The following is a 72,089-nucleotide window of genomic DNA, read 5'->3' on the forward strand; positions in this document are numbered from 1 at the left end:
CACTAAGTAGACGTTTGGACATGCGATATGAAATCATGATTTCATATTTTGATTTTTAATCAGCGTTTGTTTTTGTTTGCGCAAAATTTCAACTTCAACTTCATATCATGATTTCAAAATCCAAATTCTCAAAAAAGGCATGATTTGGGTTTTCAAATCATGATTTCAAAAAATTTTAAATGTAAAACTTGACCCATAAGCTTATATTTGTTAAAAAAAAGATCCATAAGTTTTATATATATATATATATATATATATATATATATTTACCAATCATTCGTATCAATTTTTTTTTTAAAAAAAAAGATCTACAAGTTGGTAGTATATTTACAACAAATTTACTCTTACCAACCGTTTACCAATTGGATAAAAGAGTAGTTACACTACAACTCATGTTCAATTTTCCTTTTTATTGAACTAAAGTTTGATCAATTGATGTTATATTTTTTTAGAAATGCCTTCTAATAGAGTATTAATTTTGTTATGAACTATGATTTGCTCATTTAATGTGATTGTATAAGAAATGGAATTTTTTTTACGGTTTTCAAAACTTGTGGAGTTTTTATGCCTATGAGAAAAAAATATAATTTAAAAAATTCAAATTGTAAATTCAAACAAAACTTCAACTCCAAATCTTCATGATGTCAAATCATGTCCAAACAACTCCCGAAGAAAATTGCAACAAAAAATAATTGATTTTCCTAATAATAATACTAGTCATGCCAATGAAGATGAATCATATTTTTTTTATGCGCGAACAAAATTATGGAGTTGGTGAACACATTATGGTGAGATGGTGACTCATAGATCTCAAAGACCATACAAGCATGCATGCTTACTCATAGCCTCATATAATCGAGTCGATCTCCTTCGCCCTGTCTTCGTTCACCTAATTAATTCTTTATTAGTCACTCTGCTTCAATTTAGGTCGCTGAATTCATAGTCATCTTAATTACTAGGTTCACAATTAAAATATTTATACGCATTATAAATTCCCTATACAAATAAACAGAAGTTACTAAGTGTAAATACTCAGCCTCAGCCCTAGTGTAAATATATTTAATTCAGCACAAAAATTAAGAAAGAAATTAGAAAATATTTTAAATTTATATTTTAGACATGCCACAATATTTATCTGGCTACAAAACTTTTGAATTTGTGATTTTATACACATCATAGTGTTTGTATGTCTATACAAGCTTGTCATTAAGATTTAAATGTGTATTTGGTATGAATAGCTTTTTCTTGAATATTTTCTCATTTTTTCATGTTTGTTTGGACAAAATATTTTCTCTAGAAAAATAAGTTCTTTAAAAATAAAAATACGATGAATTCTCTGGCGTCCATAAGGAAGTAATTTTCCACGAGTGACATTCCACACTGATTGTTTCTTTTTGAATACACATATTTTATTATGTTTACTGTTTAGAGAAATAATTGTATGTCTCATTTTTTATTTATTTTTTATATTTACCCTCTTTAGGACCATAACCTAACTCTCTAACCCTGAATTTCATTCTTTGGGTTTCTCTGTTCAAGTAGGCGTTCAGACATGCGATTTCATGTCATAAGATGTGAAATCAACGTTTGGACATGCGATTACATTTCATGATCAATTCACCTCATGAGATGAAATCCCAAATCATCCAAAAAGGCATGATTTGGGATTTCAAATCATGATTCAAAATTTTTAAATGTAAAAGTTGACCCATAAGTTTATATTTTGTAAATAAAAAATAAAAAAAATCATAAGTTGGTAGATATTTTTAACAATTACTCCCACCAACCTCGTTAACTTCTACCAACCTTTATTTATGTGGGAGGATTGATGAGAGCGTAAATCCAATACTCCCACCAACCATTTACCAACCTCATTTTTCTACCAACCAAATCATCCAAAAAGGCATCATTTTTATTGTATAGTCAAACCTCTGTTTAGTGGCAGCGTTTGTCCAAAAATTTCATGACTGCTATAGTGAGGTGATGTTATGCATGTATATTGGCATTCAATATTTAGATCTCATTTAGCTGTTATAAACAAAAGTACGCAAACAATTAACTTTTTGTACTTTTTATGTTATAAACACAAACAATATACTTGTAAATTTTAAAATATCAATAGATTTTCATATCTCACAAATTAAAAATTGAAAAGACTAATAAATTCATAACTAGTTGTACCACACAGATAAAGAATTAAAATCTATGGAACATATGCATTTTAAATTAACTGAGAATTTAAATATTTTAAGTTTTACGCAAGAACTCTACAATTGTAGTCTGTTTCTTAAATTCTAGTCTCTTAGTAATAATATAACGCTTGAACTAACGAAGAATTTTGTTCAAACTTTCAGCAAAAGGAAATTCAATAGCTTTCCCTTGAAGACTGTCTAAGTGCTTAACAGTTGACTCTTCTATTTCCAAGTAGCAGTAGGTTGAGGCTCTTCATTGATACTTTTGTTATCACATATTTCTTACAAAATATTATTACACGCTATTTAAGTATGACTGTTATAGAGAAGTAATTTTACAAAGAGTGTGCCGCTATAATGGATGCCATTACTATTATAGACAGAATGTTGTTATAGAGAAGTAACATATAAAATGAAAAATCGATTTCGGAGAAAATCAAGCCGTTATAGTGAAATGTCATTATAATGAATGACAATTATAGAGAGATTTGAATGTATTACCAATTAATCTTATCAAGAGATATACCTATAACTATTAATAAATGACGGGATTGTGTCAATATTTTTCTTTTACAACATTAGTGCATGAAAGTTAAACTCATGCATATATAAATTTTGTTTTTTGCGGGAAAGAGGTCATTACGTTTGTTATATGGATCTGAATCGAGGACTTACGGATTAAATTCTAAATATAATATATACATCATCAGCGTTAATATTTAGGACATAGTAATAAACATAATCTTTTTGCATGAAAATTTATGCCTCCTATCACAGAGATTATACTATGTCAGATATTTGTCCTTTTCCTACATTTTTTTAAATATTTAAATCTCCTACCTATTACTGTATCCCTACTAGCCTCGAAATCTGAATCTGGCCATCTTTTCCATTTCAATTCATAATGTTCCCTCAACAACTCTTTTACCGTCTTTATTACGATTAGCTTATATTCATTTTAAAATTTCACCATTGGTTTAGAACTGCATCCTCCATTTGTTGAGAGTTAAACGAGTTTTCTCTGATCACAGTTTCTTTATTGTCTTTTAAATATTTTAAATTATTATTTATTCGGACTTATATTACTTTTTACGTAATTTTCAAATAAATATATAAATTTTGTTTCAAAAAACATGAAAATTTGATGCCCGCATTCATGGTCAAACAAAAATAAAAAAAATTACTTTCAAAATTCGAACAGTGACAATTAAAATTAAACAAATGGATATCATTGCATGGCAAATATATATGACTAGCGCTCCCTTTGTCTCATTTCCAGATACAATTTTAACACATTGTATGTTACGAAGATTGCTTAAATATACTCCCTCTGTCTCAAACCATTTTATCGCTTTTTTTGTTTTACACGGTCCTTAAGAAATATTAATTAGAAGGAATTTTGACTAACTTTAACTTTATTTATGTCTAAGTTATAATCTCTCTCCATTATATGTTTACTTTATTTATGTGTCATCTACATTAATGCCAAAATAATACTAAGATTAAAATGGAAAAAAATAATTAATTGTACTTGAAGTTCTAAAACGACAAATAATTTGAGATAATTACTTTTAGTAACTACAACAAATATGAGACAGAGGGAGTATTAAACATGAATGTTAATGTGTTTATTTATAGAAGGCATTTCACAATTATTTAAACCTGTATTTTCACGTTTAGGGTGGGGGATGTGGTGGGATCAGGGGCGGTCCTATGTGGTTTCAAGTGGGTTCATATGAACCCACTTCGTTAAAAAATAACACTGTATATATATGTATATTTAATCTGTTTTAAAAAAATATATATGTATATAGAGTGTTATTTATATATTTCTTATATATTGAACCCACTTGGTAAAAATTTTAGGTCCGCCACTGGGTGGGATGAAATAGAGATAAGGTGGTTAGGGGTGTTGGTGATAACTTCTTGTTAGAGAGTTAGGAAATTATTTTCGTGAATGCCTACCGGCTACCGCATAGTGGAAAATATTTTTTGCTAACTTATTACCATGCACAAAATATGTGAGAAAATCACTTATTTTTTCATGGAAAGTATTTTTCATTTTTTTCCTCCATTCATACCAAACACCCCCTAATTAAATATGAAATGAAAAGTTTAAGTCACATTATTTCTAAATAGAGAATTGCTGGAACACGTTAATAAAAATGAAATAAGGCCGTATAAAGGGAAATGGAGATCGAGAGTAATAGTTGGAAAATAAAATCATGGTGACTGAAAATCTTTTTTGCCTTTTAAGTAATGATTTGTATATGATTGTCTCTATTTGCAACACTAACCCTCTGTTTGGATGGTTGTTTCCCGTGATTCATTAATGTACAATAGGGTATGGTACAATATGGTGTTATATTGTATTGTATTGTACTGTATTAATGAACACAATGTTTGGATAGACTGTATCATTTGTTGTGGTTTAATAACATTTGTATTGTTTGGTTTGACTGTATGGTACTGTATAATAACTTGTAAGTTTACTAAAATACCCTTAACTCTTAATTAGAAATTAGTTTATATATATTAATAAAATTCAGGTAAAGAATAAAATAGAAACCTTAAAAAATAAGTAGGTAGTGAGTGGGGGTGGTGGAGGGGTGGGTGGTGTGAGGTGGGATGAGGGTGGGGGTAGTGGTGGTGAGGGGTAGTGGGTGGTAGGGTGGGGTTGGGTGGTGGTGAGGGGTAGTGGGTGGTGGAGGGGTGGGTGGTGTGACATGAGTGGTTGTGGGATAAGGGTGGGGGTGGGTGGTAGGGTGGGTTGAGTGGTAGGGTGGGGGTGGGGTGGATGGTGGAGGGTGGGAGTGGGGGTGAGTGGTAGGGTGGGGGATGGGTGGGGTGGATGGTGGAGGGTGGGGTATCATGGGAAAATGAAATATGCAACCACGGAAAAATCACCAAATCTGTGGTTATAAAAATTGGGACTTTTCATGGTTATATAACCATAGGATGAACCACGAGTTTATAACACCATACCATATAATTTTAAGAACAATGAAGACAAACATGATTTTATACAAAATCATACATTAATGAACCATGAGAAACCGCCATCCAAACGGGGGGTAAGAAAAACAAAAAAATTGTGAGTTTGTCACAGCCACAAAATTGCAACGGTAGGGAATACATAGAAAAGTACAATACAAAACTTTGTCAATTACCCACTACAATACAAAACTTTGTCAATTACCCACTACAATACAAAACTTTGTCAATTACCCACTTCCCATAGGTCTTTTTCATACACTATTCTTTTTATCTTCCTTCGTTTTTTTCCTACTCAACTTGTAATATTGTCAAAGTTATCTTTGCCATAATCTGATCATTTTTTTCACGTTTGGAGATAATTAAATTGCAACTTGTAATTGGTGAGCCCACACATATGCGGCGAAAATACCTTATGGGCATATTTTAGTTGATCGTTATCTTACGGACTAGATCTGTATGCGGTAGGAATATATTACCAAATATCTGATCTCGCCATAGTCCTTTTATGCACAAAAATTAACAATCTAAAATATGGTCCTCATAAAAAAACATAGGTGGAATAAATAGGACTAGGGCTGGAGCTATTCTTGTCCCGGGAAAGTCAATTGAAACCTCTTCGCCGGAGAATTATACCGGTATAGATAGGACAATTTTTTTTTATTTAATATATAATATATGTTGAATATTCATGTTTTTTATGTGTCTTTGCTTCTTTATATTTTGAATTTTCTTACTAAAAATTCTAGCTCCGCCACTAGATGGAATCTTTACATTCTTTAACTATAAATCATGGGTCCGAGTCTTGGGAAAGAAAAAAAAAATCACGATATGATATTTCCTGCAATGAGAGCTTACTCGGTGCCACTTCGAATTAATCGTATTACTAAGTTTCGAATACCTTATGGTTTTACAAAAATATGGTCCACTTTTAAAAAACCTAAACCTACCGTTGTAACTACGTGCACAAAAGATGACGCTTTAACTATACATCTCCGGTTCGAGTCTTGGCTTAATGGGGTTGCGCAATGGGACCTCGAATTAGTGGGATTATTGGTTCCGAATACCAGAGAGTTTAGAAAAAATAAAAGAAATATGGTCCCTTTTTCTTATTTTATAAAAATCTGAACGTGCCATCGCTATTTCGTTGCAACTAGGTGCACAAAAGCTGACTAGGATACACCCCAGTTTGACAGCTTCATTTTGGAGCTACAATGATTAGTTTATTAGTAAATCATTAGCAACTGTATAAAAACGCAGTCGCCCCTCTTTTGTCTTGTCCTGCTGTTTAACAATGAGTGATTAATCTTAAACTTCACTTAGGGATTACTTAAATACATTTACATATAAAACATTTAGTTATATTTGAATAGAATAATATAAAAGCTTGCCTCGATGGGTGCTGTAGAAATGTTTGTGCCGCATTAATTGGAAATTAAATGTACGATTGTTTTCTTATATGATTTTGAATAATTTCTAGTTTCGGACAATTTTTTTAGATTGAGTTATGTTCTATCTCCATTGTTTTAACATGATATCATAATTAAATTCATCCACGTCGTTTAGTTCCCAAATGTTGGATCTTCATATTTTATTTTATATGATGTTCATCAAGTCTTACGTGTGTATAAAGGAGTTAGAACGTTACGTATTGATTGAGGAAATAACTTGTTTGTCTCTATATTTAATTTTACAATTGAGATAGACTCAATATTGATTCCCTTATCGATGCAAAAATGGAAGTTTGAGCTGTAACAGCTTAATTCGAATTCAAAATTAAATTGCAACTAGTTGGTATGCCCACAAAGATGTGGCGAAAATACATTGTTCGAATATTATAATTTTATATCTATCGTTATCTTATGGGTAGATGTGTATGTGGAAAGGTAGGAAGGAAAGTGATCAATCACCAAATATCTGAAATTGCCATCACTCTTTTGTAGTGACTAAACTAAGTTCACAGAACTGGATCGATCATGACTAAGCCACAACCACAGTTTGACAGCTACATAATATGGAGCAACAAAACAATAGTTATCAAATCAAGAGTTTAGTTAATTATGTAGACAAATAGTATATAGTTATTCTGTTCTAATGTATGTGACACTCTTTTATTTTAATTCAATTTAAAAAAGAATGACATCTTTCTACATATAATAATAATAATAATTTAACATAAACTTCTAATTTATTATTAATGAGATGATTTATACACACACATAAATTTATAATTTATTTTAAACCCCAAGTTACAAAAATCTTCCTTTCATTCTCAAATTTCATTCTAAACAAACACCATCACACAAGATAATTGTGTGTAGTCCGCTTAATTTATATGTTGACTTGCACGCGTTCATGCATATAATGATGGCATGAGCTAGTGTATCTCCAAAGAGATTACCTTCTCTTGATGAGTCCAGTTTTATGTTATTGCCACAAAATAATGCTTCAAACGAAATGTCTAATTCATGATTTCATACGTTATGTGTATGCCCTATTATTTCCTTATATTATTTTGGACAATTTTTATAGCTCGAGCTAATAGTGTTCGAAATTGATTTAGATAGCTATGGTCATTTTACTTCATGTCTTTGGTACCTCTATTCAATTTGTGGAGAGGCTATTACCGTTGAAGCACTAGCAATTAATCGACATGCATTGAAGAGCGTTACAAAATGACTGGTCAAGATTTCATATACTATCAAATGCAAAGAATGAGGAATACTAGAAAAGAAGATGATAGTGTCTTGGAACATAGATATCACTTGAGAGGATATATGGAGATTGATGAGTTCTTTTGAAGAGATCAACTTTGTACATACCTCTCGCGCATGAAAATTGCTAGCTCATAATATAAGCTAGATTTCTCTTTTGTTTTTACATAGGGTTTATTGGAATTCTAATATCCCAAGCTGGATTGTAAATGATGCACTGGCACGTTATAGACATGTAAGACATATTATGAAGTAATATAATACAGTTGTTTATGGGGAAAAAAGTTAGATGCAATGGTGATTAACTTAATAATAAACTGAACAATAAGTTTGAGCTTTGGAAACTTAATTAGACTTCAAATCAAAATAAGGTTGAACCAAAAACCCCTTATGTATCACCACAATCTTGAGTCAACTTTAACGTCATCGCAGTGGACCAAAGATCTTCCTACGCCATTACCATTGCCACCATAGTCCTTCTAACCACCGACCATTTGCCTATTTGCCTTTGACCTCATTCCCTTCCTCCTAATTTTGCGCTGTTGGGAGGCAAAATATATGTAGTCTAGTGCCTGTATACGCCCTAAGACTTAATTCTTTTTAATACTATTTTAATTTTTTGGAAGAAATAGAACAACATAATTGAGCATATTGGAGACTCACCAACATTCAACATTAAGGGTATATGTTCGGTACGAAGGAAAATGTTTTCTAAGAAAATAAGTAAATTTCTTAATTATTTTTTTCTGTGTCTGTACCTATAAAAAATATTATCCTAAAACATTTGTATATAATCTACACAAATACTATGAGAGGTGAGTTTGAGGGGTGTATGGGGTGGTGGGGAGGGGGCTATGGAGGTGGGAAGACCCAATCAATATGGAATGTCACTTGTGGACTTGTTTTCCTACTTTTACTAGAAGTCATTTTCTTCATTTTAAGAAACTTACTGTCCTAGAAAAAATATTTCAACAATATTTTGACCAACCAAACATGAGAAAATTGAAAAATATTTTGTTCCACACCAAACACGCCCTAAATATAGTTTACATGCAAGGATCAAGTGCGCACCAGGACAATACCATAGACCTGATAAATATAGTTTTACATGCAAGGATCACGTGTGCACCTGGACAATATCATAGACCTGATAAATAAATACAAGTCTCTTCTGTTGAAAATAAATAAATAATTTAAAGTCAATCTACGAATAAAAACAGGTAATCGTCATAGGGCAAGTAAATTAATCATCACTTGTTATGCTTATAAGAAAATGAAAACAGAGCAATAATTTTCCAGATACTTCAAAGTGTTTAAAATATTTACATTACCTTCTATTAGAGAAATAGTTCCCTTTTGCTGTACTTACAATTCTATGGAATTTGAGTAAAACCTAATGGTTGTCATTGCACTTGCACCCTTTAGATATAGAGTTCCAGTTCCAAACTTCCACCAAAAGTTCTATCTTCTACCTTTTCTACTTCTCGTAAAAAGAAAAAAAAATTAACAAAAAATACTCGTTTTAACAATTAATCATCTGAAAATCCCCTAAATTAGCTGGATATCCACAACTACTTACCCTTGGAAGAAAAGATAAACAATGATATTATGACTCAGACAAAACATAGATGGACCAAGTGGTCGACACGCATTAAACAAACCATTTGTTGACTTGCACAAATTGAAACTCAATACTATATTTTAAGAAGAGTATAGTACAAAAGATGTTGTTATAATGACGTGTGGGGATAGACATCTCACGGTCTGCAATTAATACATTACTACCCTTTTTTTTAGTGTTAAATTGAAATTAAAAAAAACAAAAAAGACCCCTATATATATAGTGGCCAGAGAGGCTAAAGTTGTGGGATTCATTTTTTCTTCTTCTTTTGTCTTGTTGTCATTATCCCTTTTCACAGAACAACAACAACCTCCAAAATTGCTCTATCGCTCTATCAATTTGCTTCTTTGTCATTAATCAGTCACTAGTTCGATCTCGACATTTTAATTCTCGAGATCGAACATTTGGCTCTTGCCGGCGCATACACGCCGGCTATGGCCTCAGGTTCTTCAGAAACCACTACAATATTCGGTAAATATGAGCTAGGAAAACTCCTTGGATGTGGCGCATTTGCCAAAGTGTACCACGCTAGGGACATCAAAGATGGCCATAGCGTGGCAATAAAAATAATCAATAAATCAAGAGTTAGTAACGTAATTATGATGTCGAACATCAAACGTGAGATCTCAATCATGCGTCGCTTACGTCACCCTCACATCGTCAAGCTTGACGAAGTGCTGGCTACCAAGACAAAGATCTACTTCGTCATGGAATTCGTCAAGGGTGGCGAATTGTTCGCGAAAATCGCGAAAGCTGGAAAATTTTCCGAAGATCAGACTCGGAAAATTTTCCAACAACTCATCTCCGCCATTCGTTACTGTCATTCCCGCGGCGTCTACCACCGTGATTTGAAACCGGAAAATTTGCTGATTGATGAAAATGGTGATTTGAAAGTGTCTGATTTTGGGCTAAGTGCATTAACGGAACAAGTACAACAAGATGGGTTGTTACACACGCTTTGTGGCACCCCATCTTACGTGGCACCAGATATTCTAACAAAGAAAGGATATGATGGAGCTAAGGTATGTTAATTTATAGCTTGTGATTTGATATAAAATGGGATTGTTTGTGTGCTATATGTTTGTTCATTAAATAAGATGACTAATCTGAATGGTTTTCTTTTACTTCGATAAAGTGGAATTGTTCTTATACAACATGTTTGTTCATAAAATAAGATGACTATTCTGAATAATTTTCTTTCAATTCGATAAATTCATCCTTTTCATGACAACAGGCAAAGTCAATTTAGAACTCTATTGCATCTTCAAGGAATTTGTTTGTATTTTTCCATAGCAATATCTCTTTAAAGAAAGTTTTTCTCATTTCAAAGCGTTTTTTCTAACTTTCTGTTATTTTATTTTCTAACAGGTAGATGTATGGACCTGTGGAATCATCTTGTTTGTGTTAAATGCTGGATATTTGCCATTCCATGATTCAAATCTCATGGGGATGTACCATAAGATTTGCAATGGAGAATTCAAGTGTCCTAAATGGATGTCATCCGAGTTAAAACGATTTTTACGTCGACTTCTTGACACAAATCCTATGACAAGAATAACCATTGAAGAAATCATCAACGACCCTTGGTTTAAGAAGGGCTTGAAACGTGTTAAATTCTGTGAGGAAGACGGTAAGCCTCACAGACGGATTCAGAATTTAGATTCAATGGGTCCATCCACGTCTGACACGGAAATAGAAGAGGTCAAGGAGGGAGAAGACAAGAACAAGAACTCTTATTTGAATGCTTTTGATATAATTTCGTTCTCTTTGGGATTAGACCTCTCAGGGTTGTTAAACGATGGATGCAACCCGTTGGAGGATTTCGAAAGATTAATTGTTGCAGGGTCGTTGGAGATAGCAATGGAGAGAGTGGAGGAGATGGCAAAGAAGGAGAATATCAGGTTGAAGAAGAAAAAAGAATGGGGAGTGGAGTTGAAGAAAGGTAAATTGATTATGAACATGGAAATTAACAGAGTGATAGATGGTTTTGTGGTTGTTGAGGTTCGTCGAAAAGTTGGGGATATTGATATGTACAAAGAAATATTGAAGAATAAAATGAAGCCAGAAATTCTCGGCCAACAACCGACGGAAGTTCTGGTTTCGACAGAGGTGAATCCATGAACTAGAGTTAGTAGATTTATGATTTGCCTTTGGTCACAATATTTTTTAGTTATACTATGGGCTAGAAAATGTTCAGAAAGAAAACTAAATACAAGTCAGTGTGCTTTGTACATAAGAAGGAGAGTATATTAAAAGGAGAGAAAAAAAAAAAAAAGGATCGATGAATAAAGGGAAGTTATTCATCACTTACCCATATTGTTAATATTTTTTTGTATGTGGGTTGAGAATTTTGTTGTGAGGAATAAAACTACACTCCTATTGTGTGTATATGTTTTTATATTTATTTGTACTATTGAGCATGTTTTTTTTATCCCTTTTCGAGAAATAAGTGAGTTATCTCTCGTGGCTAAATTGTGCTCAATATCTTTTTTGGCAATTCCGTCGAAATCTTTAGTATATATGATTGCTAAACAAGGTTTTTTTTTTCGCAAAGTACAAAATGTATCTGTCAAATATTCAATATCGGTCACGAGATTTAGCTTCGTTTTATAAGTAACGGCAATTTTTCTTTGTATGTGGTTTGAGAATTTTGTTTTGCTGAAATAAAACTGCACTCATGTTATGTGTATTTTTTAGTTTAAAAAATTTGCAGTAAATTATTTATACAATCATGTGTCATGGAGTAGTTAATTATGAGTAAATTTCTATAATAAATATTACTCAATAACCCAACAATAAAAATGATAACAAACCTACTAGCATATGTTAAATTGGTATGAAAAATCTCTTAAATACAATGCATATATAACTTAATTAAATCTATTTATCTTCTTACTTTTTTCTTTAGGAAATAGAAAGGACGAATGATAGTTGAATTATTGTTGTGTTGTTATCGCTAAATATGTTGGGATGGATGTATCTTCATTCTTAATTAGATATTCAGAATCAAGATCTTAGAACATAGTTTCTAGTAGAAAATGTTACACCTTAAATAAGTTATACAGGACGTAATTTTAAATTAATCGGATCAGTGAATTACAAATATTATATGAGTAAATAAAAAAAAATAAAAAAACCGTGTTGTCTCGTGGAATAAAAGTCTACCCTTTGCAGTTCCACGGTCAATAAACTTCTACTGAAGTTGTTGGCCAGTGGATTTATTAATGGTTTGGCCGTGTTCTTTTACTAAACTAAAGGGTCAATTAATCAGCCGCCTGAAAAGAGATCTTTGTCATTTTGGTCTCTTCAACCTCCAAATTTGTACTTATTTGTATTTCACTTATGTGTTTGTAATATTAATTAAAACGTCAGGAGTTGTGATGGGACAATTGAAATTCTTCTATTTTAACAAAAGATCTTGAATTTGAGCTTTGAAATAGAAAAATTCTTTTAAGGAACATATCCTCTTTAATGGAAGTTACGCTACACGAATTTAAATTAATCGGATCAATAATTTTCGAATACCAAATGGTTAATAAATAACATCCATTACTTTTGAACTGACAAAAGGGGACCGCAAAGACAGCCCATCAGTAAAGTAAGTTTGGGCTCTCGCTCTCCCACTTGTCTTATTTCCTACCATCGTGAAAGGTCTTTCATTACTTCGATTCATATGCATAGGTCCTTTCCCATAATTTGAGATCTAATATATGATACACGTGTCTTAACTACGCAGTCAACAAATTAAACACGTTTGCACTCCAAAATCGAATTACATATATATCTAGGATAGAAGCGGGTTGAGAAGTTTGAAATTTATGAGTTGCTACAGCAATCTCCAAGTAATATACAATGATAACTGAATTCAAAATCAAATATGTAATGAATTTCTTAATACATATAAAAGGTTTGGATAAAATGACTGGGTTATTAACCCATTATAACCGTGGTAGAACGGCCGCCATTGCTTAGGAGCGTGTTAAAGAGTTCAAAAGAGTTTTGAAATTGTAAGAAAGATTGATGACAAAAACACCATAATTCTTCATATGATTAAATTAGTTACTACAAGGTCATAAATTCAACATACTTAACTTTTTGTTAAATAAGAATGATTATTTCATTAACAATTTGTAATTGTTTAATTGACTTGTATGTGTTGACCTTCCTCCCATTTTACTTTGCGATTAAGAAGTTAATTATATGGTCATATAGGTATGCTGAGTGAAACTAATAACTCTATTGCAAATGACTTCAGGGATTGGCGACTTATTCATTCAGTGACTTTGACATTGGACGTTCCCAAAATGGAGATTATCGAGTAAATTCAATATAATAGACGCTTGGACCTAAGCTCCGGTTCGTTCCTAAAATGGAGACTATAGGATAAATTCAATAAATAGACGCTTGGGCCTAAGCTCCTTAACCGACAAGAAGAAGAAGCGAACCCGAACCCCCGTTATTGCTGCCCTTACAAAAGCTGAGGCAGAAGGATTGAAATTCTCGTCAAATTTTTAATAGGCCAACTACAAGCTTGGAAATCAGGCACACGTTTCAAAATACTAATACATTTTGATTTAAAAAATAAATAAAAAATCTAAATATGTACCCTATCCCCCTTTCGTCTTATGAAACTAGAACTAGACAGATCAAATTCGAGTTCTTCTAGGAAAATTTCAACCTCGGCATGTAATGTTTTAGCACAACTTGGCAACTTATTTGCGTTAAAATTCCCAAATGGTTGTAATAAACTAATAATTATCTAATTTTTAATATTATGCATCTACTTGAAGGTATGCTGAATGAGAAACAAAAAAGATTTTATATGAAAAGAAGCACCGTCCAATTTAGCAAGTAGTGTATAAATAAATATAAAGGTCGCACTTTCCGTTCTAATTTATATCTTGGTATAAAATTCAACCCTTCACTTAGAGAAACCATCACATCAATCTGAACAAGCATTGCAAAGGAATACTCTGTTTACTACCCAAATGCTCCAACGACAAAAACAACATAAATTTCCCAACTCATAGTGATGCACACATTGCAAATAGCATAATTAGCTCTAAATGGATGAAAGATTTGCTTATCATGACATAAACTTTAACCGCTATTTTAACATGTATCTTTTTTTTCGCGGATTGCCCTTCATTTGGGGCGGACTTTAATTTTTTTCCCTTCGCCTAATACTCTGAGGTTGTGGGTTCGGACTCCAACTCGGTAAAAAAAAAAAATCACAATGCAGAATTTTGCAAATCTGTACATGCAAATTCCTTTTTGTTTGCGTGGATTGCCCTTCATTTGGGGTGGTCTTTAAGTTTTGCCCTTCAAATTGGTGGTCTTTAAGGTTTGCCCTTCGCTAGGGACCCCTTGATCACAGGTTGAACCCCCCGCTCAGTGAAAATTTAATTTTTTTTTCACAAGGCAAAAGTTGTAAAAAAAGACAGAATTTCTGCCTTTAGGCAGAAATGGGCAGAATTTGCAAATTCTGCTTAAGGCAGAGTTATAACTCTGCATTTTTTCTGAACTTATGTCTTGCAAATTTTTTTAAAATTTTCGCCTGAGTGGGGGTTTGAACCCGTGACCAAGCGGTCCCTAGCGAAAGGCAAACTTTAAAGACCACCATTTTGAAGGGCAAAACTTAAAGACCACCGCGTAATAAGGGCATTCCTGCTAATTGCCCTGCAAATTCTGCCTTAACGCAGAATTTGCAAAACTGGCAGCAAAATTTGAGTCTTAAGGACCAAAGTTAAAGACCACCAATTTGAGGGACAAAAATTAAAGACCACCCCCAGCGAAGGGCAGTTGCAAATTGCCCTAATTTACCATATTGATAAAAGAAAAAGAATCGTGACTTCTAGTACTTTTCATATTATTTCGAATATTTTTTTTTTTTGAAAGATTAAATTAATCTAATATGATTTAGGAAGATTAGTCAAATTAACTCTCGAAAAACGAAACGTAATAAGTATTTTGGGACTAAATGCAGTACAATGTTTAAATGAGAAAATAGTCAAATGCCCCCTCAACGTTCAATCGGTTTAATTATGACGCACTCAACCTTTGCGGGCGACCTATTACCCCCTGAATTTATTTTTAAAGCATTTCTTTGGCATTAATATGAAAATTTTGAATCAAAATCCAATGCAGCATAAGTTAAGACTCGATTGTGGAAGAATATAGTGATTCACAAGTTCAAATTCAAAGAGAATCAGCTCTTTCTCCATTAAAAAAATTAAGAGTGTAGGAGAAAATTCTAATATTTTGTTTTATTCGAAGAGTGAAATGACCTAAAAATGATCGGACTCCTTTGCTTTTTGGCCTTTTGTTCACACCGTATTTGAATTGTTATCCAACTCACTCAATAAATGTCAAAGAAATGCTTTAAAAATAAATTCAGAGGGGTAATAGATCACTCGTAAAGATTAGGTGCGTCATAATTAAACCGTAAACGTTGATGGGGCATTTGACTATTTTGTCATGTTTTAATCATAGATTAGCTTTAGCCCTTGGACAAGAAGACAGATTGTTAATTTTCTCCTCAATTTCTTTTCCCAGTTTCCATAGGTTAGTAGAAATTTTAATCATAGAGTAGCATTAGCCTCGGACCAAGAAGGCATAGGCAAAAAGGTTAGAAGGAATTCACCCCAAGGCCTATCCACAGATTAACACACTGCTAGAGTCTAGGCCAAATCACTAGTTTCCTTTTTTACCTTTTTTTTTCCTTCAAAATTCACTGGTTGAGGATTTGCGTTACGCATCTGGTATCCAAAGTCCGTTGACTCGACTAGTCAGGATTTGCATTTGCAGAGTGTTCATAACATGGAAGCGCTCTTTACACGAGGATTTCTACGCCACGAAACGCCAGCAGATCATTACAAAAAAAAGGCAGCCTAAAATCAGAAGCAAGAAGTGTCATGTCAATCATCCAACTATCAAGGAATATGAAAATAGCAAGAATGATTCAAGCACACACTGACATTTATGAGAGGACACAAGAGTATAATAGAAAGCATTTACACTTGAGAGATATATACCGTACAAACAACACCCTGATTAGGGAGCCTAAACAACAAAATGTACATCTAGACAGTGGCCGAACCAGAAATTCTAACAAGGGAACTTCAAAACAAACGAACAAAAATGGTGAGCTAAAGCAACATTTGAACTAACTTTGTCACTAGAAAGGAGGATTCAACAATTTATATACACGCATAAATATATATATATCCAAAACATTCATTTTTACCCTATTAGCACAGTATGACTTTCCGACAAAAGGATTCATCGGGACCCCCCTTTGCATCCACCTAACTCAGCCCCTGCATCTACCCACGCGCAATAACCAAAGTCCATAACTCCATAATCACTAACATCCAAATAATGGTTCACACCGACTCATCAACTCAAACCATATATCAATGTGAACTATAACCGCTGACCATTCAAGCCATGGATTACTCCAGACTTATCAATTCCAAACCACATATAAGTGTGAATCACATATGCAAGTAAGCAAGCAGATATGTATACGGTGCATGGCTAAATAGTTAAACCATGTAATCTCACATACATGAACTATCAGTCACGATGGTTGTCGCCATGGGAGGACTTCACTGCCAGCCTTTGGTAATTTGGTCACAATTTCTTTGTAGGAATATCCAAATGACAAACGACAAAATGTGAGCAAGGCAGTATATGGTAATTAAGGTAACTGCTCTTGCTGAATCACATGTTTTTGGAGAAGCAGTTGTTGTTGCTGTTGTTGCTGTTGTTGCTGCTCCAGAGGTTGTTGCTGGTTATCTAAATTTTTTTGCTGCTGAAGTTGACTATTTGGCTGCTCATTTAACTGTTCTTCTGACTGCTCAGGTTGCTGATCGTCTTGCCAAGTCCAAACAATATCTTGAAGACCTGGTCTTAGGCCCTGGTTCAATATCTGCTGAAACTCCATTGTATCCCCGTTTGATTTTTCCACTTCCACCAAATGAAAAGCTTCAACGACCTCGAAGATCTCCACGTCAATACATAAAATCCCCTTTCTTCCTTCCTTCGTACCCTCAAACCTCAATAATCCTTCGCCCCTTTTGCTAACTTTCAACTTAAGACGTTTAGCAATATTTTCCAGCTTTGATATGATCACTGACGCAGGTTTCCACGACGTGAATTTAGCTTCTTTCTTTAAACAAGGTTCCTCGAATAATTTGGATAAATCAAACTTAGCATAAAGGGAAATGATATCAAATGCATTCAACTTCGGAATCCAAGCCGCCACCTCATCTTTATTTAAACAAGGTTCCTCCGTACTACTTACTTCGTCTACTACAGTAGATTTAGAGGAAACTGAAATTCCCTTCTTGAACCAAGAACTTCCTCTAATTTTTGCAAGTGAAATTCTCGTACTCGGATTCGGATCCAACATTCTCCAAAGTAGTCGTCGGGCTTCGGACGGAAACCAACTTGGACATTTGAATTCCGCTTTGCCAATCTTCCGATACATCTCCATCAAATTCTCGTGTTCAAACGGAAGATAACCGGCCAATAGAACGAATAACACGACCCCACATGACCAAATATCGGCCTTAGCCCCGTCGTACCCTTTCCTGTTGATCACCTCCGGGGCGACATAAGACGGGGTCCCACACGTCGTGTGGAGGAGTCCGTCTTGGTGCTTCGACTCAACCAGAGCACTTAAACCGAAATCCGATATTTTTAAGTTTTCGTTTTCGTCTAAGAGTAAGTTTTCGGGTTTCAAATCCCGGTGATAGACACCCCTACTATGGCAGAAATCGACAGCATTTATCAACTGTTGAAAATATTTTCGTGCGGTGTTCTCTTTTAGCTTTCCCCTAGCTACCTTGTTAAAGAGTTCGCCTCCTTTAGCATATTCCATGACGAAATAAATCTTGGTTTTTGTCGCCATGACTTCATAAAGATGCACGATATTTGGATGTCTGACTAGTCTCATAACAGATATTTCCCGTTTGATCTGATTCATGAGCCCGACCCTGAGAACTTTTTCCTTGTCTATGACTTTGATGGCGACACCCTGCCCGGTCTTGATATTCCTAGCATAGAAAACTTTCGCAAATGTGCCTTGACCTAATAATCTCCCCAATTCATAGCGCTCCATCAGTATGCTTTCTTTTTGCGCCATAAAAAAAACTATCAAACCTGGTAATACTTATTTGCAGAACTTTGATAACTAGTATCACTCAACCATCCACGCACAATTTTTTTTTAATGCAGCGGGCAATGAACAGTTACTCCATGCACTTTGCGTGTTGGCACAAACAACGATGCTGCGATCGCAGTACCCTGGCTCAATCTTCTCAAGAATGAGAAACGACAACTCTATTAAGCTCAAAGTCTAAGACGATCAGTTATAGAATTCCAGACACTAAAACACATCTTTCAGCATTCCTAGGATTCTCTCTTCTCAATGACCGCTAGAAAAAGCCCATAAAGGTGTGAAGTCAAACAACGAGATGAACTTCTGCTGCCCCCTCCTGTAAAAGGTGAAATCAGAGGAAAAGATTTCAGTAGCTAGACAGTTATTATGCTTCCAAGAATAGAAATAAGATTTGAAAGGTAAAGATATGCATCTTGAGCAAAATTGGCGGTACAGTCAATTCTCTCAATAACAGCATCGTTTGCTGGGATAATTTTGGCTACTATAGCGAAAATGCTACTATAGAGAACATATAATATAACATAACATGGAAGACTGGTTCCATAGAAAACATTTGAAATGTTATAGAGGATGACTGTTATAGAGAGGTCTGACTATGTAGTCAAACCTCTCTATAACAGTCTTCCTCTATAATAACCTTTTCACTATAAAGGCCAAGTTTTCTTTGCAACAAACTTTTCATGTCATGTTATATTATACGATCTCTATAACAACATTTCGGTATAGCAGCTAAAAATTATCCGAACAAACGATATTGTTATAGAGATGTTTGACTGTAGTTATCGATTGATCACATGTCAGTATCTGTTGTGTATTCAAATGAAGGAATTTGAACTATTACTAACGAGAACACCTATGAAAAGGGACCTATAAAGCAAGGTGCAATAGAGGAACCATATGGTTTCTCTAACTTTATGTGAAACAGAAATTGCACACATTTTTGAAGGGAAACTTTGGCACAAAGGTAAGAGTTGTCGTCGTGTGATCAGAAGGTTATGAATCCAAACTATAGAAACAACCTCTTGCAAAATGTAAAATAAGACTGCATACAATAAGCACAGTATTTAAAAAAAAAAAAAAAAAAAACCAAGGTGCAATAGAGGAACCATATGGTTTCTAGCAACCAAGGTGCAATAGAGGAACCATATGGTTTCTCTAACTTTATGTGAAATAGAAATTGCACAAGTTTTTGAAGGAAAACTTTGGCTCAAAGGTAAGAGTTGTCGTCGTGTGATCAGAAGGTTACGAATCCAAACTATGGAAACAACCTCTTGCAAAATGTAAAATAAGACTGCATACAATAAGCACAATATAATCCGGCCCTCCCCCAAACCCCGCGATAGCAAGAGCTTTGTGCACCTGACTACCCTTTTTAATTAAATGCACAAATTCCGAAGAATACTCGAGAATCATAATGAATGAAGCTTACTTGACTCTTCCTAATTCCAAGGAAACAAGTGCTAATATCTACTTCAAATTTGTTTAACATGGTAGATACATCAAGAAGAACTGTGTTTGTTATATTAGAAACTTAGGGGTCGTTTGATTGCTGGTTAGGAAGGCAGTTTTTCATGCATTAAAAAGAGCATAGCTAATATCAAGTTGCTTTATATAAAATTCAGCACACCAGCTATAGCGTTCGGTTACCATTTTACAATTGACATAAATAAAACAAGTACAAGTTATGAGTCAATTTACGTGGTATATTATGCAGGGTAGAATAACTAAACCTTGCATAACTAATCTCTGCATAACTATACACTGAGTAACTAATCTCCTACATTTCTAGTACCTGCATAACTCTAACCATCAACCAAACAACCCCTTAAGTTACTCAACTAAAAGCCACAGCTAGTATATTCATATCAACAGTAGCTTTAAAATTCATTTTTTGTCTTCTGAAATTAGCTGTAAAGTTTTATCTTCTTCAGCAAAATCCACCATGAAAAAAAAAAAAAAAAGGAAATCCTGCAATTGGATGTTGATCTAAACTAAAAATAGATATCAATAAGGGGAAAAAATCATTAATCAACAATTCAACAATAAGGGTTCTACAACAGCATATGAAACCAACATCATTTCTATAATAAAAGGGCTAATCTTGATTCTCGAACCATATAAATTAGACAAAGAAACAGATACCCAAAATCAAGAATCAAGAAAAGAATTCAAATATGATTCTATTTATGCAAACAAGTATATCAAGAAAGCTGAAACCTTTACCTTAAAAATAGATAAAAGAACAAAAGGGGGAGAGAAAGAAGCCCTTGTAGTAGCTAGAAAATAAAGGTTTTTTTTTTTTTTTTGCCAACAAAGAGATGCATACAAGTGGCAAAATTCTATGTGCTTTAGAACGCTGTAAATACGGCAGGAGGGATGTTTCTTGGTGACAAGGTACATGTTAACGTCACAGTAAAGAGCTATTTCAATTTATTTGTCAGGTTTTAATTTGATATAAGATTTAAGAAATAGATATTTTTTTCATATTAAAAAAGTGTTCACTTAATCATTTGCACATGTTTTAAAAAAATAAATAGTTTAATTGAACTACCACTAATTAAATAAATATTGAGATTTGAATATGTAATATTTAATCAGGGTAATTTTGAAAGAATAAGATTAATTGTTTCTTGATTTGGTAAGCGGACATTCTTTTTTGACCCAAAAAAGGATAAGTGGACACTCTTTTTTATCCAAAGAGAGTATTTCATTTGCTAATTTATGTGATATACTTTTCTTTTTATTCTGTATAAAAAAGAACGATACATTTCTATATTTAGAAATAATTTGACTTAAAACTTCTTCTTTTACTCTTAGTGAAATGATTTAGAGCCACATAAATATCTATGACTTATTTTAGATCACAGGTTTAAAAAATCTTCCGTTCTTTCTTAAACTCTATGCCTCGTTAAACTATATCACATAAATTAGGACGGAGGAAGTATAACCTTTGAATTTTGTGATTTTTAAATTAAAAATATGTGAAGTATATCAAAAATATCTCTTTAATTTTGTGGTCTTAAACATGTCAAGTGAAAAATTAAAATTAAATAATTATCAAATAAAAAAAAATAATATACTAAAAAAGAAAATAAGGCAAACAAATTAAATAGAGTGAGTACTTATTTGAATGTACCAACAAAAAAATTGATAAAAGAAGATACTTTTGTGACCGGAAGTTACGGAAAGAGCTAGTAACTGCCGCACGTTGACATGGTAGATTTTTTTTATTTTTTTTTTGTCCTTAGCATGTTGTTTGTTTTTGCCCTTTTCCCGACTTAGCGTGTGCCATTTACACGTTTACTGTCTTTCTCACGTTTAATCCATGATCTAAAAGAGGGGGAAAAAAAAAGATTATGGTAAAAACATATGTAAAGGATTACTCTTTTGCGAATTTTCTATCTAAACTGTCAAGTGTTTGTGTTTACTATCTGAATTATGAGCTATTTATCAAAACATACCTCGAAACTGACTCGAACAAGTGTTTGAATACAATCACCAAAAGGCCGGTGACAGCTTAATTTGCCCATAAAATTTCGTCCACATGCAGCTGACTCATTAATTTCTAGATGTGTTTTGATGAGTAGTTGGTGATAGTCCAGATAGGAAATACAAACACCTGATAGTTCAATTAGAAACTTGTAAAAAAGTGATATTTCAGTGTGTTGTTAACCATTATCTCTTATTTATATAATTTACCAATTAATTTATTTAATTATCCGCATGAAGTGTCACTTAGCTCCATTTTTTTAAAAAAAAAAGAGTGTACACTGCGAATCATCAGAACTAATCGAGGTTTATTTTGATAAATAGTTGGTGATAGTTCAGATAGGAGACTCGCCAAAAAAAGTGATACATCAGATGCGTTTTTTACTATAATTATCCCCCCCCCCCCCCCCCCCAAAAAAAAAACACTCTCAACACAAGTAGCGAGAAAATAAGAATTTTCATAAAGAGAATTTAAAATATAAGAAATAAATGTAGGAAGAAATTAAGAAAATTCAACATTTACTATAAATTATTTTAATGTTATATATACAATCAAACTTTTCAGGAAATGAAATTCAATGAATATCCTTGCACCACTTAGTAGGCGTTTGGACATGCGATTTCATCTCATGAGATGAAATCCCAAATCATCCAAAAATGCATGATTTGAAATCATGATTTCAAAAAATTATAAATGTAAAATTTGATCCATATATTTATATTTTGTAAAAAAAGACCCATAAGTTGATAGATATATTTATCAATCATGTTTACCAATCATTTGTATTAAATATTAATCTACAAGTTGGTAAAATCATGAGATGAAATCATGTCCAAACGACTCCTTAGCTAAGGTACAAGACAAATGGTGAATTGTGACGGTATATTTGTGTGGGGCAAAATTCTGATGAACTTGTGGACTATTATGAAATAAAACTATGAAGTAAATACACAGGAGAAATATGTAGAGAGAATATGTAGAGAGATATCAGATTATATTACTTCTGCTCTTTCAACATTGCATCTGTGCATCCTATTTATATGAGCAACAGGACATGGGATATTTTGGGATATTTTGGGATATTTATAACTTAATGGATATCCACTACTTGGGATATTTATAACACTCCCCCTTGGATGTCCATTAATAGATGATGTACCTTGTTAAACCTTATTAAAAAAAAAAACTCTGTGGGAAAAATTCCTAATGAAGGAAAAAGAGTGCACATATCTAGAAATACGCTTTGAGAGCTGCCTCATTAAAAACCTTACCAAGAAAACCCAATGGGACAAAACTTGGTTAAGGAAAAAAGAGTACAACGCGTATTTCACTCCCCCTGACGAAGACCAAGATTCAGATGTCGGAGTCTTCGCATTCCAATCTTGAATATCATCTTCTCAAGAGTTGAAGTTGGCAAAGATTTAGTGAACAAATCTGCAGGATTGTCACTTGAACGGATTTGTTGCACATCAATATCACAATTCTTCTGGAGATCATGTGTGAAAAATAACTTTGGTGAAATGTGCTTTGTTCTATCTCCTTTTATGAAACCTCCTTTTAATTGAGCTATGCATGCAGCATTATCTTCATATAATACTGTGGGTCTTTTTGTATCACACTTCAAGCCACATCTTTCTCTGATGAAATGTATCACTGATCTCAACCACACACATTCTCTACTTGCTTCATGAATAGCGATTATCTCAGCATGATTTGAAGAAGTAGCAACAATGGACTGCTTGGTCGATCGCCATGATATAGCAGTACTTCCGCATGTAAACAGATAGCCCGTTTGAGATCGAGCTTTATGTGGATCAGATAAATAACCTACATCTGCATAACCAACAAGATCTGTACTACCTTTGTTAGTATAAAACAGACCCATATCGCTAGTTCCCTTCAGATATCGCAATATATGCTTAATCCCGTTCCAATGCCTCCGTGTAGGAGAAGAGCTATATCTTGCTAGCAAATTAACAGAAAATGCTATGTCAGGTCTTGTAACATTAACAAGATACATAAGTGCACCTATTGCACTAAGATATGGTACTTCAGGACCAAGTAGCTCTTCGTTTTCTTCCTGAGGTCGGAACGGATCTTTGCTCACTTCAAGTGAGCGAACAACCATAGGAGTACTTAAAGGATGCGCATTGTCCATGTAAAACCGATTTAAAACTTTCTCAGTATAGGCAGATTGATGTATAAAGATCCCTTTTGCGAAATGTTCAATTTGCAGACCAAGACAGAGTTTTGTCTTTCCGAGATCTTTCATCTCAAATTCTTTCTTCAAATATTCAATCGCCTTTTGGAGCTCTTCTGGAGTTCCAATGAGGTTTATGTCATCAACATAAACAGCAAGTATAATGAACCCTGATTTTGTTTTCTTAATAAAAAACACATGGACAAATGGTATCATTTATATATCCTTCATTTATCAAGTACTCACTTAGGTGATTATACCACATACGCCCTGATTGTTTTAAACCATATAATGATCTTTGTAATCTGATTGAATACATTTCCCGAGACTTTAAACCAAATGCTTCAGGCATTTTATATCCTTCAGGAATTTTCATATAAATTTCATCAAGTAAGCCACATAGGCCGTGACAGCATCCATCAGTATAATTAATGTGACATCTTCTGTTGTTTGGACTGCTGGCCCAATAAACATTACGTTTACCAAGATGGATCATTTTACTTGGTAATTATTCTACGTCAACATGCTTTAAGAGACGTAGAAATCAAATCTTCACAACCTTATACAATATTGCGCGCTATATTGTATATTGTCGACAAGATATCATGTTGTATCGGTTCGCAATTCGACATAACTTACTGAGATCTCATCACTTCATTATTTTCAGGTACCTGAACCTCCTATAAGGTTTATGAAGTGTTATGTCATAACTCTTCAAGAGCACATTGCCTCCTTATTATGATCATTTGCTCCTCCCTTTTTCAAGGATTATTATATTTGGAACCGATTGGTCTACCATGCTCCATGCACGCTGTAGACTTTGTCCTTCAGGGACATTAAGAGCATTTTGCAGATGAAATATGAAATAGTTGGGTCAGCAAATGCTTCCAGCATTTGACTTGAATTATCTGAGGATCATACTGATGATAATTCACAACATATTTCTTAGCTGCTTATTCTCTCCCCCTTATTTTAGTGACATATGTCCCCATTTTCTTTGGGAAAATCCATCTGTGTGCATCATGGTCACATCAAATGCTAAAAGATGAAAATATCTAGTTCCTGACCCTGAACCAAATATGAGGGGAGAATTTATCAAAATTTATTGATCTGAAGCATACAAGTGCTGTTGTATGCAATATATCATATCTCAGACCAACATCTGAAACTCTGTTCTCATAAGTAATGGTTTAGCTGTATTATGGAGGCATCCAATGTCAAACCAACTTAGATATAAATCAGCATTATCAAGATGATTGTCTTGATTACATATTCTGAAAATTGTGCTTCCAACTCAATTATTTTGAGCAAGCAACTTTGTAAATGTCAAACTGCCAGTTGACAATAAACATACATGTGACTGTCTTAAATAGATGCATCTATTTAAGACATCACATTGCAGGTGAAGGGGCCCACATTCACCTTTTATATTTTTCAGAATTTTGGGGATTCAGTCCCAACATTAACTGGTGTAATCAATTTATTATGAGAACAAGCAACACAAACAAATTCTTGAAGAATCTTCTAGTTCTTCAATATGTTTTTTAATACTCAATTAGCACATCAGATTTAAATCAGGACGATCAAAATGGTCTTGTCAACTGATAAAATTATCTGTACCCGTAAACTTCAAGTTTACTATGACGAGTGCTATTTCTTTTAATAAACTTCTGGTTTACTATTGCATAAAATTTTATGTCAAAACTTCTGGTTTATTGTGACATGCGATCTCATCATGCTCGGGTAACGCTTTACACACGTGACCCTACCCGTAATAAGTTGGAGATATTCAATCTTCCAATCATCTGTAGTCTCAATATGATGACCATTTTTCTCGCTAGTAAACTTCAGGTTTACTATAATTTATTTTCCGATCGAAATAATTATGATCTGAGATGAATGGTACTATCATATATAAGCTCTTCGAGAGACATTAATTTGTTCACCATAATCATATATTATTTGGACACTGCTAGTGTCATGATACTTGTGAATAAATAATTAGCTCTTCTGGAGCCTTTGATCATTAATTTCTATTACCAAATATTTCTTAAATACTTCTGGTACCATTAAAGCAAATTTCGACACTACTGGTGTCACGAAATAAACATTGAATTCTAAACTTCAATATTTCAAACATCTCCTTCAGGGAGATTCATCATTAACTGAGAATTTTGTATCTAAGCTCAAACACATAATAATCAAATCCTTCATAAAGAAATACATTAATTGTTATTTCCTTCAAGGAAATCAATAACAACTAACCATAATGTATTAATGTGGTTATAGGAGAAAGCATTCTACTCTTCTTCCTTTTGCCTTAGAAATATGTTTCGACGTACGACAGGTACATATAGCAATGTCTGACTTTCATACCACCAGAATATAACATCTACATTCCTTGTATTTTATCCCTCTAGGAGATAAGTTGTGGTATTTGTTTATTCACTTCGGGGAATGAAACCTGATTATTTAAATGTGCTTGAAATACGACGCTCATCAATAGCTCGTTATTTTGCTCAAACACAAGAAAATATTGCTTCAAAGTATTTCTCAGATATTTTGGTAATTCTTTCTGCTTCAGGAGTAAAGTTTCAGAGTTTTACTGCTTCGGGAGTAAAGTTTCAAGTTTTACCACTTCGGAAGTAAAGTTTAAAGGTTGACTAATTCAGGAGTAAATTTCTGAATTCTACTACTTCGGGAGTAGATTTCAGAGTTGTTTCAGGAGTAGAATTAAAAACCTTACTACTTCAGGAGTAAAATACATAGGCTTACTACTTCTAGAGTAGAATTGAAAGTTTGCTACTCGTGGAGCAAAATTATGAGTTTAGTACTTCGGGAGAAAAGCATATAAAATTCAGAATATTTCTTTTCAATTATTCTACCTCTTCTGGAGATGGATCATGATATTTTCACAATCAAATGCATGTTTATATTTATAGGCTTTACTACATATTATCACATTCACTTCAGGGAATGGATCTATATTTATAACATTTATCAAAAGTTTTAATTCTTCAGCAATAAAACATAATTATCTGAACGCGCCTTAAGCATATCAAATCGTGATAGCTTATAGCCTCTTTTAAGATATTGCTACTTCAGGAGCAAATCGAGGCATACATATAATGTGGAGAATTTTTCTCTAACACATATTCAATCATAAACACAATAAGCCTGTAAAAATATTACCACTTCTGGTGTTCACGGATATAAACTCATTTAATCAATTCATATTTGCGAACTAACCTTCCAGTAGAATATTGGCATAAGACCTTCAGCAACTTTGGTTTCAAGATATTTTGGCAAAAAGAGGCCGAAGTGTTATATTCCATAGTAATATTTAAAAAAAGAAAGACCATGTTTCTTACTACGTTGATGGTGAGCTTCTCCCAAAAATCAGTTTAAAATTTTCATAGTTGTTAAAGTCAACAACAATCAACCATCAAAACAAAGATAGAAAAATACTTGGAACATGTTACCTGAACTGTTTAGACTAAATAAGTACTGCAAGTCCTTTACTTTATCTCCAGGAGGCAACGACTTGTACTCAGTGTAATTCCAAGAATTGCACCTTCGAGGCATTCAAAGTATTTGCTCAAGATGACTGAGGCTCGTGCTGATAACGTATTATGAAATAAAACTATGAAGTAAATACACAGGAGAAATATGTAGAGAGATATCAGATTATATTACTTCTGCTCTTTCAACATTGCATCTGTGCATCCTATTTATAGGAGCAACAGGACATGAGATATTTTGGGATATTTATAACTTAATGAATATCCACTACTTGGGATATTTATAACATGGACAGCTTTGTTACAAAATTAATTAATATTAGACTATTCATGACCGCGTAAGATCTAACACGATTTCATCACACATTTGTAATGGACGTGAGAATTGCATCACAGATTTTTAACAAGACAATTTCTTCAAAGAAAAATAAAGTTTGTAACTGGTCATCCAGCTGACAAATTTGTTTTAATAACAATTGTAATTTAATAATATTGGATTAAATATATTTCAGTGGTATTGGTCTTTATCTGAATATTCTTGGCTCCTAGACTATACCAAACAACATGCACTTTGCATATTCTACGGAAAAGGGCCAAAACTACCCCCGAACTCATGAAAATGGTGTAAAAATACCTTCCATCCATCTTTCAGCCCCCAAATACCCTTATCATCCACCTATTGGGTCTAAAATACCCTTATCACCACCTATTGGGTCTAAAATACCCTTATCACTAACAAAATCTTTTCATTAAACACGTGTCATTTTTCTATTGGTTGGCTTATAAAATTAATTAAACTAATTAACTTTTGCAATATTGACTAGATAGTGCCCCCACCCCCGACCCGACCCCCCCCCCCCGTGAAATTTTTTTTTTTTTTTGAATGCACCCCACCCGCACCCTACCCCTCCCCCGCACCCCTACCCCCCTCCCCCCCCGACGCAAAAAAAATTAATATTTTTGAAAAAAAAAGTTTTGATGTTTTTTTTTGGGTTTTTTTAGCTGGGAGGGGAGGGGGCGTAGGGTGCGGGGTTTGGGGGGTGGGGGGAGGGGGAGGGTGCGGGGTGGAAAAAAAAGTCAACTTTTTTTTTCAGCTGGGAGGGGGGGGGGGAGGTGTAGGGTGCGGGGTGGGGTGCAAAAAAAATATTGTTACGCTGCTCAACTTCCTAGTAAAAAGCACAAGTACTGTGAAATGTCTTGATAAATTAAAATGTCTAATGTAATTGAGTTACCAAAAAAAAAAAATATATCTCACCCTAAAAAACATGGTATATTTTTAACCAAAAATCTAAAAGGCACAAGTGTAGACTACAATATTTTTTTTGCACCCCACCCCGCACCCTACACCTCCCCCGCACCCCCCAAAAATCTAAAAGGCACAAGTTGACTTTTTTTCCACCCCGCACCCTCCCCCTACGCCCCCCTCCCCTCCCAGCTAAAAAAACCAAAAAAAAACGTCAAAACTTTTTTTTTTTCAAAAATATTTTTTTTTGAGTCGGGGGGAGGGGGGGGGGTAGGGGTGCGGGGTGGGGTGCAAAAAAAAATGTCAACTTTTTTTTCAAAAAAAAAAAAAATTCACCGGGGGGGGGGCACTTGGGTTATCTGGTCAATTAGTTTAATTAATTTTATAAGCCAACCAATAAAAAAATGCCACGTGTTTGACTAGAATATTCTGTTAGCAATAGGGGTATTTTAGACCCAATAGGTAAATGGTAAGGATATTTGGGGAGCTGAAAGATGGATGGAGGGTATTTTTACACCATTTTCAATAGTTCAAGGGTATTTTTGACCCTTTTCCGCATATTCTAATTGTGATATAATTTTCCTTCATTAGGAGCAAGCTACACACTTCATGAAAAGCTGTCTTATCGTGTGGACATGATTGAATTCCTTTGAAGTCATGATTGAATTCCTTTGAAGTCTTCTATGTCTAACTAATGCAACTAATTCGATAGTACATAAATATCTATCTATAAATTCAGTACAATTTTTTGCTCATAACATATTGACTTAAACAAGACCATGTACCTACCTAGAGGACAAATGTAAAGCTAATTACACAATGGCCCTACCATCATGAACTTTTCTTTTTTCCACGTTCCGTCTAGCACCATATGTTTTGGGCTGCACTTATCTGAATTTGTTTTAAAGTTTCATTTTGATACGTAAATTGCTCCCTATTAAAGATAATTCTATTTTAAGGACTTGACCCAAGACTTCTAATTAAGAATTGATGTATATTAATCTACTATTCTATCACAATTTTTGACAGTATCATGATCTCTACTTATTGTAATATCACATTTAACAATAACAACGCCAATTTTCAATAAAGATTTCTTATTAAAATTGACTGGCTCTAAAGAAGATGATGGTTCTGGAACTCCACTTGCACGGATCCAAATGACATTTGAAAACATTTTCCTAGTTTTGCTGTCATTCCCTTTATGCCTAATTTTTGGACCCCCTTTGTTTAATTAGTTTCTCTTTTTTCCTTTGGGTGTTATTACTTTCATTGTTTTTAAGCTTGAATTCAGGTTGACTAGTATCTAATCCACTTCACATAACATGGTAACGAAGTAGGCAAATTTAACTATATTTTAAAAAAGACGTCAAATTTAATTATATATAACTATAATTATGTCTCAATGTTAAGCAAGATCAAATGTGATGTTTATTTGATTTTCTCTTATAATGTGAGACTCTCGGTGATACACAACTCTATCGATGGTCTTCACCAAGTTCTATCAAGGGGGTCATTTGCACTTTTGTCCCTATTTTGTGTTGGTCTTTAATTTTTGTCCTTCAAATGGGCTGGTTCAAATTTTTTCCTTTAAAATCGAATTACTGTTTAGAGGAGAATAAATTATAAATCATAATATCCACAAATTATGCCTGCGACTTTCCAGAACCTATGCCTCTCTAGGCATATGTTCGATTTTGAAGGATAAAAATTAAAGAACAGCCCCTTTAAGACAGTCCATTTGAAGGGAAAATCCTGCAATCAATTTTTTACGCGGTATATTATGCAGGGTAGAATAACTAAACTTTGCATAACTAATCTCTGCATAACTATACTGAGTAACTAATCTCCTACATTTCTAGTACCTGCATAACTCTAACCATCAACCAAACAACCCCTTAAGTTACTCAACTAAAAGCCACAGCTAGTATATTCATATCAACAGTAGCTTTAAAATTCATTTTTTGTCTTCTGAAATTAGCTGTAAAGTTTTATCTTCTTCAGCAAAATCCACCATGAAAAAAAAAAAGGAAATCCTGCAATTGGATGTTGATCTAAACTAAAATAGATATCAATAAGGGGAAAAAAAAATCATTAATCAACAATTCAACAATAAGGGTTCTACAACAGCATATGAAACCAACATCATTTCTATAATAAAAGGGCTAATCTTGATTCTCGAACCATATAAATTAGACAAAGAAACAGATACCCAAAATCAAGAATCAAGAAAACAATTCAAATATGATTCTATTTATGCAAACAAGTATATCAAGAAAGCTATATCAAGAAAGCTGAAATCTTTACCTTAAAAATAGATAAAAGAACAAAAGGGGGAGAGAGAGAGAGAGAAGCCCTTGTAGTAGCTAGAAAATAAAGGATGTTTTTTGCCAACAAAGAGATGCATACAAGTGGCAAAATTCTATGTGCTTTAGAACGCTGTAAATACGGCAGGAGGGATGTTTCTCGGTGACAAGGTACATGTTAACGTCACAGCAAAGAGCTATTTCAATTTATTTGTCAGGTTTTAATTTGATATAAGATTTAAGAAATAGATATTTTTTTCATATTAAAAAAGTGTTCACTTAATCATTTGTACATATTCTAAAAAAATAGATAGTTTAATTGAACTATCACTAATTAAATAAATATTGAGATTTGAATATGTAATATTTAATCAGGGTAATTTTGAAAGAATAAGATTAATTGTTTCTTGATTTGGTAAGCGGACATTCTTTTTTTACTCAGAAAAGGATAATTGGACACTCTTTTTTATCCAAAGAGAGTATTTCATTTGCTAATTTATGTGATATACTTTTTTTTTATTCTGTAAAAAAAGAACAATACATTTCTATATTTAGAAATAATTTGACTTAAAACTTCTTCTTTTACTCTTAGTGAAATGATTTAGAGCCACATAAATATCTATGACTTATTTTAGATCACAGGTTTAAAAAATCTTCCGTTTTTTCTTAAACTCTATGCCTCGTTAAACTATATCACATAAATTAGGACGGAGGAAGTATAACCTTTGAATTTTGTGATTTTTAAATTAAAAATATGTGAAGTATATCAAAAATATCTCTTTAATTTTGTGGTCTTAAACATGTCAAGTGAAAAATTAAAATTAAATAATTATCAAATAAAAAAAAATAATATACTAAAAAAGAAAATAAGGCAAACAAATTAAATAGAGTGAGTACTTATTTGAATGTACCAACAAAAAAATTGATAAAAGAAGATACTTTTGTGACCGGAAGTTACGGAAAGAGCTAGTAACTGCCGCACGTTGACATGGTAGATTTTTTTTATTTTTTTTTGGTCCTTAGCATGTTGTTTCTTTTTGCCCTTTTCCCGACTTAGCGTGTGCTATTTACACGTTTACTGTCTTTCTCACGTTTAATCCATGATCTAAAAGAGGGGGAAAAAAAAAAGATTATGGTAAAAACATATGTAAAGGATTACTCTTTTGCGAATTTTCTATCTAAACTGTCAAGTGTTTACGTTTACTATCTGAATTATGAGTTATTTATCAAAACATACCTCGAAGCTGACTCGAACAAGTGTTTGAATACAATCACCAAAAGGCCGGTGACAACTTAATTTGCCCATAAAATTTCGTCCACATTCAGCTGACTCATTAATTTCTAGATGTGTTTTGATGAGTAGTTTGTGATAGTCCAGATAGGAAATACAAACACCTGATAGTTCAAGTAGAAACTTGTAAAAAAAGTGATATTTCAATGTGTTGTTAACCATTATCTCTTATTTATTTAATTTACCAATTAATTTATTTAATTATCCGCATGGAGTGTCACTTAGCTCCATTTTTTTTTAAAAAGAGTGTACACTGCGAATCATCAGAACTAATCGAGGTTTATTTTGATAAATAGTTGGTGATAGTTCAGATAGGAGACTCGCCAAAAAAAGTGATACATCAGATGCGTTTTTTACTATAATTATCCCCCCCCCCCCCCCCCCCCCCCCCAAAAAAAAAAAAAAAAAAACTCTCAACACAAGTAGCGACAAAATCAGAATTTTCATAAAGAGAATTTAAAATATAAGAAATAAATATAGGAAGAAATTAAGAAAATTCAACATTTACTATAAATTATTTTAATGTTATATATACAATCAACTTTTCAGGAAATGAAATTCAATGAATATCCTTGCACCACTTAGTAGGCGTTTGGACATGCGATTTCATCTCATGAGATGAAATCTCAAATCATCCAAAAATGCATGATTTGAAATCATGATTTCAAAAAAATTATAAATGTAAAATTTGATCCATATATTTATATTTTGTAAAAAAAAGACCCATAAGTTGATAGATATATTTATCAATCATGTTTACCAATCATTTGTATTAAATATTAATCTGCAAGTTAGTAAAATCATGAGATGAAATCATGTCCAAATTGCTCTTTAGCTAAGGTACAAGACAAATGGTGAATTGTGACGGTATATTTGTGTGGGGCAAAATTCTGATGAACTTGTGGACAGCTTTGTTACAAAATTAATTAATATTAGACTATTCATGACCGCGTAAGATCTAACACGATTTCATCACACATTTGTAATGGACGTGAGAATTGCATCACTGATTTTTAACAAGACAATTTCTTCAAAGAAAAATAAAGTTTGTAACTGGTCATCCAGCTGACAAATTTGTTTTAATAAAAATTGTAATTTAATAATATTGGATTAAATATATTTCAGTGGTATTGGTCTTTATCTGAATATTCTTGGCTCCTAGACTATACCAAACAACATGCACTTTGCATATTCTAATTGTGATATAATTTTCCTTCATTAGGAGCAAGCTACACACTTCATGAAAAGCTGTCTTATCGTGTGGACATGATTGAATTCCTTTGAAGTCATGATTGAATTCCTTTGAAGTCTTCTATGTCTAACTAATGCAACTAATTCGATAGTACATAAATATCTATCTATAAATTCAGTACAATTTTTTGCTCATTACATATTGACTTAAACAAGACCATGTACCTACCTAGAGGACAAATGTAAAGCTAATTACACAATGGCCCTACCATCATGAACTTTTCTTTTTTCCACGTTCTGTCTAGCGCCATATGTTTTGGGCTGCACTTATCTGAATTTGTTTTAAAGTTTCATTTTGATACGTAAATTGCTCCTTATTAAAGATAATTCTATTTCAAGGATTTGACCCAGGACCTCTAATTAAGAATTGATGTATATTAATCTACTATTCTATCACAATTTTTGACAGTATCATGATCTCTACTTATTGTAATATCACATTTAACAATAACAACGCCAATTTTCAATAAAGATTTCTTATTAAAATTGACTGGCTCTAAAGAAGATGATGGTTCTGGAACTCCACTTGCACGGATCCAAAAGACATTTGAAAACATTTTCCTAGTTTTGCTGTCATTCCCTTTATGCCTAATTTTTGGACCCCCTTTGTTTAATTAGTTTCTCTTTTTTCCTTTGGGTGTTATTACTTTCATTGTTTTTAAGCTTGAATTCAGGTTGACTAGTATCTAATCCACTTCACATAACATGGTAACGAAGTAGGCAAATTTAACTATATTTTAAAAAAGACGTCAAATTTAATTATATATAACTATAATTATGTCTCAATGTTAAGCAAGATCAAATGTGATGTTTATTTGATTTTCTCTTATAATGTGAGACTCTCGGTGATACACAACTCTATCGATGGTCTTCACCAAGTTCTATCAAGGGGGTCATTTGCACTTTTGTCCCTATTTTGTGTTGGTCTTTAATTTTTGTCCTTCAAATGGGCTGGTTCAAATTTTTTCCTTTAAAATCGAATTACTGTTTAGAGGATAATAAATTATGAATCATAATATTCACATATTATGCCTGCGACTTTACAGAACCTATGCCTCTCTAGGCATATGTTCGATTTTGAAGGATAAAAATTAAAGAACAGCCCCTTTAAGACAGTCCATTTGAAGGGAAAATCCTGCAATCAGTTTTTTACGCGATATATTATGCAGGGTAGAACAACTAAACTTTGCATAACTAAACCCTGAGTAACTAATCTCCTACATTTCTAGTACCTGCATAACTCTAACCATCAACCAAACAACCCCTTAAGTTACTCAACTAAAAGCCACAGCTAGTATATTCATATCAACAGTAGCTTTAAAATTCATTTTTTGTCTTCTGAAATTAGCTGTAAAGTTTTATCTTCTTCAGCAAAATCCACCATGAAAAAAAAAAGGAAATCCTGCAATTGGATGTTGATCTAAACTAAAATAGATATCAATAAGGGGAAAAAAAATCATTAATCAACAATTCAACAATAAGGGTTCTACAACAGCATATGAAACCAACATCATTTCTATAATAAAAGGGCTAATCTTGATTCTCGAACCATATAAATTAGACAAAGAAACAGATACCCAAAATCAAGAATCAAGAAAACAATTCAAATATGATTCTATTTATGCAAACAAGTATATCAAGAAAGCTATATCAAGAAAGCTGAAATCTTTACCTTAAAAATAGATAAAAGAACAAAAGGGGGAGAGAGAGAGAGAAGCCCTTGTAGTAGCTAGAAAATAAAGGATTTTTTTTGCCAACAAAGAGATGCATACAAGTGGCAAAATTCTATGTGCTTTAGAACGCTGTAAATACGGCAGGAGGGATGTTTCTTGGTGACAAGGTACATGTTAACGTCACAGTAAAGAGCTATTTCAATTTATTTGTCAGGTTTTAATTTGATATAAGATTTAAGAAATAAATATTTTTTTCATATTAAAAAAATATTCACTTAATTATTTACACACGTTCTAAAAAAAATAGGTAGTTTAATTGAACTACCATTAATTAAATAAATATTAAGATTTAAATACGTAATACTTAATCAGGGTAATTTTGAAAGAATAAGATCAATTGTTTCTTGATTTGGTAAGTGGACAAGAACATCGGGCATTCCTATTCCGAAAAGGCCACCGCTTCGGATCCTGCTCCTCTACAATTTTTGGCCCGGCGGCTCGACGATCTTTATTCCAAAGGTTAATGTCAATGTCGGCCAATAGGCTTAAAAACAAAAAGAAAATCTTCAAATCACATAAAATGGAAAGAACAGACACTCTTTTTTTACCAAAAAAAGGATAAGTGGACACCCTTTTTTATCCAAAGAGAGTATTTCATTTGCTAATTTATGTGACCTACTTTTCTTTTTATTCTGTACAAAAAAGAACGATACATTTCTATATTTAGAAATAATTTGACTTAAAACTTCTTCTTTTACTCTTAGTGAAATGATTTAGAGCCACATAAATATCTATGACTTATTTTAGATCACAGGTTTAAAAAATCTTCCGTTCTTTCTTAAACTCTGTGCATAGTCAAATTATATCACATAAATTAGGACGGAGGAAATATAACCTTTGAATTTTGTGATTTTTAAATTAAAAATATGTGAAGTATATCAAAAATGTCTCTTTAATTTTATGATCTTAAATATGTCAGGTGAAAAGTTAAAATTAAATAATTGTTAAATAAAAAGATATTTTTTTAATATATTAAAAAAGAAAATAAGGCAAACAAATTAAGTAGAGTGAGTACTTATTCGAATGTACCAACAAAAAAATTGATAAAAGAAGATACTTTTGTGACCGGAAGTTACGGCAAGAGTTAGTAACTGCCGCACGTTGACATGGTAAGACTTTTTTTTTGGGTCCTTAGCATGTTTCTTTTTGCCCTTTTCCCGACTTAGCGTGTGCTATTTACACGCTCACGGTCTTTCTCACGTTTAATCCATGACCTCAAAGAGGAAAAAAAAGATTATGATAAAAACATATAGCCCGTTTGGATTGGCTTATAAATTGCTTATAAGCTGTTTTCAGTTTTTTTGAGTGTTTAGCTGGCCAGTTTAAAGTAATTTTGTGCATAAAATAAGCCTAAAAAAATAATTGGATCCGTTTAGCTTAACCTATCTAAAACAGCTTATAAGCTGAAAACAGCTTATAAGTCAAAAAAAATAAGTTAGCCTACCTCAATTTTTTTTTTTTTACTTATAAGCTGTTTCCAGCTTATAAGCTGGAAAGCTTATAAGCTGCTTATTTTAAGCTCATCCAAACAGGCTCTAAAGTATTACTCTTTTGCGAATTTTCTATCTTAAATATCAAGTGTTTGCGTTTACTATCTGAATTATGAACTATTTATCAAAACATATCTCGAAGCTGACTCGAACAAGTGTTTGAATACAATCACCAAAAGGCCGGTGACAGCTTAATTTGCCCATAAAATTTCGTCCACATGCAGCTAACTCATTAATTTCTAGATGTGTTTTGATGAGTAGTTGGTGATAGTCCAGATAGGAAATATAAACATCTGATAGTTCAAGTAGAAACTTGTAAAAAAGTGATATTTCAGTGTGTTGTTAACCATTATCTCTTATTTATTTAATTTACCAATTAATTTATTTAATTATCCGCATAGAGTGTCACTTAGCTCCATTTTAAAAAAAAAAAGATTGTACACTGCGAACCAAATTAGGTGACTCGCCAAAAAAAGTTCAGATAAATAGTTGTCAATCTTTTGTCAATTAATTTTTTTTGATAAATAGTTGGTGATAGTTCAGATAGGTGACTCGCCAAAAAAAGTGATACATCAGATGCGTTTTTTACTATAATTACCCCCCCCCCCCCCCCCAAATTTAAAAAAAAAAAACTCTCGACACAAGTAGCGACAAAATCAGAATTTTCACAAAGAGAATTTAAAATATAAGAAATAAATATAGGAAGAAATTAAGAAAATTCAACATTTACTATAAATTATTTTAATGTTATATATACAATCTAATTTTTCAGTAAATGAAATTCAATGAATTTCCTTGCACCACTTAGTAGGCTTTTCGACATGCGATTTCATCTCATGAGATGAAATCCCAAATCATCCAAAAATGCATGATTTGAAATCATAATTTCAAAAAATTATAAATGTAAAATTTGATCCATACATTTATATTTTGTAAAAAAAAGACCCATAAGTTGGTAGATATATTTATCAATCATGTTTACCAACAATTTGTATTAACTATTAATCTGCAAGTTGGTAAAATATATTTACCTATCATTTTGTTATGTGGGAGGATTATATTAACGAGTAGTTACATTACTATTCATGTTAAATTTTCCTTTTTATTGAACTAAAGTTTGATCAATTGATATTATGTTTTTTTAGAAAGGTCTTCTAGTAGCGTATTAATTTTATTATGAACTATGATTTACTCATTTGGTAAGATTGTATAAGAATTGAAAAATTTTTGATAGTTTTCACAACTTGTGGGATTTTATATTTATAAAGAAACTGTAATTTCAAAAATTTAAATTGTATGTCCAAATGTAATTTCATCTTATGAGATCAAATCATGTTGAAACGGCTCCTTAGCTCCATCCCTAAGGTACAAGACAAATGGTGAATTGTGACGGTATATTTGTGTGGGGCAAAATTCTGATGAACTTGTGACAGCTTTGCTACAAAATTAATTAATAATTGACTATTCATGACCGCGTAAGATCTAACACGATTTCGTCACACATTTGTAATGGACGTGAGAATTGCATCACAGATTTTTAACAAGACATTCTTCAAAGAAAAATAAAGTTTGTAACTGGTCATCTAGCTGACAAATTTGTTTTAATAAAAATTGTAATTTAATAATATTGGATAAAATATATTTCAGTGGTATTGGTCTTTATCTGAATATTCTTGGCTCCTAGACTACACCAAACAACATGCACTTTGCATATTCTAATTGTGATATAATTTTCCTTCATTAGGAGCAAGCTACACACTTCATGAAAAGCTGTCTTATCGTGTGGACATGATTGAATTCCTTTGAAGTCTTCTATGTCTAACTAATGCAACTAATTCGATAGTACATAAATATCTATCTATAAATTCAGTACAATTTTTTGCTCATAACATATTGACTTAAACAAGACCATGTACCTACCTAGAGGACAAATGTAAAGCTAATTACACAATGGCCCTACCATCATGAACTTTTCTTTTTTTCACGCTCTGTCTAGTACTATATGTTTTGGACTCGACTTATCTAAAATTATTTTAAAATTTCATTTTGATACGTAATTGCTCCCTATTAAGGATAATTCTATTTCAAGGACTTGACCCACGACTTATAATTTAAAATTGATGTATATTAATCTACTATTCTACCACAATTTTTGACAGTATCATGATCTCTACTTATTGTAATATCACATTTAACAATAATAACGCCAACTTTCAATAAAGATTTCTTATTAATATTGACTGGCTCTAAAGAAGATGATGGTTCTGGAACACCCCTTGCACGGACCCAAAAGACATTTGAAAACATTTTCCTAGTTTTGCTGTCATGCCCTTTATACCTAATTTTTGGACCCCCTTTGTTTAATTAGTTTCTCTTTTTTCCTTTGGGTGTTATTACTTCCATTGTTTTTAAGCTTGAATTCAGGTTGACTAGTATCTAATCCAACTTCACATAACATGGTAACGACGTAGTCAAATTTAACTATATTTAAAAAAAGACGTCAATTTAATTATATATAACTATAATTATGTCCCAATGTTAAGCAAGATCGAATGTGATGCTTATTTGATTTTCTCTTATAATCTGAGACTCTCAGAGTCAGTGATACACAACTCTATCGATGGTCTTCACCAAGTTCTATCAAGGGGGTCATCTGCACTTTTGTCCCTATTTTGATTTGGTCTTTAATTTTTGTCCTTCAAATGGGCTTGTTCAAATTTTTTCCTTTAAAATCGAATTACTGTTTAGAGGAGAATAAATTATGAATCATAATATCCACAAATTATGCCTACAACCTTAGAGAACCTATACCTCTCTAGGCATATGTTCGATTTTGAAGGATAAAAATTAAGGAACAGCCCCTTTAAGACAGTCCATTCGAAGGGAAAATCCTGCAATCAGTTTTTAGCGCGGATTAGCCTTCATTTGGGGTGGTCTTTAATTTTTTTCCTTCAAATTGGTGGTCTTTAAGTTTTAACCTTCGCTTAATACCCCGATGTTGTGGGTTCGAACCCCAGCTCAGTAAAGAAAAAAATTCGCAATGCAGATGTTTTGATTCGCAAGACAGCAAATTCTGCCTTAAGACCAATTAATGCAGAATTTTGAAGGCGAAACTCTACCTTGCGAATCCAAACTTTACCTTGCGATTTTTTTTTAAAAATGTTTAACTAAAAGGAAATTTGAATCCAAAACCAATATATTTTTAGTGAAAGTCAAAAATTAAAGACCGCCAATTTGAGAGGCAAAAATTAAAGACCACCCCAGCGAAGGCAATCCTGCAGATTGCCCTGATGCAATTACTTCCTATCATGGTCATCAGAACAAAGTACTAAAGTTGGACTATAACACTATAGTAACCAGTATGGAACTTAAATGTCGCGTAGAGTAATCAAAGACCAAAGTAATAGTTGAAAACTAAGTTTACAAAAACGACCTTTAACATACCTTTTTATGTGCTACAGGTGGTTAGGCTAACAACCCTCGCTAAAACCCATTACCCGAGCTTTAAAAAGAATTAAAAATTAATTTTTTTTTTTAACAACGCACTGAAGAAAGGGTAAAGTATGTATATATACATATTAAGGAGAAATATTTACGAAATATGGCGATAGTTTTCTATTTACAAACATAACATTACAAATCTGATACAAAACATACTTTTTTTTAAAAACATTATTTTAAAATATTTTTAATTTTTTAATCTTTTTAATTTTTAAAATAAAAAAATTATTTTTTTCGCTCAAAAATTTATGTATGAAAGTTGTATGAAATGTGTATATCTCGCTCAAGGCTTAAACAGTTCGCTCAAAATTTAGTGCATGAAAACAGTATGAAATGTGTATATCTCGTTCAAGGCTTGAAAATTCCACTCGAAATTGTGTGTATGAAAACGGTATGAAATTTGTATCTCGCTCAAGGCTTAGAATTTCGATCACATTTTCGTGTATAAAGTTCATCTTAGATTTTTGTAAAATTAATACAATTATAACCACATTGTATACAACTTTGGTACAACATTCAAGACTTAAAATAATCGCTCAAATTTTTGTGTATGAAATGTGTATATATTGCTCAAGGCTTAAAAAGTTCGCTGAAATTTTGTATATGAAAAACATATGAAATGTGTCTATCTCGATCAAGGCTTAAACACTATGCTGAAAATTTTATGTATGAGAATGGTATGAAATGTGTATATCTCACTCAAGACTTAGAATTTCATTCACCTTTTTCGTATATAAAGTTCATATTAGATTATTAGAAAAATTAATACAACTACAACAACATTGTAACAACTTTCATATAATATTCAAGACTTAAAGTTTTCGCTCACAATTTTGTGTATGAAAACTATATTAAAATTTCGCGCACACATACACATTTCATACACAAAAATTTGAGGTAATTTTTTAATCCTTTGAACAAAAAAGAAAAAAAAATAAATTTAGAAAAAATATTTAAAATGTTTACGATATAATATTTTTAATTATATATGTTTTTAAAAAATATATTTTTTGAAAAAAATAAAAATATATGAAAATTCGTCATGCTTCGTAAAATATCGTAAAAAAAAAAATTATCTATATATTTTATAATAAAGAATCTTAAGTAGGTACTTTATGTCATTCCCCTCCCTTCAAAGAAATGTGCTCTGCAAGCCCAAAAGTTCCTAAAACATTGACAAATTTCTTAGTCATTATGTCTTACTTCATAAGTGTTTAGTTCCTCAAACACTTTTAAAAATGGTGAAAATACACACACTGCTATTTGAAAAAAGAATTCTTCAATGTGCAAAGAATTAAAATATGCTTCATTACAATTCTTTCCATTAAAATTTGGTTGATACAATGCAAAACCATCAAATTACCCGTAAGTTTTACACCGTTTTTTAGTTTAATTACCAGACTTATGTCTATTTCGGTAAGCGAAAAAAAATAACTTGTCCAAATAAAATCTAAAGTAAATACTTCTGAATTTTGGTTCCATCTTTCTTCGTTCATTAGAATTAGTTACTACTATAAAGATTTGGCCAGATTTAAATCATTCAAAGTACCATAATTATATTTGGTACTTGGGTGGTTGTACATCTCACCATTAAAGCATTAAAAAAGATATAAACGAGTAAGACACAAATAATTAATTAATAGAAGCTCTATAAATGGTTGTATTACCATAATCATATTTGGTGTAGTAGGAGGGCTATATGTACATCTCATCATTAGAGCATTAAAATAGATATAAACGAGTAAGACACAAATAAAAAATATGATTTAATTAATAGAAGCTCGATAAATGGTTGTATATATTACGGGTAAAATTTGAAAGAATAAGCTCATTGCAGGAGCTATGTATGGTCTGGCACTAATACTATATTACTAAGAGGTCCTTGGTTGCTTGGGACCAAATGTGTTACCTAAATCTATTTGAGGTGTCAACTTTACTATTTGAAAATCTGGAACAAAGCAACTGTAGCCAACAACTGTTGGGACCTAGCTCACAAGGTTGACAAACTATGGATTAAGTTGATTCACAACTTCTATATCAAAGGACAGTTTCTGGCTACTATGAAGATCCCTGAGAATGCTTGTTGAATGGTGAGGAAAATAATTGGTTCAAGAGACAAGATTGATAGTCTTCAACTGATAAACATTACTACGCGTAGCTGGATAAGAGCCCTTTATTTAAGGATCCTTGGCAATGTACTAAGAGTTGGATGGAAGAGTCTCATGTTCTACAGTTGTGCCGGACCAAAGGCTATGTTTACCACGTGACTTCAGATTCAAGGGAGGCTCTTGACTGTTGATAGATTAATTAAGTGGTATGGATGTTCACCCTAGATGTGTGATGTGTGATCAGGGGGCGGAGCTACAGTGTACCACGGGGGTTCGGCTGAAACCAGTAGCTTCCGCGTAAACCTGTATTTGTCTTAGAAAATCCAGTAAGTGTATATCAATATTCAAGTGCGAACCCATTTAAAAAGATAAGCTGATGGTGAGTGAAGGAAGAAAAGTCCTTCGCGTCAAAGAGCTGGGCCCGAACCTGGCTGTCAACATCCTTTTTCTTTTCTGCTTAGCACACATCATAAGTACACAACCTCATCATCAATAATCAATTTTTTCCCTTTACTACACGATTTTTCCATTTTTGCTATATATGCAGCTTTTAAAATAAATATATTATTCTTTAGAACATAAGAACGTACAGTAAATTTTTCAGTTCGTCGCTTTATTAAATATATTAAATAAAGGTACTTACTTGTACACATGCAATGTGCGAGCTGATGGGGATTTGAAGATTTTGCTACACAGCCTGCTGTTGCCGCCTGACAGGGTTTGATTTTTTTCCATTTCTGTTCTGTTTGAGTTGTAAATCGCTAGTAGTAGAATAGTTGGTCTGGAGGTTCGAAAGATAGTTACTGTATAGCGGACAGAGTTAGTCCAACTGCTTGTAATTCTGCCTTGCCAGTTAATAAAATCGTTAGTTACCAAAAAAAAAAAAAAAAAAAAAAAACTAACGTAAGTCTTTAATAAAGGAAACCAAAATACAATTTCTCTAGGTTCATCGAAGCATTAATTTTAAAATCTTTCCAGTTAAGTATATTCATTCAATTAAAATACTAAGCTTAAAAATCAAAATTAGAATATACATCATTATTTCTTCTTTGATATTCTCGTGCATGAGGTGTGACTGAAGATTCGAGTAAATCATATACAGTTGGAAGTAAAAGCATATTATGTTTCTACTTCTGATACTATTTATGCATATTGTCTACTCATTTTTTTATAATATTAATATTTTTTATACAATTTTAATATAATATTTATGTAAGTTATTTTTAAAATTTACTCAATGAAATAGGCCGTGTCCTAAACTAGGTTATCATAAATGCATGAATGTTAAAACGTTAATAGTTGAACGATAAAAATATTTTCAAAATGTTGATAGACTTTTATGTCCTCTGAAAACTAAAAATTTAATAGTTGAATGATAAAAATATTTTCAAAATGTTGATAGACTTTTATGTCTTCTGAAAACTAAAAATTTCTCTGAAAAAATATTTCAACATTGGATAAAACTGAAATATTTAAAACTTTGACTAATATTTAGGATATTAAAGTTAACTGAAATTCTATTAAAAAACTATGTTACGGAATATAATTGAAGAACTCTTGTTGTGATGAAAGTTGTTTTTACTAAAAAAGTGATAATTTGAATATGAATAGACAATTGAGTTCTCAACCAAAAACATTCTTTTCGGGATTCTGGATAAATTATTTAAACGATTTTATACTTAAATGCTTGCAGGAACGAATAAGGGTGTGTTTTTACCATGTTTAAAAGTGTTTGAGTAACTAAACACTTAGGGGTCGTTTGGTTCAAGGTATAAGGTGGGTTATGCCAACGCTAATTTTTATACCATGTTTGGTATAAGGTATAAAATAATTCCGGAATAAATTTATACCTTGTACCAAACGTGGTATAAAAATTAGCGCTAGGATTACCCACCTTATACCTTCTTAACCCACTTATACTGGGATAAATTAGTCCCGGGATTATAATTCCGGGACTATTTCGACTAGCAACCAAACGACCCCTTATGATATGACATAATGACTTAGGGCCCGTTTGGCCATAAATACCAAAAACTTTTTCACTTTTTTTGAAATTTTTGAAGTTGGAGTTGGAGTTGGAGTTGGAGTTAGAGTTGTGTTTGGTCATAGTTTTTGAAATTGTAGTTTTTGGTGAAATGTAGTGTAAAAAAGTGAAAATTTTTTGAAAAACAAGTTTTTCTTATTTTTAGTATTCCGGAATACAACTCTGGAAAAAAGTGAATAATTTTTATGGCTAAACGCTAAAAGTAAAAAAAGTGAAAAAAAATTTCGGTAAAAAGTGAATAATGTTTATGGCCAAATGCTAAAAGTAAAAAAAGTGAAAAAAAATTTCGGTAAAAAGTGAATAATTTTTATGGCCAAATGCCCACTTAGAGTCTTGTTGATGTTTTAGAAATTTTTGGGTTTGCATAGCGCATTTCTTTGATGCGTTATTGACAAAAAAAAAAATAAAGCTCGGTAACGGGTTTTAATGGGGGGTCGTTAGCCTAGGTAGCCTAGTCACCTATAACACATAAAGAAAAGTGCGTTAAAGGTAGTTTTTGTAAATTCAGTTTTCAGCCATTATTTTGATCATTTTGACTACTTTTCGCATCATTTAGATTCCGGACACCTATAGTAACACATTGATGTCTGCAATCCGAGAGTCAATATAACTGGAAGAATACTGTTAGATCTTAAGATTGAAGTGTCTGTAAGTGGTATATGATTTAAATAGCACCACTAAAAATGACTACGTAGTGTCATTTCTACAGTTTTACCATAGCCTTATAATATGTAAAATTAGTGCAGTAAGGGTGTGTTCCGTACAAAAAATATGTTCTCCTGGAAAATATTTTTTAGGAAACAAAGTGGCTTCTTACTTATTTTCTTCTGTTCGGTATGTAAGAGAAAATATTTTTCTAAAAACGTTTGTATATAATCTAGACAAATACTGTGTGAGATGGAGGTGGGGGTCGTGGAAATGCGGGCTATGGTTGTGGGGGTAAAAATTGTTGAAAAAATATTAGTTAATATCTCAAAAAGAATATTGATTGCACTCTTTGAATAGTCATTGATTGCCATTAATCCTAATTCAATTTCTAACGTTACTATGTGAATTAGTAACAACCCTTTTTGTTAATCATTACTATTGATTCGTCATTATTGCCATTCAAAGGCATTCATCTCATTATACCCGTTAGCCACAGCCATGACATATCGTCCCTTTAATTGATAGTAATCATCCTTTTAACCGTAGGTATAGTTGTGAAATTCCATTCCAAATAGAAGACTCGTTCACCTATATATACTTGTAGTATATATCCTTAAGGACAGTGTCTTAATTAACATGCTTCAACCTTTGACGAATTCACTACAGTATTCGTGATTGAGTATTTTCTGTAAGAGTTCCAACAAAATGAGGTCTGTTAGAGGGTGGAGAGGACGCGCAATGTATGATGCTACTTGTGGAACTAGTTTTTCCTACTTTCACCAAGGAATTCATTTTCCTCATTTTTAAGAAACTTGTTTTTCTACAAAAAAGTATTTTTTCAAAAATTTTGAACAACCGAACATGAAAAAATATAAAAAACATTTTCAAGAAATTGTTTTCTTCCATACCCAATACACCCTAATCGTCAAACTCTAACGGCAAGATAAAATATTGACAGAGAAACTAAAGTATTGGCAAGATTTGATAATGATTCAAGATCCAAACATAATGTGGACTAATTGGGGCCTTTTCTCGTTATGGGACAGTTGGATCTTTGGGCTTTTATGGTGGGCTTTCTCATGATTTCATCTTTAATTTTAGGGTCATTTGCACGATTGTCCCTCAAAGGCACTGCTCTTTAATTTTTGTCCCTCAAATTGATGGTCTTTAAGTTTAGTCTTTCGCCTAATACCCCGAGGTCCTGTGTTCAAATCCCGGCTCAATAAAAAAAAAGTAGAGTTTTGCCTTCAGGTATAAGTCAAAGGCAGAGTTTGAGGTAGCAAAACTCTGCCTGATCAGGGAGAGTTTGAGGCAAAACTCTACCTTGCGAATCCAAATTCTACCTTGCATTTTTTTTTTTAAAAAAAAAAATTGACTAAGTGGGAGTTCGAATCCGGAACCAAGGATTTTTAGCGAAGGACAAAAAATTAAAGATCAGTGCCTTTGAAGGACATTCCGCACAAAAAAATGTTAATTTTCTGGATCAGAGGTTCCTCCCAAGACACAAACTACTTCTCAAGGTCAATTGATAAGTCAATTACGGTACACTTAGCACGTAATATGGGCCACTTACACTTTTGTCCCTATTTTGTGCTGGTCTTTAATTTTTGTCCTTCGAATGGGCTGGTCTTTAAATTACGGGCAAACCGTGAGAGTTAAAAGTGAAAACTGACTATCTACTTGTTATGCATCTTATTGGAGAGGAGGACATCCAATCTCACTCTCTTAGGGCCATTATTAAAGACTGCAAGTTTTTGCTAGAAGCCAACACAGCTTCTCTTATACATATCTAGAGGGAGACGAATCACCGTGCATATTTTCTAGCAAATGAAAGTCATAAGCAACTAAAAATTTGATAATTTGGGATATTGAGATCAAAGAAATGGAGTTTGTCCTCCTTGTTGATTCAATACATGTAGCTTACGAACAACTTTTAAGTAGTTTAAAAAGGAAAAAAAAAAAGAACTCTTCCGTCAGTAGGATGAACTTATTGGTGGTTTAATTAGCTTTTACTTATCTTCAAATATCATCTCCCAGCTGCACTTTTCAGTTACACTAACTCTGATGATTTCTCATAATATTAACAAAATTTTCTATAAGTTCACAGATTTAATATTCTGAAAGATATAGAAAATGCACCGTTATTAAGCAATCCTTATTGTATTGTGAATGTAATGTCATAATGCAGGGCCTTGTGTTCTACTTATTTAATCGAAATGTTATGACTATAAGTCATATCTAATAAAGTAAAAGTCAACTTGTGTTCTAGATATTAAATGAAATTTAATAATTCTTGCTAAAAGTTTTTTTTTTTTTGTTTAACTCCTTCAGTTGTTAGGCAAAATTTAAGAGAGATTTGAATCACCATGTGAGCCATAAGGCCACACGTGATTTATCCTCAACATCGGATTCTATTTTTGAAGCACCATGCATCAACATTTAGATAATTAATAGGGGATGGGAATTTATTGATAGATGAATTTATATTTAAGGGCTCACCAATTTGGGCATAACATATTAGCTCATCCAAAAATTAACTGAGTCAATTAAGTAAAACTTAAGTGGGCTAGCCACTTTTTATACTAATATTTGTAGTTTGGTCGCCGTTTGAGATGTAATTGAAAATGATTACTTTTTATTATGAAAATAAAATTTGAATCGAAAATACCTTTTAGCTAAAATAGGAAGAAACTTCATTATAGTAATATGTTGGAATTAGAACCTTTTATAAGTAAACACATCATGTTGGAATTGTCCATTTCAAGTTTGTCCATTGTCCCTATATACCCTACCATCCTTAATTCCCAGCACCTAATTGACTCAAATTTACCATTATTTTCACCCATACACAACAACATATCAGATCGGTCATTCAAATTCCAACACATTATGTTGAGTTAATTTACTTTAAAACATTTCGAATTTCAGTATGTTGTGATGAAATCCCATGTCTATAGGAAATTTCAAACTCAAACATAGGGTGATGAAATATAGTTGTAAAAACTTCTAATGCTAACACGCGTTGCTAGAATCTTTTTCGTATTTTTTTTATAGGGGTATGTTTATTCAAAGATTTGTTTCTCATTAAAGATTAGCTAAATATTGATTAGTTTTTTGAGATGATGACTAATTTTATTTGCCCATTTCTCGAGTAGTCTGTGTAATCGAAATTGACTCATAAAAAGATTATCAACACATAGAAAAATACATATTTTGAATTTACTTGCTTAGATATAGTCATGATAAATAAAATAAAAAAGGTTTTTGCTTGTTGAAACACATAATAAAGAACATATAAATATATAAAATATAATTTTAAGTTGGACGAGTTCGAAATATTCAAATTTTGTCCAAATTAACACATCCAACCAGAATTTAGGCAGGTTATGACTTATAAGTTATGACTCAATCCCTTATTAATTTATCGTTTTAATCTATTCATATTAGTCAAATCCACCTATTTGACAGCCTTAGCTCGGATACACTACAGTCTGCAGGTTTTGTTCCGTAATCCGATACATCCAGAGTTAAATTTAAATCAATTATGCTGTGAAAATGTTTAATTATAAATTAAAGATCAGATCATTAAATGCATGTCTATACTTTCTTACATTATTATATCATCCACATAGGGTTGACAATGACCATATATGATGATTCATAGTTTCATTTTGGCTCACCTGAAAGCTATTACATATTTTTATTTAACTATCTGGTATTAGGAATTCACTTTCTAATATAGATTTGCGCATTGTAGGACTCATTTAAGACAAAAGACTCTTTTTTAAAAAAAAAATCATTCTTAGAGATCGAACTCAAGATTTAAAACTAATGAATATCTTTTTTTTAACCATTTCATATCTAAAATCCAAGAATCTAAAGGCTATGAGAATCACTAAGTAGTAACTTCAGATTCATTAATTATGATTTAACATTTGCCTAATGGCCTTGCTGTTGTTTATATAAATATGTTGGTATTATAAGATTATCAATCAATCAGATCATTTGACTAAATCCGGAGCCGAGCCGAGCGACGACGACGACGGCGCGAGGGGAGACCCTCTTCTTGATCCTTTAGCAACAAGGAGTGTTTGTACTTTGAAGTAGGAGAACTTTTCTTTCCACCACCTGTAAGAGACAAATGCTTATTTCATAAAGCAAGAGGGAATAACTCATTTTCCCTCCACTTCTTTTCCCTCTATTTCCCATTCAACCTATCAACTAGACCCAACACCAAGTACCTCTTATAGTATCAACTTTAGGTCCTTTGTTTTTCATTAATAATTGTCGACCAGTCTATTGCTGGCTGCATCTAGAGTTGCCTTCTACTGTTTATTTTTGTATTTTTCTTTTATTTAGGGTAGTTTCCGCCAATTCTTTATAATTATACTATTTTCAAGATTAAGGATCTACCCTCTGTTCAAGGGAATCAAAAACCTAGATGCTAAAATGAGATTAAGCAAAATGGTTAAGTCGTATCTTCCGTCGACCTTCAGATGCATCGATCTGTAGGTGTAATAATATTGGTAGTTGATAGTATTAAAGGGAATGGGAAAAAATCCAAAATCACATTGAAGGAAGTCATTCATAGAGAACTATTCACCGGTCGCAAAATAAGTGTTACTTTAGCTCTTTTCATGCCCATTAAGAAAAACAATATTACAAAGTATGGTTTAATGTTCGGGCTAAAATACATATATTTATCCATTGTTTGCCTCACATTTTAATACTTTTAATCATCTTTTGAGTATTAATTATTGTGGTTTGTGCTTAATATTATACTTTACTATATAGGAATAAAGCGGTGTAAAGATGAAGAGATTTAGAGCAAAATTAAATAAAATGCGGGAGAAAAAAGAAAAGAAGTGGAGCGGAGTGTTACACATTCACGTTGACGGCTTGTAATTGGACAATTAGTGTGGTAATGATTAGAGGTGAAGGTTTCTAATGGAATACCTAGCACCAAAATATTTGTCTACGTGGAAAGTTTTAGGAATGACAATGTGCACTATGAGTTTGTTTACGTGGAGCCAAGTGAAGAAAAAAAAAGCAATTAAATTGAACATGCAGCAAAGTGGCCGAGAAAGGAGAAGCACTGGAACCAGGCGGTGCGCGAGACTTATTTTCGGTTGTTTTCCTTCTCCGATTTGGATTTGGTTTTTTAAAGCCCAAGTCTTTTAGCACTCTATAAATATATATTCTATACGGTTTTTACATAAATTGGGATAACTTGAAACCCTTAGTTCAGAACTTTGGACCTAGAGAGAGTTTGAAGCTACCGTGGAGGTCGTAGTTACAGGGTTTTACCTTCACTTCTCTGTAGTACTTATTTTGACATTTTTATTCGGATGATTTGTTGTTTTTCCTCCATGTCTATGTGGAGCTAAACTCTTTAGTTGTAGGGTTTTGATGCTAGCATGAAAGTTGACATTTGATTATCGTTTATATCTATTGATTTTCCATCTTTGGGTTATTTATTTATTCTTGGTCTTAATTGTTTGATTATTTGACAAAATAGTTGAACACTATCTGTGGTGCGTGAATTGGACTTGAGAAAGGGAATTCACGTACGTAATAGGAATAAATATAGTTTGTTCGATATTATCGTTTTGCTACTGAGGATAGAGATATACCCTTTAGTCCTACTTGGTTGAATACGGAGAAATAAATGCGTTCTTGTTACCTCTGGCGACCATAGAGATATAGACGTTATAATAGCATCTACAGGCTTGTGAGTAGTTCGAGAGAATATCATAAAGTTACAATTAACCCATCAACTAGTAACCCATAAGTAGAACGATTTGAAGACTCAACTGGATTGTTAGTGGTCATAGCCCTAGATCTATTTCTTCTCCAATAAAAATCCGCTCTTTCTTGGTTGAAGTTCATTATCTGTTTTATTTTATTTTTAGTTAGTTAACAATTATATCTTGAGATTTTACTTCTTGTTTAGATAATTAGCATTAGGTTAATTTAGTTGACAGTTAACCATAAGTCCTTCTGGGTACGATATCTGAAATTAAAAATCCTATATTACTTGTACGACCGCGTATACTTGCGTGTGCGTTTGGGAGCAACATGGTTTACTAAGTTAACCTTCTTTTTTAGATGTTTTTTGAGTATCGAGCAATATTAAAGAAGACTAATTCTTTAATGTTAAAGGCATAGTTGAAACACCTGCCAACTTTGATCTTGAATTCCTAAAGTGACACTTAATTTGGAATAAGTATTTTAAGCCAAGGCGACACTTATTTTGAAACGGATAGAACGTATACAATATGGTGAAATCCACACTTATTTTGAAACGGATAGAACGTATACAATATGGTGAAATCCAATCTGATCTAGTAAAAGTTAAGGCAAAATAGAAGAAAAAGATCTACATAAGGGATACCAATATTAGTTAGAATATCTTATTTGTATGCTTACTTTATGTCCAATGTTCGTTAGGAATCTTTAGTCTCTCAGAGAGACTTATATGCAATAGAAAATGTATAGAATTTATGGTGCTAGAGAAACTACCTTTTCATAATATTAAAAATGGAATAAATTGAATGTAGCATATATAGCCTGACTCATCTTTGCTTGAGACTTGGAAAGCTCTCCAAAAACATACAAAAGCTTTAGGCATGTCATAACAAGGCCTTCAAATTTGGCCTCAACTGGCAAGTGTGCCCCCTAATTTTGGGTGTGCACAAGTAGACATCTCAACTCGTCTCTGCTTTATCAGTTGAACACTTCAACTTATAAAAATGATGATCTAGACACCTTCAAAATTTATATGTCACGCCAGCATTTATGTTTACTTGTTCAATTTTATACAAGTTGAGGTGCTTACTTGTGCACAACTTGCGAATTGAGATCAAATTTGATGATCTGTTTATGGATTATGCCTAAACTTTATATGTATCGAATTTATATACACGATAGTTATTCTTGGATTCAGTAGAGCGAGAATCCAATGCTTAGGAATGTGCCGGGGTGACTCTTTTAAGAAATTAATATCAAGTAAAGTAATAGTTGACTCTTCACACTTACCCCATCTTAACTTTCATTAAAAAATCTGGTCAATAAAATAATCAAAAACTATTGGCTTCTCCCTTCCTCCCCTCTGTTTAAACAGAGCATAATTAAAAAGAGGAAAGAAAATAAATAAGAGTGGGTCGGTCGTGGGCAGTGTGGTGGTATTTGAATATATTTTTTAATCTTGAGAAACTTTAACTATATATACACACACTTCATTTTTGTCCAAAAGCAACTTTTGTTTTCTCTAAGAAACTACAAAATACTTGCTCCTCAAATCACCTAAACCCCAAAGACCTTATCTCCTCTTTGATCTCCAAATCTTCTTTATTCCCATATATATAATCTTACAAAGTTTGAGACTAGGAAAAATGCAAAATCCCAAAACTACAATAGATCTTCCCAAAATCAAGCTAGTCAAAAAGAAATCAGATGAAAAGTTATATGAAGAGAAAGAGTCACATCCACAAAATGATCAATTTTTGCCTAGAAAATCACTCTCTTCAATGAAAAAGTCCAATAATATTGAAGTCTATTATGGGAATGCACCATTGGCTGTTCCATTTAAGTGGGAAACTCAACCAGGAACACCAAAAGTTAAGTTTCTTGAAACCCCACTTCCTCCTCTAACACCTCCACCATCATATCTTGAGAAAAAGAAGAAAAATGCCACAAAAAAGCAAACAAAGGGAAAATTCTTACAAAGGCTATTTTTCCTTCCTAAACTAACTATGAGAAAATGTCAGCTACAACCATCTCCTACTAGTTCTTCGTCATCGTCGTTGTCCTCGTCGTCATTTTCATCACCACCTAGGTGTTGGTCATATTCTGTTCCTGCATCTCCATGCAGAGTCAAAATCTAGTATCTAGAATAAGTGAATTCAGAATGTACGTGTCTTATTGTATTGTCAGAACTCAATTGAATTAATGAGTTCAGTTGAACGTACAGAATTCACCTAGATCCAAGACCAAGATTGTCATGATTTGACTCGAGGTTTGGAGGATGGTATGTTATCAAGTAATGACCAAGATTAGTTGCATGAAAACATGTGTTTGTATCATTTTTGGGATTAGAATATATGTGTAACTTTCGCAAAATTGTATGATTATGAAAGGAAATTAAGAAGTTGATTATGCAATTTGGTCGGTGATTGCATTTAATTAGCTGTGTTGATTGTATCAAAAGAGCAGAAATAGGCAATTTGTCCTTGTTTCAAAATGTTGGTTAGGAAAAAGTGTGAAAGCAAAAAACTTAGTGCTGAAGTGAAAAGAATTTAAATAGTTTGATAGGGTTAAGAAAAGGTTACAATATAAGTGTAAGTTACTCCCTCCGCCCCAGCATATTTGTCACATTTTGCTTTTTGAGAATCAATTTGACTAATTTTCGGAGCTAAATTAGGTTAGATTAATTCAAACTTTTAAAATTACAATTTAAATATTAAAGATTATATGAAAAATACTATAAATTGCAACTCTTTTCACATTAATATGGTGAAAAAATACATCTTAAAATATTGATCAAAGTTTATATCATTGACCCTTGAGAAATGAAACACGACAAGTATGTCGGAACGGAGGGAATAATAGGTTTTTGCATGTTATTAGTACTTATTACTCTTCATGTTACCATATCAAGATTGATATTGTCGTATTGAGTGTTACTTATTGTAGTAGATCAACTTAACTCGATACTAGTAAAAAGAGATTATGTTGTGCATAGAACATAAATTCAAAAGGTGAAAATATATCTTTGTTACTCGTTGTAAGTGTTCGATTTTAATTTGAGGCAACCAACAAGAGCTTTGGGACTTTATTTATGGCTTTAAGGGAGGTTTAGCCTAGCCCTAAGCCTTTTCGGAATAGAATGCTTCTTTAATAGAGCTTCAAGCAAGAAGGAGGAAGGCTCTCTTTTCGCCAATGGATCACTTAGACGGAAAATGCTTCGCGCTATCTTACATACGATGATTTAAATCACCAAAAAGGAATTTCAGTAGTGTCGTACGGTCAAAAGACAATGTCATTAAAGGACATAATATAGGATTGCTCACCTGCGTGATGACATTGAAGATTTCCGTGAGAGGGTGAATGTAATTCAGCTCGAACAAAATGAGAGGGAGAATTTCATTCGGCTCGTTTCTATTTTGATTTTAGAGCAAATAGTTTTCAGATTCTACACACGATTCAATAAGTATGGCGATCATGTGAAATACAACGAACCAAATTCCTCATGTGCTTTTTCCCTATAATAATTCAGCATCCTTTATGTAAAGTTTAATTTACTTTCTATGAATTCCGTCTCTGGTAAGACGAAAGCATCTTAGAAAGGTTTGACTTCTATTTCTTTTGTGACTGAGAATAGATATAAATCCCTATTTAGATATATAATGACTTCTCAATTGATTAATAGGTCATAATAATCAAACCCCTAAGTTCCGTTTTACTTCTTTTGGTGACCTAAATCCTTGATGAGACGAATCGTCGAACTTTTAAGCATTTTGTCTTGAGTTTGGATACAATTAATTAATGATACGTGATATTACTAAAAACTTAATTATAGCTAGTCTGGTGACAGTGAGGGAAGTTTTTCATACAATAAATGTGAGTTCGATATTTTATACGCTTTTTTACGTATGGATTGTTCATCTTCACTTGTTGATGTAGGTTGACTAACCGAAACACGTCAAATTATTTTGTGTTCATTGGTATATTTCTTTTTTATTGTTTGATTTATCGTCTTTTGAAATATACTTGATTAATTTATGCGCGACACATGATTATTTCAATCCTAACACCATTCTCGATCGTTCTCCTTTTCTCTTCTCCTCTCCTTTAAAAAAAAGGGACTGAGAATTGGGATCAGAATATAGATGGTGCATCTGATGTTGACTTAAATGAAGCATGTGTAAAGAAGAAATATATAGACGAGAAACGGAGAAAGCAGTGAGATTCTTCGGATTCTTCTATATTGTTTTTAAATAGGCATTTAAAAACAACCTATTTCTGTCTGTCAGTCACTGTCTAACTTGCTGTGTTTCATAAATTCTCATCACATGAAACAACATGCCCCAATGTGCACTCTATTATTGTCACGTCTCAAGTTTTCATGGTTCTCCGTTGCATGTTCTTTAATTAGAATTGATCAACAAAATTGAGTGAGTCAAATTCATAACTAAATCAATAGATTTGAAGTATTACATTACACTCATAGTTAACTACTTTATGAAAATGAGTGCGGATCTAGTATCAAATATCAATACTCATGCTATTTTTGAAAAAGATAAGAGTCTGAATATAAGGTTGTCTTTCTAAGTTTATTACTATTGACGTGTTTGTTAAACACCTAAAGTGTTTATGAGCCAAAAATCAATCAAAAACACAAGTTAGTCGGTCACTCCTGACTTATGACTTTTCAGCTTATAAACACTTTTAGTTTGACCAAATCTTTTACTATTTTATCTCTAATATGATTTCTAATTTCTAAAACACTCTTCCCAAAATAGAATCCCTAACTCCATCATTCCATTTTATCATTTGTTATTCTCCTTATATAGATACATTAGAATGACTCATATGTCCTTAAATTATTTGAAAAATTAGTTTATAAAATCAGTTTGACCACCAAAAATTGTTTTTCGCTACTTAATGCTTAGCAACTACTTTCAATAAACTATTCTATACAAGTTGAAAGCAGAACTGGATTTTACCCTCTCATGTGGAGACAGACTTACAGGTTCCTAAATACAGCAATAGATCACCCTCCCATACTCCACAATTACCGTGAGCCCAATACAGTAAAACACAACATAACCAGCTATTCGAAGTACGTGGGGTTCACATGGCGTAGCTACTGAGGGAGACACATTTTGGAGTGAACCACGTGTATTTATTTACCTTTCTTTTCGCAAAGACTATCAGTTCCTGCTTGTAATATTCCCTCCTTTTCATAATAAGTGATTTTTTAGACTCTTGCTCACCCCTTAACAAATTGCTCACTATTAAAAAATTAGGAGTGTTTTTTTACTAACTTATCCCTAATCAAGTTTTACTACTTTGCAGAAAAAGAAAAGGTAGTTAATGAATTTTGACTATTTAAATAAAGATAATCTTGAAAGAATCTGTCCAAAGTTTTCTTGAAATCCTAAAACACCTTGAAAAATATTGAAAAACCTAAAAAATCACTTATTATGAAATGGGGAAGTAAGTCTTAAGTTATTTCCGCTTTTAATAACTCTTAATTTATGCTTTAAATTCAATGTTTTTCTTCAGGAAAAAAAATGGTGTTGCAGATATATATATCCGGTCTGGCTACAAAATCCTAAAATTAAGTTGTGGCTCCCTTACCATCCAAATTCTACAGTAATTTTAATGAAAGTTATAGCCTTTAATACGAACTATACTCTTTGGTTGCTTTTATAATTTTTATCAGTTCCATTGATTATTCTATTCTTAAAACTAAACGAATCTTTATTCGATTATTATACGTAAATCGTAATGCCATGTACATTAAGTTGTTGGAAAGATGGTCGCTACAAAACAGACTGCAGGTTGAATGTATAGGAGACGCGCTTTTGAATGAAAAAGAAAAATCTTCGAGAAGTGAGAGAAGGAATCATAAAAGAAATAGCTTGTGTCTCACAACCGAGAAAAAATAGGTTTGGTTTTGGGTCTGCGATGAATAGATTCAAGAGGTGAGAGAATTAAGGATACCGACCAGAAAGACCAATCCAATCCACAAGAGTGTACCAGAAAATACTGCTAGAATCCGTTACTTGACTGAAACTAGGTCTTGTGGAATCATATCAAATATTTGACGATACATTTTGTACCTTGCTAAAAAACCGATCCTAGTTGTGGGTAGTATATAGAAGTCGGATTTGGAATTTGAATATTTTTTGTATCAATGATTTGGTGAATTATCAATGATTTATTCTTAGACTTGTAAGATTTTCTAAATGATTAAGAGATTAAAAAAAAAATCACTTAAAAGGACCCTCCCCGCAGTATGCCCTTCCTTGAATTATTTGGTCATTTATTTTGAGGCTTAGATGTGGTCAAAACCTTAGCTTTTTCATGAATGAACTCAATTTGTTCTACACCCACCTTTATAGAGTAAAATACGATTATCATTTTTATCTTTTGAAAAAAAAAAAACTGACTTTAATGCATTAACTAAAAAAATGTGATGACAATAAAATATTCTAGTTCTAGCAATTACAGCAAATCTACTATATAGGATTACCTTCAAATGGAAGAATTTTCACTTGAAAATACGACTTTGAAGGTTTGATACTATTAATCAAGGCACACAATCTTTCAACTCTCTCAAGAGAATATCCATAATAAATAGTTAGCTACCTCCAAAGGAAAATTAAAAAAAAATCTATTTATGCTAGGACTGGTATTTGCGCTTACAATGATCCAAATATCCTAAGTTAATCTTAAGGAACTAAGTATCAAATATTTGACGATACATTTTGTACCTTGCTAAAAAACCGATCCTAGTTGTGGGTAGTATATAGAAGTCGGATTTGGAATTTGAATATTTTTTGTATCAATGATTTGGTGAATTATCAATGATTTATTCTTAGACTTGTAAGATTTTCTAAATGATTAAGAGATTAAAAAAAAAATCACTTAAAAGGACCCTCCCCGCAGTATGCCCTTCCTTGAATTATTTGGTCATTTATTTTGAGGCTTAGATGTGGTCAAAACCTTAGCTTTTTCATGAATGAACTCAATTTGTTCTACACCCACCTTTATAGAGTAAAATACGATTATCATTTTTATCTTTTGAAAAAAAAAAAACTGACTTTAATGCATTAACTAAAAAAATGTGATGACAATAAAATATTCTAGTTCTAGCAATTACAGCAAATCTACTATATAGGATTACCTTCAAATGGAAGAATTTTCACTTGAAAATACGACTTTGAAGGTTTGATACTATTAATCAAGGCACACAATCTTTCAACTCTCTCAAGAGAATATCCATAATAAATAGTTAGCTACCTCCAAAGGAAAATTAAAAAAAAATCTATTTATGCTAGGACTGGTATTTGCGCTTACAATGATCCAAATATCCTAAGTTAATCTTAAGGAACTAAGTAGCCAGATGACTAAGCTAATTTTGAATGTAATCGCTAAATTACAAAAGATACGCAGTCTTCAATTGATGATCAAATTACATGGGTAGCCGCCTGATTACGAAAGGAGCCTTCAATTAAAGTCAAAAGTCCATGATGATTATCTTGATCAACATCACCTACAAAAAAAACATAAATTTTTTAACGGCGTTGACATAAGCTATGGATATTATGATGCATAATTTATGTCCAATGTATAAGTTCGATTTTAAAGGACAAAAATTAAAAACCAGCCCATTTGAAGAATAAAAATTAAAGACCCGCATAAAATAGTCACAAAATTGCAAATAACCCAAAAAATAAACTATACTGGTAATATCGCCACATGATCTTATTGGATTAACAGCTGATGTTTTAAGTTGGAGCTTTGGGCATTGATATATGTCATTTATAGGGAAACAAATTGCAGACTAGTAACAATGCTAAGCACACACAAAAGAACCAAAAGCTCAGTTTTTTTTTTTTTTTTTTTTTAAAACTATAGAAATTTAGTGTAACAGATATTTAATTCATTGAAAATACAGAATAGTGTAGAATAATAAAAGAATGCACAAATGTATAGTTCGTATACAACTGGTATACATAAACTATTATGAGTATAACTAACTATCCAAAAGTCAGTTATACACCAGTTTCCCTCCAAAAGTGGTTACGAGTTAGTAGATTAGTTTAGCAAGGTTAGTAGACTATATAAAATGTATTCTATCACTTTGTAACACAATTCAATCAATACAATCTACTAGAAATGTTCTCTCTACTCTTGTTCATCATTTATTTTTCTGCAATTTACTCAATTGTTTTCTAATCAATTGATCTCCATTCGTGTATTGTTATTCTAGTTCATTTTAATGTTTTGCACCATTAATTTCATGGTATCAGAGCTTCAATCGAAGTTAGAAGATTATTTTCTTGAGTTTCTATGATCGATTCTTGGAGTTGGCAGTGTTCTTGAGAGAACTTCACCTCAGAAAAAAAATGGGGACAAATGGAGAAAATGTTACTGCTGATTTGAACCAAGGTCTTAACAATGGTGTTAATTAAAATCAAACTACCATAATGGCAACAATATGCATCAGAATCCAATTGTCAACAATGGAGTTCAAAATACCAATTCTGTTGATGGAAATCTTGGCCAGAATTCTAGACAAGGACAAAGTATAGACTAAAATATTCCTCTCTTCTTAAGTCCAACAGATATTGGTGGTATTAGTCTGATTTCTTTTCACTTAGTTGGGTCTGAAAACTATACTGTATGGAGTAGGTATATGAGGTTAGCCTTGGAAGGAAGAAACAAGATAGGATTGGTAGATGGTTCTTGCAAAAGAGAAAAATACCCTGAGTCAACGTGGTATCAATTAGAATGAGTAAATGCTATAGTGCTATCTTGATTATTGTAGACCAAAATCTGTTAGGAGGAATTGTGTGTGCGTCAGAAGTTGCTGATGTTTGGGCTGATCTTAAAGAAAGATTTAATAGGGTAGATGGGGTTAGGACCTTCAATCTACACAAAGAAATTGTTTTACTAAGTCAAGGAACTGCTAGTGTGCCAGCCTACTAGACTCAAGAATTTACGGGATGAGTTTGAGTTACTTGTTCCTTCATCTGGTTACAACTGTTAACAATCAAGAGGGTTTGTTGCTTTCCTGCAAAGGTTGAAGTTTTTTCAATTTCTGATGGGACTTAATGAATCATATTCACAGGATAGGAATCAAATTCTGTTTATGACTCCTCTTCCTACTATGAATCAATCCTATGCTATGATCATAGGTTATGAAGGGCAAAAGCTTCCATAGCAAACAATGGTGCATTGAGTATGAATATCAGTAGTTCTACTAACAGTCTTGAGTCAATTTCTACGTACTCAAAGATTGCAAGAAAACAATCATCTGCTAATGGTTCAAGATACAACAACAAGAGATCTTTCAATCCAAACTTTGGCGTTATCTATGAGTTCTGTAAGTACAAAGGTCATACCAAAGAACATTGTTATAAGCTAGTAGGATATCCACCAGATTTCATATCCAAGAAGAAGCCTTTTGTACCTCACAATAATGCAAGCAACAACAATACTAGAAAAGCTGCTTATAAAGTCTCAGAAGTGAATGCTCACACATCTCCAGATCAGAATTTCAACTTTAGAATGAACATAAATGTTCCTAGAGCCCGTTTGGATTGGCTTACAGCTTAAAGCTGAAAAAAATAAGTTGGGGTAGTCCAACTTATTTTTTTTGGCTTATAAGCTGTTTTCAGCTTATAAGCTGCTTTAGATAAACTAAGTCAAATGGGTCCAATTATTTTTTTGAGCTTATTTTAAGCATAAAATGACTTTAAGCTGGCCAGCCAAACACTCAAAAAAGCTGAAAACAGCTTATAAGCCAACTTATAAGCCAATCCAAACGGGCTCCTAGTATAGTACATATGTAGGTTTTCAAGGGATTCAAGAAAATGAGAATGTTGCGGCACAACTAAGAGACTGTACATTTACTAAGGACCAGTATGACCAAATTCTATCACTACTAGGACATAGTGCAACTCACACTGATGTTGGTTCAGCTAATGCAATCAACATGGAAGGTAAGGCTCTATTTGTGTATGATAATGCTGAAATTTGGATAATTGACACTGGTGCTAGAAATCATATGGTGTCAAATATTGCTATGTTAAAAGCAGGTTCAATTGTTAAGTTGGAAAATCTTAAACAAGTATATCTGCCTAATGGAGATATCTCCATGGTTACACATATAGGTCTAGTGTTATTTCAACTAGAAGTTTGATTATTGCAACGGTCCATCGGGTCGTTATAGTGCTAACGACCCTTTTACCCCTGTTGACCCTTTCCCTAGGTCATCGGGCGGGTTTTAGAGTGACTTTTGGAGGTTTGAGCCTCAAAGTGAAATTCATTTGACCCAAAGTTGACTTTGAGTAAAAAGACCTTTTTTGAAATTTTGTCGACTCCGAGAGGTCCGGATAGACATTGATGACTTGGTAGTGTGTTTGGTTCGATTCCCAATGCAGTTGAGAGTGTTTTGGAACTTGGGTTGAGAACTTGGCTTTAAGCCATTGGGGGTTGACTTGGTCAAATAGACCTCCGTTGGGAAACTTGAGGACACATGTGAGTTCATAGCGTGTTTTTATATGTGTTTTCATGTTTGTTTGGTATTTGTGGGGCCTCGGGTGATAGTCGAATTTCGAGTTGAGTTGGTCAAAAACCAGAACTTTCTGATATTCTGGTGTAGGTGCTGCAGCGGTACTATAACCGCCGTAGCGGTCCCACTATAGCGTTAGGAAGACAGCCATAGCAGACTAAGGGATTTTAGTGACTAGACGTTGTAGCGTTATGCTTGCCGCTGTAGCGACCTTATGATTCTTGGTAGAGGCCCCCATGGCGAGCCATCTGGGCGCCATAGAGCTTGCATTGCAGTGGATCCCATGACCGCTGCGGCCGTAGTCGGGCAGAATTATTTTCTCTTTCTCAAGTTAAAACCCTTAAACCCTATCCCTTCTTCTCATCACTTTTCTAAGCACTCTTTGGGGGAGTAGAGCAACTTGTGGACTGAATCTTCTTGGAGGCAAGATCTATGACCCTAGCCTTCATCATTTGCCTTCCTAGATTCCTATTCCATGCTTATAATCTCTAGAATCTAGATAGGGAAGATGAGTCTTCTGTTAAAATTCTTGAAATGGGTTTAGACTTCTAAAATGGAAATTGGTGGTGAAATTAACTAGAATAACCATAGAATTTAATGAATTCCTTGTTGTTAACCTTATTTCTTCCATTATTAATGGGTAATTTGAGGATTAAAGAATTAGGGTTCATACCTAAATTTGGGGGGTTTTGCTTTAAATTCGAATTACACTTAATCTTGAGTTGTTTTAGCAAATGATTATTGGGTTTGATCACCTAGAGCTTGAATTGCATCTTCCATCTTTCAATTTCCAGTTTTATCCTTGTGGGCCCGTTCCCCTAATTTTCTTGGGTTAGAATTTGACCTAACTAGAAGTATAGCAATATAGGTGTCATTATTCGTGAATTTTAATATAAAATTCGATTATGAATAGACTTTGAGTACTTGCAGGAATTGCGAAAGGGCAAGGCTGAGGTATGACGGTTCGAGGCTCCTGTTCGGCTTTCCAAGTAGGTTACAGCTTACCTTTCGGTTAGACTTCGATTAGCGGCTTATATATATAGTTAGTGATTGTTGGAGAAGGCATGTAAACCTTTGAGTATGAAGTGGGAATAGAAGACTTAGATTAATATTGTTATTGATTATGGTTTGTTGCCTTATTGTGTTTTATTGTGTTGTTGCTTATTATGAGTTGTTGGCTCGCCGCCACGTGATTGATTTAGAAAAATGATGCTTAGTGATTACTCCGCAACACTGACTATTGCATCGGGCTGTGTGTTCCGCAGCATGTACATGGACTTAGCGGTCCCCCATGGGTCATGACTATCGACGCGATGAGATATTCTGCCCGAAGAGTGTGTGTATCATTGCATCCATCTCATATTTATTATTGGCATCTCTTTGGACTTGTTGATTGAATCTTGGTAATATGTGTATTTGCTTCTTGAGATGGTGTTTCAGCCTTGTAGTGGACTTTGAGGTGATTTACTAGATTGGTGGTTTGGTACTGGATTCAATACTTGGATTGTGTTGAGTTTTATCTGATTGTGAGCATGCCTACTTTTTCAGTCTCTTTATTATATATATATATATATATATATATATTTATTTATTTTAACTGTTGTCGGCCTATGATGCCTACTTAGTACATGTTGTTGTACTGATTCTAACCTGCTGTATTCTTTCTGAGTGTAGAGTTTGTGACCGAATCGACTTCTGCGCCCCCTGACTGAGTCCTGAGGCCATCTGACGAGTAATCCTGGGTGAGCATTTGGATGGATTCGCTGTCGGGATGCCTCTTCTTAGCTACTTGTCTTATTTTGATATTCTAAGACAATATTCCATTATCATACATGTATTCATATTCAGACTTGTAGTATTCGTAGTAGTTGCTCCTGTACGGCCTTAGACCAGATTCCTTAGGATTGTTGTATTATTTTCTGTAGTTATTCACTTATCCCTATTATTATCTCCAATTGAGACTTATATTCAATTGCCTTGATTTATTTATTGTGGTTGAATGAATGATTTGGGAAAGGGTTCGCCTACCGAGGTGGGAAATGGTAGGTACCCGCACGTTTCCCCTATTTGGGGTGTGACAATTATTAATGTGTTTCATATCCCTCGGTTTAAATATTATCTCATGTCTGTAAGAAAAATAACTAAAGAGTTGGGGTGCTCAATTACTTTTTTCCCACATTTTTGTGTCTTCCAGGAACTTTACACTGGAAAAGGTGAAGGAGATCGGTAAAGAACAAAGTGGATTATATCTACTGCTAAACAAATTGACTGAGAAGTTAGAGAAAGCACCTCATGACATGTTCAGAATGCTTCAAGACAAGAAGAGTCAAGTGACTCAAATGTTATAAATTCTACAGATGTGAAACTGTGGCATCAAAGACTAGGCCATGTATCTTCTATAGTGTTAAAGAAAGTATTTACAGCAAATTTACAGAAAATTAGTGCTAATATAGATCATTGTGCAATCTGCCCTCATGTTAAGCAGACTAGACAAAAATTTCCTACTAGTAGTATAGAAGTACGAACTGTTTTGATATGATTCATGTAGACATTTGGGGTCCTTATAAGACTCCTACTAGTGATGGCAATAAATACTTCCTTACTATAGTAGATGATTTCAGTAGAATGTGTTGGATTTTCTTATTAAAACAAAAATCAGATATATGTGTAGCATTGAAACAGTGTCTGGTGTTAATTTGTGAAAACTCAATTTAACAAAACTGTGAAGATTGTCAGGTTAGACAATGGCGTAGAGTTTGCCAACTCAATATGTGAGAATATGTTTAAACAGATGGGCATGATACACCTAAATCCCGTCCTTATACACCCCAACAAAATGGGTGGCAGAAAAATACATAGACATATATGAGAAATTACTAGAGCAATCAGATTTTGTGGTTTTGTGCACTAGTTGCAGTTTATTTGATCAACAGACTACCTAGTTCTGTGCTTAATAATCAAACGCCCTATGAAAGATTATACAAAAGAAAGCCTTTATTAACTCATGTAAAAGTAATGGGTTGTTTGTGCTTTGCCAAGAAATTGGTTGAATCAGACAAATTAAAGCCAAGAGCAAAAATGTCAGTCCTGCTGGGATATTCAGAAACTCAAAAAGCATATGTGCTATATGACTTAAAGCAAAAAACCATATTTGTAAGTAGAGATGTCATATTTAAAGAAAACATTTTCCTGTTTGCATTAATGAGAACTACACATGAGTCCATATTTGTGAATCATTTGACAGATAATAGTGTAAGAACTAAGGTATATCAACATCCATTAGAAAACAAAGCAGCAAATGATAATAATGTATCTAGACTAGGTACACCAGAACAACCAGTGGCTCAAGATATTCAGACTGAATTACAACAACATATACAAACTCAGTCCGATGAGCATATAGATGAGTATATTACTCAAATTGAACCTGTTCTCAATGATGATGCAACTCATGAGTTACACAAGATATCAATAACTATGAGCTTGTACAAAACATCAATAATACAGAACTAGTTCAAGACACAAGAAAGTCAAGTAGAGGAAAGCATCCACCAGTATAGATGAAAGACTTTGTCACCTTAAATGTCCATACAGATTTACTATATCCATTAGCTAACTACATTAGCTATGAGCATATATCACCTAAGTAAGATAGCTTATATATCAGCTACTTTAACATTAACAGAACCTAAATCATTTTTTGAGGTTAGTAAAGATCCTAAATGGATAGAAGCCATGAAAGCTGAGATACAAGCCTTGGAAACCAACCATACTTGGGAGGTGGTTAAACTACCAAAAGGCAAAGTACCAATTGGTTGCAAATGGATATATAAGATTGAATACAAGGCATCAGATGAGATTGAAAGGTTCAAAGCTAGACTAGTTGCTAAAGGATACAGTAAAAAAGAAGGCATAGATAATCAAGAAACATTCTCTCCAATAGTTAAAATAGTTACTGTTAGAACCATCCTAGAACTAGCTGTATCTAGAAAATGGTTTATACATCAGATGGATGTATACAATGCATTTTTACAAGGTGACTTGCATAATGAGATTTATATGACTATGCCACAGGGATTTGCTAGTCAGGGGAAGAAGGTATGTAGACTAGTCAAATCCTTCTATGGTCTAAAACAAGCTCCAAGAGAGTGGAATGCAAAACTCTCAGAAGCATTGGTCAAGTTACAATTTCACCAAAGTCAACATGATCATTCCTTGTTTATCAGGAAAATTGCTCAAGGAATAATCTTAGTTTTAGTATATGTTGATGACATGTTGACACAGGCAGTACTCTTAGCCTAATTGAAGAAACCAAGCTTGAACTAAAGAAAGCTTTCAAAATGAAAGACTTGGGAGAATTGAAATACTTCCTTGGAATAGAGTTTGCTAGATCAGATAAAGGCATCACTATGCATTAGAGAAAATATGCATTAGAACTCATCTCAGAAGTTGGATTATCAGCAGCCAAACCAGCTGGGGCACTAATTAATATTAATGTAAAATTTACATCAAAGCAGTATGATGATCATATACTCAAAGTAAAGAAAAACCACGTCCCAGATGATCCTTTAACTGATCAAGCTCAGTATCAAAGACTGATAGGCAAGCTACTCTATTTAGCTGTGACTAGACCAAATATTGCATTTGGAGTACAAATTTGAGCCAATTTTTACAACAACCTAAAGCATCCATCTTGAAGCAGCTTTTAGAATTGTAAGCTATGTAAAAAAGCAACCAGGACAAGGCATCTTGTTATCTAGTAAATCAAGTGACACAATTTCAGCATATTGTGATGCTGATTGGGCAGCTTGTCCCCTAACTAGAAAATTTGTAACTGGTTTCATTGTGAAGATTGGTGATTCTATTGTATCTTGAAAATCTAAGAACAACTGTCTCCAGAAGCTCAGCTGAAGCTGAGTACAAAAGCATGGCAACAACAGTATCTGAACTAGTTTGGCTTGTTGGATTACTTAAGGAAGTAAATGCAAAAGTGGATTTGCCTATAAATATCCATACTGATAGTAAAGCAGCTATCCAAATAGCTGCAAATCATGAAATGACCAAACACATAGAAATAGACAGTCATTTTATAAGAGAAAAACTGCAACAAGAACTGATTGCAACTCAATATATGCCAACCAAAGATCAACCTGCAGATATTGTTATAACCCGTACTTTGTGCGTTTGGATATTTCAAGGTCGTCGTGGAAAGTTAAGGGCGAGACCATTTTCAAAACTTATTATTGTATACAAGTCGATTATGAATATTATTTATGAATATTGGTAGTATGGAGAGATTGAGAAAGGTTAAGGATAAGAAGAGAAATTCACAAAAAGGAGTCGTGGAAATAATGTGGAAGGCTAGGGGCGGAATGGCAATATTGAGGAAAGTCGAGGAGCAAATGGGAATTTTATAAAAGGAGTTCATGAAGGTTCCAAAAAGGGCATATTGGCCATGTGATGGAAATCTATGGACCAAAGTGTACATGGAAAGACAATGAGTCATCTTTTAATTCTTTAAGAAAAATTCAAGAAAAAGAGAAGAATTCTCTAGGAAATGAAGAAAGGAGCATGTGGCCATTTAATAAGTAATGGGGGCTATTTGTAAATTTTAAAAAGTTACGGGCCAAAGCTTCTTAAGAAGACATTAGTAATCTTCTTTTAATTTTAAGAAAAAGCAAGAATTTTCTAGAGAGGGGCATGTGCCCCTCACATGCTTGGAGGTATATATATATATATATATATATATGAGTCTACCCTCCAATTCAAGACAAAGAAAACAAGAACAAACAAAAAAAAAAAAAGATGAAGAGAGTGAGATAAGGAGGGTTTCGGCCAAGGCTTAACAAAATTAGGCCATGGAAGTTGTGTTCCAAAAATTTATTTCTTCATGCAATCTTACTAATTTGAAGGCCCTCTTTAACATGGTATAGTTGTTGAAACAAAAATCTTCCTTTTTCTTGCAAGATGACAACCTTGGCTAAGTTGAGTAATTGAAGAGAAAAGGTAAGAATCCAATATTCTTATATGTATTATGGATGGTTGTGCATGTTGTGATACGTAGAAGTGAATGGAACTCATGAAATATGCATATGCATGGTGTTGGCCGAATAGAGTAGTAGTGGTGTAGAAATGATAAATTAATTTTATTAAGTAATTTGATTGTTGTGTTGTGAATTCCATGATGTAAAATGGATGAAAAACATGAAGTCATGGATGTTGTATAGTGGTCGTGTGCATGGTGTGTGTGGCCGTGTGTGTGTTGTTGCATGTAAGGATGATGAACCAATTTTATCTAGTATCTTGATTGCTGTTGTAGTGTATAGAAAAGATGGAAAAATTCATGGAAATATGTATGTAATGTTGTGGCCGAGAATGGTGATATTTTGTAAGCTATGGTGAATTGGTTTCATGTGATGTTCTAGTTGATGTCGTTGTGGATTTCATGAGGCGAAATGAGAATTAAATGGTTAGAAGTGAAGTTGTTATTGTTCTTGTGGAAATTGGAAAGTGTTGGACAAAGAAGCATGTTGATTGAATCATTTTGAAAGATACGTGAATTGAATATTAAAGTGTTGCTAGAATAATTGTTGGTATTGTTGATAGTTTGGCCGGGTTGAATTCCCGGATTATTGTCGATTAAGAATTTGGGCAAGTTAGATTTTGGGGAATGGTGTATTTACAGGGGAAATGCTGCCGAAATTTCGGCAGACAAAGTGTTACTTTATGAATCAACTTTTAAATGTTTTAACTAAGGTTTGGTAAATGTGACCTAATTGTAGATTTTGGCGAATTTGGAACGTGAATTTGGAGAAGCGTAAGGAGCGGAAAAAGGTATGTAAGGCTTCACCATTCTTTCTATGGCATGTCTTAGATGTAATAAGTCGGATACGAGCCGTGGGGACAACTCCGTTCTCCGGAATCCGCACCCAAAGTTCTCCACGTTTCGTTCATTAGAATTGAGCTAAAAATTGTGCAAAATGTTAGAAAGACTTCCTAAATATCTAGAGCTCGCATAGAGAGGTCCCGACTACCCTAAAACCCTCCCAGGAGACGTCATGAAATGTAACGAACGTGAATTTGATATGCCTCCTCATTTGACCCGAGGTGGGCCTATGGATCCCGGATTTTATTTATTGTTCCGGTTGACCTATTTTGAAATAGAACCTAAAGGAAGCCTTTGATCCTTATACCGCTTATCTAATGACAAGTAATGTAGCTATTCTAATGAGAATAATCCTACGACGATAATGATAATGACGATGTAAGGAAGAGAATATGTCTATGATGAGAACGACGAGAACGATTGCATGCCTAAAAGTCTTAAGTGAAGGATTCAATATGAATACAAGAATAATGGACTAGTTCTTGAGTCCAACCCTATTCCTTTGTCATGACTCTATTTTCTAAAGACTCTAAAGTACATGAAATAATGTTTTATAAGCTTTACGATCTTGTCCCATGTTTTCCCTTAATGCTATTTTTCATTGATAGTCTCGCCTCATGATATTAGTTCCTTCAAGGTGAGGCATAACGATCATGATTATTTCGTAATGTAATCGGAGGCTACCGACCATACGTCACTCCGACGTGGACATGGTTTTCTTGGGCTCTCGAGCGTGTTGTATGCATGTTATAAGTATATGTATATGATAAAAGATCCAAAGCGCTATAGACGCTGATATATGCACATGATACACGTCTATGTATACGATAAAAGAGCCAGAGCGCTATAGACGCTGATATATATACATGATGTATGCATATGTATACGGGGAAGATGGGAATGAGGCCAGAGCGTTATATACGCATATCCACCTGATCAGTTGACATTATATGACATGACATCGTCCCGGACGCGGGATGCCCGGACGCGGGATGTACATATTTATGGTTAAATGGATCGGCTGCCGACGCCTCGGCAATATGACATGTTCTATTTTTATATATATGAGCAAGAAATGTTTTTTTTTAAAGGAAAGCTAAGCATGCATGGTATCCGCCCTCAGCGGCCCTCATATGTACAGGTTACGCTTTTATCCTATGATATGTTCTATGTTTCCATGCAGTTATTGTTCATACGCATATTTCTTGCTAAGTTACTAATCTTGCCTTACATATTCAGTACATTACTCGTACTGACCCCTCTTCTTCGGGGGCTGCGTTCATGCCGCGCAGGTACACCCAAAGAATGCGAAGTTAGCATAGAAGATGTTCCAGCAGAGTCGGTAGGCTTCATTTGTCCTGGAGTGCTACCAAGTCAGAGTATATGTGCTATGACGCTATGTTCGAGGTTAGAGACTTTGCAGACAGAGTCGTGGGTATAGAGTGTCAGCTTGTAGACGGCTTCGCCTGTCGATATGTTATTATGTTTCATATCACGGGTCCCATATGATGGTAGACTTTACTTATGAAAAAAAAAATTGAGAGCTCACTATGTATTTTATTCTTAATTTATTCAAGAGTTTATATGTGTAATAAGAGTCAGCGGGTTCGCTCGGCTCCGGATATGGGGTCGGGTGCCCATCACACCCTAGTAAGGTCGGGGTGTGACAGATATCCTCACTAAGGGACTCAGCAGGGTTCAATATGAATATCTTATGTCCAAACTAGGTGTATTAAACATCTTCCCTCCTCCTAGTTTGAGGGGGAGTGTAGAATAACAAAAGAATGCACAAATATACCGTTTGTATACAACTGGTATACTTAAATTGTTATGAGTATAACTAACTGTCCAAAAGTTAATTATACACCAGTTTCCCTCCAGAAGTGGTTACGAGTTAGTAGATTAGTTTAGGGAGGTTAGTAGACTATATAAAGTGTATTCTATCACTTTGTAACACAATTCAATCAATATAATCTACTAGAAAATGTTCTCTTTACTCTTGTAGATCATTTCTTTTTCTGCAATTCACTCAACTGTTTTCTAATCGGTTGATCTCCATTCGTGTACTGTTCTTGTAGTTCATTTTAATGTCTTGCACCATTAATTTCAACTAGTAACATGCTAAGCACACGCAAAATAACCAAAAGTTCAGTTTTTTTTTTTTTTTTTTTTGTGGAGAAAACTAGAAATTTAGTGTAATAGAGATTTAATTCATAAACCTCAAGTGGTATTTTAAGTTATACACATCATGGATAGTAGAGGGGTCAATATTTTCACTAAGGGTGTCAACATATAGAGGAGTAAACCCACGAAGAAGTCAAGGGGAGTCAATATATACATGTGGTTCCGCTATTGGTCGTTAGTGTAAGAAACTTTATACCATAACATATTAGGTTGCCTTTATTTATAGTAGATAATCTGTTTTATTTTTAAGATTATAAATCTTGTATTCATTTATTTACACTTAATGAAAATTTTAATCTTAATCATCAGATCTCAGTCATTAAAACTGTTTATTTTAAGGTCTGAATCTTAATCATCCAAATCTTAACCATTAAGTGCATTTTTTTTAATATATTACATCCACTTAATGAGTCTGAATAAATCTGAATGGTTAAGATCTGTAACAAAATCTAGATATCATTAAGATGTATATTCAAAAATTTCTAAAGTGGTAGTTCACTAATTCCATCAATTCACTGTTGTCGCCATCGCCACCATTATCAACCTCCACCAACGTTGCTCACCAAGTCACCATTATCAACTACTACCACCATCCACCACCGATGCACATTCACCGTCCTTAGCCATAACCACTATTGTTGTCAAACCCCACAATCAACCATCACCACCATTAGCCACCATTTACAATCATCACCATGAACCACCCTTACCACAACATCTACTAATCACTATATACGGACAATCACTATCGTCATCACCACTATATATCGTTAGAGGCGGATCTAAGATTTAAACTCTAGGGGCTCAACCTTTTAAAATATTTAGCTTTGAACTATTATATTTCTAAAGCTATGAGTTCATATCTACTATTTAATGTAATTTTAGTAAATGCTTACACATAAATTTATACCCCACATTGAAAGTTTGGGGACCCCTAGTTATAGTACTCCATCCGCCTCGGTATATCGTCAACCACCACCTTCATTAGCTATCACTATCATCTATCACAACTATTAATAGCCTCCACCAACTACCACCATCAACCTACTACTGGCAGCTACCATCACCACTATCTACTTTCCACGACACTATTGTTATATCCCGTATTTTTTAACGTCAGATTATTTGCTGAGGTGGGGTCCACACATCGAGATTTTTTTGGGACATCTGAAA

At 33.3% G+C, this 72,089-nt stretch overlaps 3 protein-coding genes and 1 long non-coding RNA gene across 6 annotated transcripts; 2 read left to right on the forward strand and 2 right to left on the reverse strand.

The window, feature by feature from the left end:
* Window positions 1-9,754: 9,754 nt before the first annotated feature.
* On the forward strand, window positions 9,755-11,909 carry LOC132605774 (CBL-interacting serine/threonine-protein kinase 11-like). Its single transcript, XM_060319009.1, has 2 exons — window positions 9,755-10,543; window positions 10,890-11,909. Exons 1-2 carry the CDS (start codon window positions 9,956-9,958, stop codon window positions 11,640-11,642), a joined length of 1,341 nt encoding a protein of 446 aa, XP_060174992.1. The 5' UTR covers window positions 9,755-9,955; the 3' UTR covers window positions 11,643-11,909.
* A 4,230-nt stretch (window positions 11,910-16,139) lies between these two features.
* LOC132605775 (CBL-interacting protein kinase 2-like) lies at window positions 16,140-21,087 on the reverse strand. Of its 3 annotated transcripts, none has more exons than XR_009569422.1 (3): window positions 20,932-21,087; window positions 17,092-19,024; window positions 16,140-16,367 (listed from the first exon to the last, which is right to left on the reverse strand). XR_009569422.1 is itself a non-coding variant. In XM_060319010.1 (2 exons), the coding sequence occupies exon 2, from the start codon at window positions 18,670-18,672 to the stop codon at window positions 17,224-17,226; it is 1,449 nt and encodes a 482-aa protein (XP_060174993.1). In that variant the 5' UTR covers window positions 18,673-19,024; window positions 20,932-21,087; the 3' UTR covers window positions 16,479-17,223. The 3 variants fall into 3 exon arrangements, 1 of the variants encoding a protein (XP_060174993.1); XR_009569421.1 differs by having other exon boundaries at window positions 16,140-16,411; XM_060319010.1 differs by lacking the exon at window positions 16,140-16,367 and having other exon boundaries at window positions 16,479-19,024.
* Window positions 21,088-22,056: 969 nt separating this feature from the next.
* LOC132605776 (uncharacterized) lies at window positions 22,057-31,634 on the reverse strand. The gene is made up of 3 exons (XR_009569423.1): window positions 31,470-31,634; window positions 27,881-28,017; window positions 22,057-22,327 (listed from the first exon to the last, which is right to left on the reverse strand). It is a non-coding gene; the product is annotated as an uncharacterized LOC132605776 (long non-coding RNA).
* Window positions 31,635-52,837: 21,203 nt separating this feature from the next.
* On the forward strand, window positions 52,838-53,696 carry LOC132604955 (uncharacterized). The gene has a single exon (XM_060318303.1). It carries the CDS (start codon window positions 52,929-52,931, stop codon window positions 53,418-53,420), a length of 492 nt encoding a protein of 163 aa, XP_060174286.1. The 5' UTR covers window positions 52,838-52,928; the 3' UTR covers window positions 53,421-53,696.
* Window positions 53,697-72,089: the final 18,393 nt, after the last annotated feature.

Source organism: Lycium barbarum, chromosome 8, assembly GCF_019175385.1.
Source record: "Lycium barbarum isolate Lr01 chromosome 8, ASM1917538v2, whole genome shotgun sequence".
NCBI lineage: Eukaryota > Viridiplantae > Streptophyta > Magnoliopsida > Solanales > Solanaceae > Lycium > Lycium barbarum.

Bases quoted from the DNA above. Each gene is read 5' to 3' on its own strand.
- LOC132605774 (XM_060319009.1), top strand. From the start codon at position 9,956: ATGGCCTCAGGTTCTTCAGAAACCACTACAATATTCGGTAAATATGAG. The intron at 10,544-10,889 runs GTATGTTAATTT...ATTTTCTAACAG, and splicing joins AAGGATATGATGGAGCTAAG to GTAGATGTATGGACCTGTGG.
- LOC132605775 (XM_060319010.1), bottom strand. From the start codon at position 18,672: ATGGCGCAAAAAGAAAGCATACTGATGGAGCGCTATGAATTGGGGAGA.
- LOC132604955 (XM_060318303.1), top strand. From the start codon at position 52,929: ATGCAAAATCCCAAAACTACAATAGATCTTCCCAAAATCAAGCTAGTC.